Raw genomic sequence first — 69,846 nt, forward strand, 5'->3', positions numbered from 1 at the left:
TGTAAAGCCCAACTTCTTAGAATAATAGCAGCAATCCCAGGGGACATAAAAGAAAGTATCTTGGGAACAGAGGTAGACCTGTGTTTTTGATTTTGTTTTCAAATGAGAACCAGTTCTGTAGTTGTAGTTGCCAGGAAACATTCAACACCAAAACCAAGTCAATCCAGTAACACACTGTCTGCTTGAGCTGTCAGAGAGCTTAAAACAATAGCTCTGAGGTATGAACTGACCCATTCTTAAAACTGTGCCAGTAGTGATCATAGAATGATGGAATCATTAGGCTGGAGTAGACCTCTAAGATCATCAAGTCCAACCGTTGACCTAACACCACCATGCGCACTAAACCATGTCTAGAAGCACTACATCAACACGTTTTTTGAACACCTCCGAGGCTGGTGACTCCACCACTTCCCTCGGCAGCCTGTCCCAATGCTGGATAACCCTTTCGGTAAAGAAATTTATCCTGTTGTCCAGTCTAAACCTCCCTGGTGCAACATAGAAGAATCATTTTGGTTGGAAAAGACCTTTAAGATCATCAGGTCCAACCGTTATCCTAACACTACCAAGCCCACCACTAAACCAGGACCCTGAGCACCACATGGGTGCGTCTTTGAACACCTCCAGGGATGGTGACTCCACCACCTCCCTGGGCAGCCTGTTCCAATGTCTGACCACTCTTTCAGTAAAGAAAATTTTCCTCATGTCCAATCTAAACCTCCCCTGGCACAACTTGAGGACATTTCCTCTTGTCCTATGGCTTGTCACTTGGGACAAGAGACCGACCCCACCTCACTCCAGCCTCCTTTCAGGCAGTTGCAGAGAGCAGTAAGGTCTCCCCTCAGCCTCCTCTTCTCCAGACTAAACCACCCCAGCTCCCTCAGCTGCTCCCCATCAGACCTGTTCTCCAGAGCCCTCACCAGCTTCGCTGCCCTTCTCTGGACAAGCTCCAGTACCTCCGTGTCTGTCTTGTCCTGAGGGGCCCAAAACTGCACCCAGCATTCGAGGGGCGGCCTCACCAGTGCCCAGTACAGGGGCACGATCACCTCCCTGCTCCTGCTGGCCACCCCATGGCTGACACAGGCCAGGATGCTGTTGGCCGCCTTGCCCACCTGGGCACACTGCCGGCTCACGTTCAGCCGCCTGTCGACCAGCACCCCCAGGTCCCTCTCTGCCGGGCAGCTTCCCAGCCACTCCTCCCCAGCCTGTAGCGCTGCTGGGGGTTGTTGTGGCCGAAGTGCAGGACCCGGCACTTGACCTTGTTGCAACTCGTGGAACTGGCCTTGGCCCAGCGATCCAGCCTGTCCAGATCCCTCTGTAGAGCTTCCCTGCCCTCCAGCAGATCGACACTCCCACCCAACGTGGTGTCATCTGCAAGCTCCCTGCGGGAGCACTCGATCCCCTCATCCAGCTCATCCATCAAGATGTGACACCAGAGCGGTCCCAGTGCTGAGCCCTGGGGGACACCCCTTGTGACCGGCCGCCAGCTGGATTGAACTCCCTTCACCACCACTCTCTGTGCTTGGCCATCCAGCCAGTTTTTAGCCCAGCTTGGAGTGATGATCGGAAATGTCCGAGTACTTTACTGTGTCACTGTTCATTGAGATAGAAAGTAGGACCATATCTATATACATCTTGCATTCTGAAAAATGTAGAGCCCAGACAGGCTGATAGAGTCAATAAAATGAGTAAAAGAACAGGTGTAGGTGGATATTAAACTAAACAGCTGCAAAGTCTTAGATTTGGAATTGTTTTTTCTGAAGTAAGTATTGTAAAACTTTAGACTTACTGCTATAATTATTGTCAATTCAGGATGCTTCAGTTGCAGGGCGTACACATGTTAATTGGTGATGTTTAATAGTATTTATTGCCTTGAAGAAAAACTACCTTCACTTACCTTTTCTTTTGCTTCTTTGTTGTTGGGCTTAAGGTTAACTGTGATTGGATGGCTTGAACACTTGTCAGAATACCTTTGTGTAGAAACTGGAGTCAAATAAAAAAATCCAAAGCCAACTGAAAGACTAGACGAGGTCATAGGCTTTGAGCAGGGAGGTTGGACTAGATGGTCTCCAGAAGTTCCTTCCAACCTCGACTGTTCTGTCAATCTGTTCTGTGACAGAATAACTGCATTTAATAAACCTGCCTTAACATAGGTTTATCCCAGTAATTTGTATTTCAGACTTTGTTCCTTGTTTTGTTGAAATTTTTTAACTCATTCTGTTTGTGATAAGTAGAGACACGGACAATTTAAAGTGTCAAAATCCAATGCGAATTTTATTATATTAGCAAGCGAACAAGAGCAAAGGCAGCGCTGGGCGGCCGGGGAGTCTGCGCTCCGCCAACGGCTCGCGCCTTCCCGCCTCGTGTAAGCACATTATATACAGTCTCATTTCCTGCATTCGCGATGTCACAATCAGGGCGATACTCTGCGCATGTTCCTTCTGTTGCTGGGGGGTCTTTCTCTGCCTCCTGGTGATCCTAAGGATGAAGGCTGAAGGTCTTCCTCGTTGCCCTGTGGGTGAACTTATGCAAGAATGTGACTACTCAACCCCCTCAGCTGCGGGTCCTGTTGACTTTGCCGGATGTCCTTCGGTTGGGCTATCAAGCCTTGCGGGCACATAAATCTTCCATCCATACCTTCCCATACAGGTTTAATGAACAAAGCACAATATGTTACTTATTACACCGACCATCCACCTTCATGTCTCTGCTGATAACAGCAAAGGAAGAGGTAGATACTGGGGCAATTTGAGAGAGGACCCCCTCCCCAAAAGGAAGGCAATCCTAAATACACCCCAAGCTTTAGGGAGCCAGCCCAGAACAGCAGAAAATAAAGTTAAAATGAACTCTTTCGCATTCCGCCAGCCCCCAGCCGGCAGCACACCGAGCGCCTCGGGGCTCCGGTGGGAAGGGAAGACAAAGAGCGGGATAAAAGAAAATGGATGCGTCCCCGGGGTGCTGGGCAGCGTCCCGGGTGCCTCGTCCCCGCAGCTCCCCCCGCCCGGACTCCAGCCCTCGGCGCCGTTACCTGCTGCCCCGCACCGGGGCTGGCGCCGCCAGGGCGGCCGGGACGCCGCGGGCCCCCCCCGGGCCCGGCGGGCTGAGGTAGTGCGGGCCGAGCGCCCCCCCCACAGCCCCCCCCCCATCTCCACGAGCCGAGGTGGTGCGGCCCGCGTTCCCCCCCCCTCCACGGGCTGAGGTGGTGCGGCCCGGCGCGCTCACGTGACCGGGTGTTGCTGCGTCGCCTGGCAACGGGAACACGGGAACATGGCGCAGACGGCGGCGGGTGAGTGCGGGGCTGGGCCGCGGCCGGGCCTTGAACCGCCCGGCCCTCGGCCGCCCGGCCTCCCCGGCCCCGCGGGTGCCCGTGCCCAGCCCCGCGGCGGCCTGCAGCTGGCGGGCCCCGGGGAGCTGGGCTGGTTCTCACTCTTCCCTCCGCTCTGGTTGCAGGCACAGGCCATCCCCAGCCCAGCAATATGGAGGAGGCCGCCGGTGGCGCAGCAGAGGGCTCTGGGGTGGAATCCGGCTCCGCTGCGCGGAATATCGTCCGAGTTCCGTTGCCTCTTGCTATGGAGGTGATTTCCTTCAGAACGTTCGCGGGGCAGCATGATGTTCCTACGCTCTCCTTGCAGAGTGATGGCTTCGTGGAAGCAGTTTCAATAGGGAGAAGTAAAACAAGGGAGCGGTTGTTGAAGTCTTGCCCTGCCTATTAAAAAAACCAAGTTAAATGTAGTTGTAGTTCTGTGTGTCAGCAGCGTCCTGAAGCATGTGCTTCTCACTCAGCTCCCAGATGGCTGTAGGCATGTTAAACGGGAGGTTGCCCCCATCTCACAGACACACGTACGGGGGCTGTGTTCGAGGTTGGTGGTGCTAAGTTTTTTTTGTCTGTTGGTACTGCACGATACTTGAATTTGGCAAATGATGGTACGGGATAAAATGGTGTCTCTTTAAAAAGAAGATAATAGTTTGGCTACATGTAGCACCAGCTGGAGGACTAAAATCCCTAAGGGCATTTTTTTAAAAAATAGACGTGAGCCAGAGACACATCTGAAATTAAAAGTGGTGTGTAGAATTTTTGTCAGGATCTTTACCGTCTTCATGCTGCCTGGGTGACTGTTCTTGTGAACGAGATTAAACTTCAAAATTAAACTCCCATGACAAAAAGCAGTTGTTACAGCACCGTAGCATGAGCATTAAACCAAATGCACAACCTGCTGTAACGCTGCTGTTCTGCTTTTTGCCTGTGTGTGTGCTAGGCAGTAGAGGCGGAGAATGGGAGCGACAGTGAAGAAGAAGGGTCCGTTCCTCTGCAGGACCAAAAAGAGACATTTCCACCAGCAGAAAGAGGAGCTACAGAGCTGTTTGTTAGTTCTGCAGAGGTGAGACACTAACAACACACACAATCTTATTCACAGAAGGCATGGCCGGTATTTGTAACTTCAAATTCTCCTGGGGCGGTTTTGTTGCTGCCAACACAAACCCGACCAGAACTGAACAGAGAGAAGCTAACTGGTCAGGCACAAAGTCTACAAAAGCTGTGACAGAGCTGGAGAGGTTCCTCTGTCGTGCTGCATGTGGGTAAAGGTGGTTTTTGAATCGGCAGAGGCACAGCTTTGCCAGTGTATCTGTGGGCTGAGTTTAGAACAAGGCCCTCTTGCCGATTCTGTGTCTGCATCGTTCTTGTCTCGTGGTGACAGAAACAAGCAGATTGTCAGGGCAGACTGAAAAGCTGTTTCAGGTGGTGGATTTTACGTTTCAGAAAAAATCCCCTGAGACTTTCTTGGACAAAGTCGAATTAGACAGTTGTCCTCCTGCGTTGGGTGACATGGAGCAGCCAGTAACCGAGAGAGAAAACCCTCCCCTTCCTTCAGGAGCTCCTCAGCAGGTGTCTGTGTGGTCAGCGGAGCGGAACAGCTGCACAGAGTCAGGTATCCTTCAGTCCCTTGCTAACAGTACAACACTCCATACCACCCGTCAAGCACAGTTTCTAGTTTTCTCCGTTTCTCGTCATTGTTAGTCCAACTGGAGGCACAACGCTTTGAAATCTAAGCATTTTCTTTGTCTTTTTCTTCTCTTTTTTTTTTTTTTTTTCCTTGGGGGGTGGGGTCCAGGTGACATTGGAGAACCCATTTCTCTCTGCTCAGAGACTGCCTTTGAGCAGTTGGATCAGCTCACCAGTGAGCATGGTGACCAAAGGCGGGAACAGACATGCCAGCAGCGTGGAGCTGAGGGGCACGAAATGAGTGGAAGAAGTGAAGAAACCGTAGAAGAAACAGAGCTGGTTGTCTTGGATCTAGAACATGTGAGAAGTCCTCCAATCTTGTCGTTCTTCTTCGCAGACCTGCTGTTTTTATTTGTATGAAATACACAAGGTAGATTGTCAGCAGCGGCTCAGCCATAGGCTGAAACCACGTGTTTAAAACAGGCTTTTGCAGAAGTACTGACTTCTGAGCGTGTCTGCTCCCTCAGGGTTAACCCCAAACGGGAGGCTCAGGAGGGAGCCGTGTAGTGGGTAAATCTGATACTCCTCAGTGCTCCTGAAAGAGAAGTACTGTCAGCAAGAGCGAGGGGATGGGCTCTCAGAGGCAGCTCTTCTGATGTGTTTCTGACTTTCAGATATCCTCAGTAGTGGCTTTCTGCTGTCAACAAATACCCACTATGTAACTCCTCTCACTCGTTACAGTGAGCGTAGCTAAAGGAAGAATGCAAGGGTCTGTGGCAGAAAATACGCTGTGTTATTTAACAGCGGGGGCAGCAGTAAGGTTTCTTCATAATTTCTTTACACAAGTACGTTGACTTGTATCAATGTCATACTTCTTGACAGCCTCTGATGAGAAGATTCCAGGCTGCCCTGAAGAGTCACCTCACTAAGCAGATGGAAAAAGTGAGCCTAGAGCTTCAGGAACTGGTACGTGGCATTCTTACTTTGCCTTCCCGCAGCAGCCCACCCCTGCCCGAGCTGAAGCCAGGTAACTGGTTTCCTCTTGTGTTTGCAGAGGGCAGCAGCGAAGAAGGGGCAAGCAGAGAGGGAAGAGCTTGGGCTGGTTCTTTACGGAGCGCAGCAGCAGCTGGCCCGCCTGCAGCTGGAACTGGAGAAGAGCCACGACCGCCGTTCTCAGGTGGCCGCAGCACGTCAGCAGCTGGAGGAGGAGCTGGAGGGCCTCAGGCTTACTTACAAGCAAATGTGTCAGAACACACACGATGAACGCCAGAAAGGTGACCGAGGCAGCCCTTGCCAGGTTTCCTGGCTCTAGTACTGTGTGGAGAAAGGGATTTATTTGAATCCAAGTCAAGCATTGGATTGAAAAATACAGTAACATTGATCAGGAATCAGGCACTCGCTGAAACCTTTCACAGGTATTCCTGGTTGTTTCTAAGACCGTGTGGCTACCTTGTACTTCTGAGAAGGTCTTTAGGACTAAAACTGTTCCGGGCAGATGGGCTGCTCTGTGACTTAGAAGGAGGAAGATCCTGTCGCTCTGTTACGTTTGCCTGTGTCTCTGTAAGGGTGTGACGAGATCGCAAAGGTCGTGGGTCGTGAGGGGCACGCGGGAGCCTGAGAGTGCCATCCGTGTGGGAACCCGTCCCAGCCAAAGAAATGGACTTGACTCATGCTGGTTGTGCTGCAGGCCTGTGGGTAGGGGACAGGAAAACAACTGTGATGGCGAGGGTAGCTCAGCGTAGGATAAACTGCCTAGAAAGGTTTGGCAGGTTGCTGAAAAAAATAGAGAAGCGTTCAACAGACTGAGAAAGAGACAGTTCTGTTTTGGGGCAGAGGAGTGGAGTCACAGCCTCCTGAGGCCGCCCCTTCTTTGATCTCCTGGGCTTCTGAGTGCTGGGAAGCAATGAATTGCTTACCAAGATATTAGCTGTGCTTGTGGAGCTGTACTCCAAAGCCGATGCAAATTCACATTTCAGGGGGGCTGATTTGGCTGGTCAGTGTGCGAATTTGGCTTTGGGTGTTTCTGTGTTTCTTTCCCTTTTACCTCTGTTTAAAGTGTGTCTTACAAACATACTTTTCTGTAAATATTTTTCCCCCTGCCTCCCCAGTCTCTGCAATGCAGACCCAGGTTGAAAACTTGGCCTTGCACCTCTTCTACGTGCAGAACACGGCCCATATGCACCATAATATTTTACTAACGAAACGGTCGACAAAGAGGGCTGAGCTGGAGAAGGCCCAAGCTGACGTGGAAAAGAAAAAACAGGTATCAAGTAAAACTCTCTTCTTTCAAATAAATAAATGAATTCAGGTGACAGCTAGCGGTGAGTCTCGGAGGACGTGCTGCCTTGGCAGAAGGAAGGCTGTAGTGAATATACAGACACCATGGAAGGTGCGTGGGGATATTTTCCCCAAATAATTGAAAATGAGAAGAATCCCCACCACCAAGATAGTGGCATGTACTGAACAGAATTTTTTTATGAGCCTTATAATAGGAAGTAGTAATCAGTAGTGATCACTCTTCACGCAGGCAACGGGGGTGTGGGGGCAGAAAGATATTTAGCAAAGAAGTATCATATGTTGAAGTCTGGAGAATTGCTCTGAGTCCCAAGGAAGAGCGAACTTGGAAGGTGAACTGAGCGGTCGGTGTGCTGGAGCTCCCTCTGCTGCCTCCTGCTTGCAGCAGGACACCAACTAATTACTGTTGATGCAGAATTGCGGGCAAACGGTTGAGATGGAATGGGTTTAGATGGTTTTTAACAAAGGATTTTAAACCATAAATTATCAAGATTCCCAGCTGCTGGAGAGGTGGCGCAATGTAACCCATGCTGGCAGGGATGACTGCTGCTTCAGATCTGAAGGACCAATTTCCTACTGTGGGTGGAACGATAAAAACCAGCAAAGAAGGTTTTGTTCTCTTGAAAATTGTCACTGCTGCATTCAGGAGTCGTTTGGATAGGAATGGAAGAGTTTCAGTAGGAATCAAAGCTAACTGAATTCATTTTCAGCCCAAGTTATTGCTGTAGAATTTAGTTGGTTAAGCCTGAGATTATGTTACTCATCCTGAGCTGTTTGGCTCTGCCTCTCTAGGATCTTCTGGTAGACCGCTTGACCCGGAAAGCCTACGAGCTGCAGGAACAGATTGCTCTGTTCGAAGCTCAGTTTGTGGCTCAGGCAGAGGACACAAAAGTAACTCGGCAAGCAGCAAATGAGGTAGGAGAATGCTTTTTTTTTGCTTCTGGTTAATATTTCCCTCTGGAAGGACCGACCCCGTTGGCTCATGCTCACGTGGTAGCTACAGTGTAGGACAGAGTTGTATGATCAGTTCCTGTTTGGAGGAATGAAGACTTTTTTGTTTTGGTTTGTTTTGTCTTTCCCTTTGTCCTCAAGAATTGCCTATAAATCACTTCCTCCCCCACCCTCTCTGCATTTTTTTCCTTGCAGACCTATGCTCTGTGGTCGGGGGTGACCATAAACCAGAGGCACGTTAGCTGAAGCTGTTCCTGCCCAGCGTATTATGAACACACACCAAAAAAAAGGCATTGTAACGTGAATTTGGTTTCCCAGCCTAGTATAGATTTCTCCTGTCTACAAATCCTCTCTCCCCCAGGCTTGTATGGAGGTTCAGGCTATTAACATGGAGAAAAAGCGACTGATGAACCACTGGAATAGCAGCTTGGCGGGAATGAAGCAGAGAGATGAGGTCTATATCGCCACCCAAGCGCTGCTGAGGTACGGTATCTGAGAACAGTCCCAGGAGAGACCTCACACGGGTTGGACGGGAGGGATGCTGAAAGGGGCAGTGCGTCTCCAGTTTATTGCTGCGCGTGTAGGATATGTCAAGCAGAACAAGTTTGCTGCTCTGAAGCACGTAGTAAGGTTAAAGGATAGGAAGCACAGTTCTTCGTCACTATTCTGTATCCAAAACACAACTCTCCCCCAAAATGTGTGGGGTTTTTAAAGCTGTTTAGAGTTTTTCTGTTCATATTTTAGTCCTTTAGAAGAGTTCCTTCACCTTTGCAACATCTCTCAATCCAAAGAGCTAGACTTCAAGAGGGATTTTACCTGTCGCTCTCAGTTAGGGTTTTGTGATGCCTTCAGAAATCATCAGGAAAACCGTCCTGTTGTTGCCAAAGGAAGCGCTTATTTGCTTTGGAGTCAGCCTGGCTGATTGCCTGCAATGTGCTTTGATGGTGGCATCCTGGTAAGAGTGGGGGGTGGGGACAGGACTGAAAGCGGGAATTAATTTTCCTACGTACGTTTGCTTTTCAGTCTTCTGTCTCCATCCATCTTCTGATGACTCTGCACTGTCACAGCAGGGTGGCCTTTGTAAAGATCTTCCTCCTTGGTCTGTTGTCGCTGCAGTAGCGTGTTTGAAAAGAGGAATTTGTAGATGACTGTTCAGCGCGTGAGTCTACCCCTGTGGTGATTTTCCATCCTCTTTGCCTCTCCAGCAAGTACAGACATGACCTCAAGTCCCTAGAAACGGACATCCATGGCTGTAGGAAGTCAATCAGGAAGGAGGAGGAGAAGAATGAGTTGCTTGTCGCCATCCTGAGCCGTTCACAGAACGATGCCAACATGACAAAGAAGCTGATTGCCCGGTGCCTTTCCAGGCAGGAGGCCTTGAAGGTGGAATCTGGCACCTACGCTCGCGTTCTCCACGAGACAGAGCAGGCCCTCAACAGGACCAGGATGGTGAGGAGAGTTACTTGGAAGAAGAACCTTTCAAATCAGACACAGATGTTTAATCCCCTTCCCCAAACAGTTGTAGTGACCCTGTCTCCTGTCTTTCCTGCGTTTAGGATCAAGCTGCTTGTCTGAATCAGTTGCTGTCCATCAGTAAGGACATAGAGAAAGGAACTGATGCCAAAGTGCAGATGGAGAACGAAATCATGGCAAAGCTTCAGGACCAGATGGTGTCCAGCAAAGCCACAAAGCACTTCTCGCAGCTGGCTGCAAAGCTCCGTAGGAGAAAAACAGACCTGGTGTGTTATCTCTTCCGTTTGGGAGGGCGGGGGAAGGAAACCGCCCTGAGCGGTGTTTCTCAAGTGTGTTTCGTCCGCGCCTTCGTTCTGCTTTTCAGATCTGCAGTTGAAGGTCTGCTGAGTTTGTGACTTCAGTTTGGTTCTTCCAGTGCTCTTATTGCGGGATTCTGGTGTACGCGAGAGGGTTTGGCCAAAAAGGCCTTGACACATAATGTACTGTTCTTTCTTTACTTAAAAAACGGGACAGAACGATGAATTCTGGGAGTTTTTACCATAAAGTAGTACCAGTTCTTATGTATTGGAGGAAGACAGTGGATATGTAGTACTGCTGTACTCCACATTGAACTAACCTGTATCTCTGTCCGGCATCATGGAATGCGATACAGGCCTGCTCTCGTTCCTGAGTGAGGATTACAGCCCAAGGAGCAATCGAACCAGACCCACAGTTCTTTGTGGCACGATCAGTTGCTCTCTTTGGGAGTGTGTAACTGGAACAGATAGAAAAACTAGAAGATTCAGCGTAGTGTTTGTGGTGTTGAGTTGTGTGGGCTGGCACTAACAAGGCACCCACACCTCTGTATTTCTGCGGGTTACTTCAGCCTGGCCCTGGGATTTTTAAATCGGGGGCATTATCTTGAGCAAGAGGAAGAGTTCCAGGGCTGGCTTCCGTTGTGAGAGAGGGGCCCCCCGCCCCCTTCCCACAGGCACACCAACAAGCGGACACTCGCGTTGTCTCCCATCAGCACCTGCGGTGCACGGCTGGATGTAGCCAGAGAGTCGTGGCTGCTGGCGGCGCGGGGGCAGCAGAAGTCACCCGGCTGCATTCGCGCTGCGCTCAACAGGCACCCGCCTTTCTGGCTGCTGCGGTGGTGGTTCGGTGAGGGACGTGTTTGTCGGGTGTGGTGGAGAATGTCCTGCTCCGGTGAGCCGGGCAGCTGGAGACACCCAGGCAGGGCAGGTAACTGCAGAGGTGATGAGCGCGGCCTCTTAAAGGCTTTGGGATGTTTGGGCTCCTTCATGCTCTTCAGCAGCCTTATGGCAGAGGTAAATGTTGGTATCTCCGTCAGGAGATGGAGAAACAAAGGTACAGAGCGGGTAAGTGGCTGGCTCGCAGCTTGTGGCACAGACCTGGGAGGAGAATCTAAATCCCCTGACTCCTGTGCCTCGGGAAGCGGGCGTTCCAAATCAGTGGGCTGCTGCTGGTGACAGTAATTTGTTTTCTGTCTGTTGGCGTTCCTAGGAGCTGCATTTTTCCAAGGTTGAGAATGATGTGGCCCAGGTTATTCTGAATGCAACTCATACCAGCTGCAGGCTGACAGTTCTCCAAAACACACTTTGTCAGCTGGACAAGGAAGTAAAAAATACCTGTGACCTGATCAGCTGCAGGGAAAGCGAGATTGCAAGGTGCAGTCTCCTGACCGAGAACAGGCAAGCGGTGCTCAGCCAGTACAACAAGAGGTTGGAGAAGATTCTTGCGCGGCAGGGGGTATGTACATTCCCATTTCAGTCCCAGGCTTGATTTTATTCTTTGTGGTGACCAGAGGTGCCCCTGATAAATGTAACTGTGTAAGTGCTGAGTAGTTAAAACTTTCAGGCATCAGTATAGAGGTTTAAAAGCTGCACTAGTTAATGTAAATGTTTACGTCTGTCAAACAGCTCTTAGTGCACGGGGGGGAGGAGCTGGCATGAGGGAATTGTGAAATGAGGGTGTGCCCAGCACAGATTTCTGCAGGGAGTTGTCTGCGCCCGATGAAAACGTTGAATGACATCAATACTCTGGGAGTAACTAGGGTCTCATCAGAAAACCTGCAAATCCTGACAAGGGGCGAATGGAGCAGGCGGGGTGATGTAGATCACTTGGTGCTTGGCCCCATTCAGCTGATAGATACCCAGGTCTGCCCCTGGCACCGTGAGCTGCAAGACCTTTATAGAGCCCAATGCAAGAATGAGTGCTGTGGCAGACTCTTGGACACCCAGGTGTGCCTGTTGTAGGAGCTTAGGAGGCCCCTCTCGCCCCAGAGCCTGAGAGCTGTTCGGGCTTCCCTTGCATTTGTTCCCGTGAGGTCAGGAATGATTGGTCCCATCCAGCTCCTGGGAAATAGAGGCACAAAGGAAGTAACAGTATAGCGGAAGTATTCGGTAGGCATCTCAGCAGCTGGACCGGCCTTCTGCAAAAAGTGCTTCAGCAGCTTCTGCCTGATTAATCCCCAACCTTGCCCTCATCCAGGGTCAAGAACTGGGGCCACTGGAAATGGAGATCAACAAGCTGTCCAAGCAGATAGAAGAATATCACTCTGAGGTGATGACGCTACAAAAGCACTGGCTCAATCAGCAGCAAGAGCTGGTCAAGTTAACACACCAACGGGAGGAACAAGTAGCCTCCCTGGATACGTTAAAGAAACGGATCACAGTAATGCAGCAGAAGAAAGTGCGCAGGGAAAGTAGGTCATTCCCCAACTCTTTTTAAAACGTTCAGCTGTGAATGGAGGAAAAAGGGAGCGAGGGCTTACGGACGGGTGAGCCAGACCTTCACCAGAGAATGCGCCGTGCTCCTACGTCCATGTGAGCAGTAACGCAGGCGGCCCCAGTGCTGCTCTGGGGCTACGAGCCAGGCACCTCTGCTGCTCTGCCTGGCGTTATTCCCTGTCCCGACTGATCCCGCTGCCTTAACGGGCACAACCGAACCGAAGTGGCCGTGTCACGTGCTACACTTCTTAAATAACGTTTGCAAGTAGTTGGTGGGTAAATGTCCCCACCACGATGGCGCTTCCCTTGGCTCAAACCAGCTCTTTTCCACAGCAGTCTCCTTCAAAACCGTATTTGGGTTTTGGGCTTGTGGAAAAACGGTTTGGCTGGGTACGTGGGACGCAGGTGGCTCTGCAGGCAGCGTTGTCTGGTCTGATGGCAGTCTGTCACGCCTTGCCTGTGTTCCACCTGCTGCTTGTGGGAATTTTAAGACTTTTTTTTTTTTTTTTTTTCTGTTCACCTGTAGATGAAATTCAGCAGGAAACAAAAGAGCAGAAAGACATCGAACGTCACATGAGGAACATGTCCAATGACTTGATAAAGCTGAATGTGTTGATCCACAAGAACAGCAGCAGCTTCGAGGAGCTGCAATATGGCAACACGATCACCGAGAACGAGTTTGTGCGCTCTCTCAAGGTACAGACATCTCATTTCCAGGTCTCAGCCTCCCGTGCAGATCGGAGGCAGACAGTGACCGTGTAAATCTTTCTTAGTCTGACCACGTTGTGTTGTCTGACAATGTTATGCTTCCCAAACCTAGGCAGCAGAAAAAGAGTCGGTTGAGATGCAGGAGAAGCACAGTCAGCTGACTGAGGAGAAGGAAAGACTCCTAAACAGCCTGGTGGAAGCAGAGTAGGTACCAGAGAGGTTCTTGCTTTGTGCCACCCTCTTTGAATGTAGGTGTCCATGTCACCTTTCCTCTCTGCTCGTCGAACTGAACCAGCAACAGCAAATGTGCTTCTGTCCTTCTCGGAGAAGATGAAAGGAGTTTCATGGATTTTGGGGCGCAGAAGCTGAAAGGTGCTTTAGCTGTCTCTGCAAGCAGCGAGAGCCGTGAGGATGTCGGCTTTAACAGTTCCAGCAGGCTCGTGCTGGACGTTGCTGAGATCTGTATGGGGTGACTCTGCCTGCGCTCTCCTCCGCCAGTAACTCGGAGCGAGCGTGCTGCGCTGGGCAGCTCACTGGGGTCCACCAGCCCCCGGCAGCCTGGGCACGCTTGTTGTTAGTCACCGTGCCACCACCGTGCCACGTTGTGGATGGCGGAGCTCCCTGTCTGGTTCCACGCTGCTCCTGGCTGCCCTTTTACGTGTCCCACATGCAAACCCTCAGGTTCTGCTGAACCTTCAGCTCCATGTTCAGGACTGAGCTCGGGAGCGTGCTGCCACGCGTGCACAGGGAGCGAGCGTCCTCTCGGGCGCTGACAAAGGTGCCGCTTTCCCTTTCTGTCACTGAAGGCATCAAATCCTGCTGTGGGAGAAGAAGATCCAGCTGACGAGAGAGATGCGTGCGGCAGTGGAGTCTGAGTCAGGGCACGGCGAGCTCCACGCCATGAGAACAGAGATTCACAGGATGCAGGTGAGCCCCGGGGGAGGAGCACTGGGGAGGGGAAGCTGCACACGATGGATTCAGCTTCGGCGTTGCTGAAGGCAGGAGATGAGAAACGGGCTGGGGAAGCAGCATTGCCAGGCCACAGCAATGTTGGAAATCGTACACCCTCCAGCTGGGCTGAATGAAATACATCCAGCGTGCGTGCTCTTCGTGCCTTCCTTGCGCCTGCCGTGTAATGGGCTGCAGCAGAGTCTAGAGACACCTGAGAAATCTATTTAAAACATAATATGTTTGCCACCTTATGCCGTGACCCCAATTTATAAGCAAAGGAATGTTGATGACTAAATATTGCATCATCTTAATCACTGGTTAGGGAAGCCTTCTGTCTTCTGGCAAAGCAACTCTTCCCTTTTGTTCCCAGGTTACTTTACTCTTCTGCTTTTCCTATTGCTAAGGAGTTCCAGTGAAACCTTTTGAAGATTACTTTAGACGAGTTGATAATCCAGCCCTTTGCTTTCTAGATCCACACAGGGCAAACCGGGTTTGGGTTTAGAGCAAATTTGGCTTGCCAACGCTCACGTGTCACGTATGTCTGGTTTATGTGGAGGGGATGTGCCGCACAGAATCGGTTCGGTGCCGTTTGTGAACATTGGTTACTTTCAGCCTATTTCATATCTTGACACACGGCAGGTCCGCTACGGCCAGCTGATGAAGCAGCAGGAGAAGATGATTCGTGATATGGAGGCATCTGTTTCTCGCAGAGAGGTGATAGCGCTTCGTGGAGAGGGTCAGAACAAAAGAGACAAGAAGCTTGTCCCCAAGAGCGTCTTCCACTGCAAGAAACAGGAGCTGAGAAAGAAGATCAGCAAAGCCCAGAAGGTGAGCGAGCAGAGCAGGGCTGCAGGAGTTCACCGGGGCTGTAAGGAGCACCAGGGTGGGCTGAGCGCAGACACGCGGGGTGTCGGGACACAGACGGGACAGGCTTTGGAGGCTCCTTAAAAAACCCCACAGGAGAGTTCTGGGGAGATGGCTGGGAGTGCAGCTGGACGAAGAACCACACTCTGCCCTTTCCTTCTCTTCCGTTTGCCAGAACATTCAGGACTGCAACGCAACCCTCCTGGAGCTGGAGAGCGCCCAGGCGTCCCTCGGTGCCGCCTTCTTGGAAAAGCAGCGAGAACTGCGCAGGCTGGAGCCTGAGTGCGACGGCCTCGATGCAGACGCAGAAGCTCGTCGGAACAGGAAGCGACGGGTGAGCGGCTCCGCTCCCTGGAGCTCGCGAGCCCGACGGGACCGGCTGCTTTCTCCTGGTGCCGGCTCCCCATCTCCCTGTCTCGCCACCATCCTGAACTGAGTGTGCTTGGCATTTTAGCGGCACTTTAAGTTAACTGAGCACACCTTGAGGGCTCATGGGGGTCCTGAATTTGGGCTGCAGTTGTACTCTTAGCGAGGCAGCATTCACCTGGAGACATCAGCCTGAAGGACATGGTTTGTGTCTTGAAAATACCCGGTCACAGCTCTCCTCTGTGAGTGCTTTCTGGCTGCTCATATGTCACAGATTTGAGAGCCAGCTGAAGGTCTTGAATGCCCTCCTGCAAAGGTTGTAAGTTGGTCAAACTCTGTCCTGGCGAGGGTTGCCCTGTGCATGCAGGTATTTCTCTGGTTTATGGAATTCTGTGATGAACATTTAATTTTTTTTTTTTTTTTCTATTAGCTGACGTGTAGATGTGGTGCTTAGGGACACGGTTTAATGGTGGACTTGGCAGCGTTAGGTTCATGGTTGGACTCAATGATCTTAAAGGTCTCTTCCAACCTAACCACTTCTCTGGCTGTACCCGTTAGCAGCTGTTCTGCCGGTACAAGGGGGACTTCATAGCCCTGTCCCTCTTCAGAAGCCCTTCCCTTTCAGAATGTGATGGTTCCAGTACCGGTGACAAAAGTCACCTGCCTTTCTTAGTGCTTTTCTCTCTGCGGCCTGCTGTCAAAGCAATTTCTGTTGTTGCTTTCCTCAGAACCTTTTGGAGATCGTGTCCTACCAGACTCGCCGGAAGCACCTGCAGGCGCTGAAGGAAGGGACGTACACTCCCCTGTGCCGCACGGAGCAAGCCTGGAGAAATGAGCACCAGAAACTGCGCCACCGGCTCCAGACCATCGATGCCATCGTCCAGCAGATCCAGCAGGACCATCCCCAGCACTACCGGACTCTCCAGTGGCTCAGACAGTGCTTGGGCTCCAGGCTGGGCTCGCAGGAAGCCTGACTGCCACCAACCCCGTCCATGTAACCCTCAGCTCTTGTTCTGCTGGAGCCTGCAGGCTTTGTAAATAAACAAATATCTAAAAACTAAGTCTGTGTAGCAGGTAGTGGTCACCAAAGCTGTAGCAGTGCAACTGATTTTTGTTTCCTTGGCTGCACAAGGGTGGCTTCATCCCTCCCCCTGGCCTGGGGCGCTGGGGGCAGCCGCCCCCTTCCCCTCCGGGCCCCCCCTCTCTCACCGCCTTTCCCTGCAGCTCCGGGAGGCGGAAGGCCCCGGCCCCGGCGGGGGAAGGCGCCCGCCCGCTCCCGGGGCCGGTCCCGCCCCGCAGACGCCTCCGTGCCGTGGGGCCGGTCCCGCCGCGCCTGCTGGGAGGCCGGGCCGGGCCGGCGGGGCCATGGCGGGGCCGGGGCTCCCGGCCGCGCTGCTGCTGCTGGCGCTGCTGGGCTCCGCCGCGGCGGGCAGCCCCGGGGCCGCCGGCTGCCAGGTGCCCCCGGGCGAACGCTTCGACTGCGGCCCCGAGCGGCTGCTGTCGCGGGCGGACTGCGAGGAGCGGGGCTGCTGCTACGCACCCGCCGGCTCCGGCTCCAGCCCCGGCTCCAGCCCCGGCCCGCCCTGGTGCTTCTTCCCCAGCGGCTACCGGAGCTACCGGGCGGAGAACCTGACGGCCACCGCCACCGGCTCCGCCACCCGGCTCCGCCGCGTCGCCGCCAGCTTCCTGCCGGGGGCCGTGGGCAGCTTGCGGCTGGACGTGGCGCTGGAGACCCCCACCCGCCTCCGCTTCACGGTGCGAGCCGGCCCCGGGCCCGGTGCCCCGGTGCTCCGGACCCCCCCGCTGACACCCCCCCCCTCCCTTCTGTCCCCGCAGCTGCGGGACCCGGCCCGGCAGCGGTACGAGGTGCCCCTGGCCACGCCGCGGGCGAGCGGCCGAGCCGCCTCCCCGCTCTACGGGCTGCAGATCAACCAGGATCCCTTCGGCCTCGTCGTCTGCCGGCAGCGCGACGGGCAGGTCCTGTAAGTGCCCGTCCTGCCCCGAGCCTTCCCGAAGGGATTCGGTCTGGAAGCGGGTCCTGGCCCCAACCCCAGCGGTGCGTGGGACGGAGCAGGGATGCGGCAGGGGATGGCGGTGACAGCAGTGGGGTGGCGGTCAGCGGCTGCGGGGGCTTTGCTTTGAGCCCCTCTGCGGTTCGGTGCCTGGGAAGGGAAGCAGGAGTCCCAGAGATCAGTCGAAACCGGGCTGCTGGGCACCGCTGGGGCTGTTTGCCGGAGTCTCCCTTTCTCTCCAACAGGCCGAACACCACCGTCGCGCCCCTCTTCTTCGCAGACCAGTTCCTGCAGATCTCCACCTCTTTGCCCTCCCATTTCATTTCTGGGCTGGGGGAGCACCAGACGCCGCTGGTCCTCGACACGGCATGGACCAGGGTCACCCTCTGGAATCGGGATATGGCGCCTGTGGTACGGAGCGGGGCTGAGGGAGAGGGAGGTGGCTCATCTGCGCCTGTGGGGGTGGCCCTGCAACCTCTGACATCTTGTTTGGGGCTGGGGAAAGGCATCGGTGGCTGTGGAGCTCTGGGACCTGGCCTCAGCCCTGGGCAAGCCCGTGGGACCGTTGTCCCCAAGTCAGGCTTTGTCCCCCCTGGGGCTCTTGTTTGGCTCAGAAGCCGCTTTCCCTGACACGGTCCAGGGCTCTTGTTTGGGGCAGAGCTCTGCTGACTCAGGCAGTGTCTGGGGCTGCAAGCCCTGGCTTTGCACCCCGAGCCGTGACGGTGCTTCTGGCCAGTGGCAGGCAGGTGGTGGGGTGGGTGCTGTGCTGGGGCCTCCAACGGAGCCTCACCCGCACTGCGCTGTGCTCTACTCCAGCCCCAGGTCAACCTCTACGGCTCCCACCCTTTCTACCTGGTGATGGAGGACAGCGGTTCGGCTCACGGCGTCTTTCTGCTGAACAGCAACGCGATGGGTGAGTCCCATGGAGGTGCTGGGCATGGGCTTGGCCCACGTCCCCATCCTCAGCTTGTTCCTCCGGCGCTCGTGCTTCGCCAGATGTGCTCCTGCAGCCCAGCCCGGCCCTGACCTGGCGCACGACGGGCGGGATCCTGGACTTCTACGTCTTCCTGGGCCCTGACCCCAAGAGCGTGGTGCGGCAGTACCTGGACGTCATCGGTAGGGCCGAGCCACAGGCGGGGGGCACGGGTGCTCCTGGGATGGCTCTGCCGGGATGCTGCGTGGCCCGTCTGAGGTGAGGGCTGGGGCTGCCCCTGAGGTGAGCGAGGCCCTTGGGTGGGTGACGGGGTGTCTTCTGCCTGCTGGCTGCCCGGGGGTGGTGGGTGGGAGCTCCAAGCCGGAGCCGGGCCGGCTGGGGCATCCCCGGGGGTGACCTGAGGGCTGGGCAGGGGAAGGAGAAGGAGACAGACCTCCCATCACAGGCACTGGGCACCCCGACTTCCAGAGCCCCCCTGATCCCCCCCAGCCCCGCTCCCCCCCTGCAGCTGCCCCGTCCCCAGCCCCTCCCCTGAGGCCTGTCCCGCAGCCCCAGGCTGCCCCACGGCCTGTCCTGGCAGCGGCGAGCGGGGCCTCGGGCAGGCCCAGGGCTCTGTTAACCCAGGGGCCTTCAGCAGCAGTGCGGGGAAGGAGCGGGGTCTGCAGGAGCGGCTGCAGCAGGAGGGGCTCCGGCCTGGGGCTGGCTGTGACAGTCACGGTTCTTTCCCTCTGCCAGAGGCCGTGCCAGGGGCTCGGTGGTCTGTTCCTGCCCTGGGGATGTCGTCAGCTGCATCCAGCTCAGGCTGAAGCTGAGGAGATGGGCAAAAGGAAAAGTGGCTGGAGAAGGACACGAAGGGGATCCGGCTGCGAGCTGCCCCCAGCTGCAGACAAGAGACAGCCGGCCTCTCCGCGTGAGGAAGGGTCCCTGTGAGTAGTCCTGAGCAGAGCTGGTCACCAACATGCACCGCGGGGCCTGTGTGCGTAACCAAAGCACGGTACAGCCATGTAGTGTGTGTGTGTGTGTGCGCACGTGAGGCTGTGTATGTAGGAAGCCTCATATTGTAAGAGCTGAGAGAGGCAGAGACAGAAGTGTCTCAACAATAAAATGCTCCCAGCAGCACCAAGAGCGGGAGCGGCAGTGAGTCCTGGGCCCTTGTGTTATAATCAGATCTGAATTTTGAATTTCATTGATAATTAATTGTTTTGAATAAACAACTAATTTCTTATAGTTAATTATTTCCTGATTCAATTAATTTACATTATGGTAAGGAGTAGACAAAACCTCACTTATGCTAAGAGACAGCAGATGCAGGCCTTAGGAAGATGGCCAAAGCTGAAGCTGCTGTGGATTGGGAAACTGTACAGAACACAGAACGAGGAGGGAGGGAGGCAGGTACAAGGGGTGAAATTGTACGTTCTCAGCTAGTTCTCTTATGTGATGAATCCATCGAAACAAAGGAATGTTGCTGTGAAGACTCTCCCGTCCTCCCCATCCTAATTTGTATATCAGAGATTTTGATCAGTAAAATAACCAATTATTAGATTAGGATAGGACTATTAAGAAAGTTATAGAATAGGGTGGACCAATCATTGTAACTGTCAAAATTAATAGCGGGCATAAGATGCATGCTTATGTTAAAATCTGTTAAAGATCCTGACTTTGCAGAAAAAGGGTATAAGATGTTGAATTTTTGATGTAACTTTGAAGCCCATCGGGTGGAGCTGTCCCTGTGCTTCCCAGCGCTGCAATAAAGACGTGCCGGCTTATCTGCAAGTGTGTAGATAAATTTGTCGTGATTGCGACCCTCCGTCCACACTTGGGGCCGTGTCACCCCTCTTGTGCTCCGGGTGCCTCCCTGTGCCTGTGCCCTCCCACCTTCCATCACTGGCGTCACTCTTTTGCTTCCCTGTCCCTTTCTTCTGTCTGTTCTCATACCCTGCTCCCTCTTCGTCCCTCTCTGGTTTCCAAGCCCCTCTCTTGTTCTGCTATTCTACCTGCCCCTTTGGTTTTCCTTGCTCTCCCTCTGTCCTGCTCCCTGCCCCTCTTTTTTCCTTCCTCTGTCTCTGTCCTGCAGCGCATGGCTGGTTTTTCATTCACTGCCTCTTTGTCCCAATCTGCATTCCTCCTTGATGTTCCCAATCTCTCTGGCTTCTTGCCTGAGATGCTTTTTCTCTCTTGTTTGTAACAGGAGACGCTGTTCTCTAAAAACATAACGGCATTCTTTTGGCAAGCCGCTGAAACATTGAGAAGATCCCCTCCTGGGAACACTGTGCAATATTCTTCCTGTCTGCAAGTGGCACCTGTTCATCAGAATGGATTCCAGAACCCAAGGGGCAGTTAACCTCCAGAAGTCTTAAACCTTCTGGGGAATCGCACGGACTATTTCTTGCTAAGAAGATGAAGGCTCTGTTGTTCCAGCTGTCCTTAGTGTTTCGAGACAACAAGCACTTGCACTGGTACTTGTTCTTTTCTGATCTGCGGCTCCTGTGAATGTTTCTCCAAGTTCTTGGTTTCCTGTCCGGGTGACTCTCCAGAGGACTGTAAAAATCAGTCTTCGTGGAGACTCTCTGTGCTGCGGAGCTGCCTGTATCGTTGTTGTCACCCAGCTGCCTACAAACGGCTCCCAACCCCAGACAGTGGGGCGGCATTTCTGATCTGCTGGAAGGGGGTGTCTCCATTTTTAATGTTGTTTCTTTCAGGGAGCACTGTGAGCGTGGCAGATCCTAAGCAGAAATACACTCGATTTGAACAAGTCGGGCAAGGGTAAGTCCAGTCACAGCTACTTACACAAAATCACGGGCCAGGTATTTTGCTGGTGTGATATCAAGCGTGAAGTCGGGCAAGCTCCAAACGTGTTCAGACCCTGGGCTTAGATTCTGCTGTCTCTCAGTACTGATCAGAATTGGTGCCTGTGGTCAGAAGGCATCGTCAAAGAGCACTTGATGCTGGCAACGTCTTGTCTGCAGCGAGGGGCAGGACCTGGAAGATCTACTGTCCCTCAAGTTTGTGGCACCCGTTTGCTTGTTTTCTTAGGGGAAATCATTTTTGTGTGTCTCAAAATAATACGGCCACGCTAAAGAAAGGAGAAAAATCTTTATTGCCTGAAAGAGCAACTTAGAACCTGATAGCTGTCAGATAAATAACACTTCTCAAGAACACTTCTTTCCACTCTTTTGCTTTAAAAAAGTATTTAGTGATCAGGATTATAATGGTATAGTTTAGAAACTGCAACCAGAGGTTAAATATTCAGCTCTCTTTTCTGGCAGAGGTAGTGAAAACCAACCATTCAGTAATACATGCAGTGTCAATGCACTGTCCTTTCCTCAGTTGTCTGGCACGTGTGTTCAGGGCTCTCAGAATGACTGCATGGTGTTGCCGGAGTTTTGCAGATAGATCCAAAGAAGAGGTCTAAGAAGGCACAGCTAGACTGTGCGTGTGTTACATTCTCTGGAAAAAAATCCACACACACCCCCTGCAAGGAAAAAAAAAAAAAAAAAAAAAAAAGGAAAAAACTAAACCCCAACAGAGCAAAACTGGAGAAAAGGGGAAAAGAATGATATCTATTATTTTCCAGTCTCTGTAGGCACCCTGCCCTTCAGTTTTGGACTGAAAGAATTTAGTATGAACTCTGGAGATTTGCACCAGCCCTTTTTCTTCCTCTTGGACCTAAGTTTTCACTTGGATAGCCTGCATGGCAGGGGGCTTCTGGGCTGCTGCGCTGTGCGCTGCTGGCTGAAGGAGTGGAGGAACCAAGGTGTTTTAGAAACACTACAGGCAGCAGAGAGCTCCTGTCAGGGCTTTCACTTCCAGGGTCTAAACCACTTCTCATGTCTTTGCTGCTCTTTTGTTTCTAGGGCATCTGGAACTGTCTATACAGCACTCGACATCAGCACGGGACAAGAGGTGGGTGTCAGCAGCCCCAGCAGATTTGGCAGGGGTTCAGCGCTTTCCCCCATGGTGCGAACAGCGGATGGGCTTTCGGATCGCCAGGAGATCTTTACTGCAAAGACTTCCACATGGCTGGGGGCTTGTGGCTGGGGGTGGGGGCAGTGTCCGAACACTGGGCTCCCCCCTGGGCTGCACATTCACTGACGGACACCCACCCCTCATCCTGCCCAGCCGCACGCCCGACGTGCAGCCCCCCAGCGATGTCTCCCCACCCACGCACCATTCCGTGCCCCCCCAGCCGTATGCCCCCCAAGACCCCAACTACGCACCCCTCCATTCCCATTTACCCCCTCAGCCGTGCCCCCCCCATGCCCTTCAGCCACTTTGGGCCGAGCTCTCCTGTGCTCCCCAGCCATGTCCCCCCACCCAGCCATGCCCCCCCCCATTTTGGGCGATGCCCCCTGAGCCCCTCCAGCCATGCCCCTGCACCCCTGCTGGCCCCTCCCCCCGTGCTTTGCCCGCACCCCCGGGCTCCGCTCCCCTGCCCGCGCGCCCCCGACCCGGCCGTGGCCCCGCCCCCCGCCCCTCCCCATTGGCTCCCGCCGCGCCGCTCCCCTGTTAGTTTTCGAATATAAATAGGGGCGGCCGCGGGCGCGCGCCCCCCCCCCCTCGCGCACCGGACGGCGGAGCATCGGCGCGGCCCCGCTCCGCTCCGCCGGGGCCGGGAACGGTCGCTCCAACGGGTGTCATTAACGCCTCCCTTCCTTTCCTGCACTCGCCATGGCGGCGCAGGGCGGCCCCGGTGGCCGTGGGCTAGCCGGAGTGGCCAGGAGGCGAGCGGGCATGTCGCCGGTCACCCCGCTGACGCTGGATATGGACAAGCTGGTGGGACTGGGAAGGTGAGTGGAGACGGGGGGGCTGCCCCGCACCGCACCCCCCTCCCCCCCACGCGTGAATGCTGCCGGCTCAGGGCAGTGCTGAGCGCGGAGGGGGGGACACCACCCACCGCCCCACCCGAGGGGGGCACCCCGAGGGGTACCGGTGGGTCCCCACGGGCTGATCGCCGCCCCCGCCCTGCCCGCAGCCACTGGGACACCCCGAAGCGGCGGGTGGCGGGGCTGTCCTTGCAGAGGCGCCGGGCCAGCCCGTGCCGGGGGTCGGCAGCCTTGGGCTCCCCCCGCAGCTCCGTCTCCTCCGAGTCCTCGGACGCGGGTGAGCGATGGGTGCTGTTGCCACACCCGCCCCTGCCCCGATTCCCCTCCTCCCCTGGGCTGGGGGTGTGCAGGGGGAGCTGTGCCGAGGGGGTGGGCGTTGGGCAGGGGGTTACTGCATGCGGGGGGGGGGGGGGTCTGGGAAGGCAGGGGAGGGGTTTGAGGGTGGGGAAGGGTCTTTCTGGGGGTGCACGTGGGAGCCGGGGCCCTCGCTCTGTCTCAGCTCCTGGTCATGCTCTGAGTCAGACTGGGATTTTAAACTGGGATTTCCTCCCCAGCGCTTCCTTCCCTGTGCTGGATGATGGGGGTGGGAGCCCCCCCACCCGCCCAGGCCTGCACCCCGGGGGGGGCTCGGCTGTGGACCACCCCAGTGGGGGTCCCTGTGCAGGGTGATGTGGGACATGTTGGCCAGGATGGGTGGTCCCAGGGTCGTCCCTTTACCATGCTGGAGGACAGGGGGAGCTTGGGGTGAGGGTCCCGCCTGAGCACACAGCAGATCCCACCCTGTGGCCCCCTCCCCAGCGCTAGAAGGGAACATAGCTGGGGGGGGGGCTCCCCTGCACCCTGCCAGCGCCCCACAGGAGCAGGGGGGGGACCTGTGCTGGAGCAGGGTCCCGGGGGCACGACGTGCCTCCCACCCGCCCCCCCCGGTGCTACCCCTGCCCCTTGTTCCCGCAGGAGTGGGGCTGGACTCCCCCACGCTGGAGGACCCCGCTGCACTGGAGGAAGTGTGAGTGTCCCTCGCCCCGCGTCCCCCCACTCCAGGAGGTCTCCACCCTTGCCCACTGTGTCCCCCCTGCTCACCCTCCCCAGGCTGCCTGCAGTGCCCACGCTCAGCCTGTCCCAGCCTTGCTGGGGGGCTGTGCTTCTAGCTGTGCCCTCCACTCCAAAATTGATTTTTGGTGGGGGGTGGTGTGAGAAACCACCTCTAGTGGGGGTGTCAGTGCTGGTGCTCGGCCCAGCCCTGCTGCAGGCAGGGGTCTGGCAGCGGGTGCAGGCAAGAAGCCTCTGCGGTGCTGCTGTGCCAAGTCCTCCTCTGGCAGGGACGGCCGGCAGACGGCTCGCTGCCTCACCACGCAGCGGGGTGAGGGTGCTGAGCACCTCCCTGGGCTCCCAGCACCCCCGCCTCAGCCTCCTTGGGGTGCTGCTGCCCAGGCCTGGCAGATTTGGGGTGTAGGGATCAACTGAGAGCCGAGCTCTGCAGGGCTGAGGGGCTCTGGGTGCCACGCCAGTGGCTTCGCCCACTCCCGGGGCCGTTGGCAGAGCCCCTCTCTGGCAGATGTCGGGTGACTGAGTAACTGGGGGCAGATGGTGATGCTGGGGCAGCCTTGGGGCTGGGTGGGCTGGGCTGCAGGGGACACGCCAGTGCCCCCTTCGTCCTGTCGCAGTGTGCAGCTGCATGGCCATATGGCCGACGGCCAGCATCCCCAGCATCCCCGCTGCCGGATTTACATACAGGTGGAGAGCGGGCGCCACTGCCACCAGCTACATCTGGGCCCCGAGCGGGGTCAGCGGGGTGCCCTGGACCACCTCAGCGTGCTGCTTAACCCCCCAGCCCAGATTGGGGTCCCCCGTCTGAAACCAGTGATTTCCAGATGGGGTTTTAACCCTTTGTGGGGCTGAAAGCCGCTCAGCTGCTCTCCCCTTGGGGGGGCTGATGACCCCTGCGTGGGGTGGGGTCCCTGTAAGGGCTGCGGCTGCCCATCCCCGGGGCTCCTGGGCTGCTCAGGCTGGGGCACGGGGTGCCATCCCCCCTAACCCTGGCTCCTCTCTTCCCGCAGCTTTGAGACAGCAATCCCAGAATCCAGGAGAGCTCTCAAAGAGTAAGTGAAGGGGCTCTGTCCCTGTGCCCAGACACGAAAGCCAGGCTGTCCGTCTGCCCTTCCCTGGGGTTTGGATCAAGCTGTCGGTGTTGCTCAGTGGCTGGAGGAATTGCTGCCCTGGGGTCCTCTCCGGGGAGGTCTCACCCCACTGTGGGGACCCAGGGGACAAGGGGGTCCATGCCAGCTTCGGGGCGGGGGGGGTGGGACGCTGCTGGTCCAGGGCATCTTCTCTCCTCATTCAATCCTTTTCTTTTTGCAGCAATAAGCTCCTTATCCGGAGGATCCACTCACTGCCGGTAAGTCCCAGGGGCTCTGCAGGGCTGAGCTGAGCTGGATCCTGCTGTGCCCCTGGCTGAGCTGGGAGGAGGAGTAGGAGAAGGAGGAGGATGGAGCTGGGGAGCGCAGGGGCTGTGCAGCACCTCTCACCCCTCCCAACCCGCCCCGCAGCCACAGCTCCTGGGGGCCAGCCCGGTCCTGAAGAACATCTCCCACTGCCGGGAGTTCAACAGCCACGGGGCCAGGGAGCAGAGGGGCCCAAGGAAGCCTGAGGACAAGGTGAGGGGGGACAGCAAGGCTGGGGAGAGGGAGGCAGGACCGGGGAAGGGGCAGGGGGATGCCGTGCCCACCCCCCCCTCCCCCACTGCTGCAGGAGGGGTTTGTCTTCAAGAAGCTGCAGAGGCCAAGTCAGCGCAGCCGGCTGCCCGCCGACGATGGGGCTGCGGGGAGGGACCCCCTCAGCCAGAGACTCGGCTCTGCACCCGGCCTGCTGGTGAGAGGGGCTGGGGGCGCTGAGAGGGGGGCACCGGGGGTGGGTGGTCCTGCTGCAGGGGCTGCTGAGCCGGGACCTGCTGCTCCAGCCTCCCTGTTTGCACTGGAGACCTGTGGGTGTGGGAGCTGGGGGGATTGGGGTCACTGCGTCTGCAAACAGGGCTGGTGTGGGGCTGGCCCCACTCCTGAGCCATGGGCTGTGTCATGTCCCCTCCCCAGTTTGATGCCCCCGAGAAGGAAAACGTCGCCCAGGGCGAGAGCTCCATCATCCTGCGCCGGTGCTCCTTGACCTCCTCCATGTCTGAAGAGGAAGATGATGGCTTCGTGGAGATCCTGGATGAGGAGGAGATGAAGGTAGGGAGGGCTTCTCCATCTGCGCAGCTGGATGGACCCTGGGCAGGGGCTCTGTCCCTGCCCAGGGGGGTGCGAAGCAGCAGTGGGTCTCGTTCCCTTCATGCTCTCCTCTGTCTCTCCCCTGTGGCCCCCCCAGGTGCCCCCCCAGAAGAGCGATACCGACGGGCCACAGGGGATGGAGAACCTACTGACTGCGCCCCTGGTGAGGAAGGAGGAGGCTGAGCCGGTACGTTGGGTGTCTCGGGGGGTGGATGGGGCCCCAGGCTCCCCCTTCCTTGGGTCTCCAAGGTGGGGTCTGGGGGTGAGGGTCACTGGTTGGCCAGCAGCACTCACCCCCCAGGGCTTTGGGCTTGTCCTGGGTGGTGTGCAGCCACTAGAGAGGGACCCTTTTGCCTTTGTTCTCGTGGTGCTGGGGGGAGGGGGGTATGTGGGGGGAATGCTGGACCCTTGGGCAGCGACACAGGCTCTCTCCCCACACAGTGTCCGGTGAAGCGCGGCAGGTGCCGGCAGCTCTTCCGCTCGCCCTCGATGCCCAGCAGCGTCACCAGGCCCATCCTGAAGCGGATAGACCGACCCTAGGACCGGGACAACCCCGTCAAGACCAAGCGACAGAGGAGCGTGGCCGGTAGCCCTGGCGAGGAGGCGGCAGCGGCGGAGCCGGTGGGTGATGGGGAATCCTCGGGGTGAGGCGTCCTTGCCCATCCCGGGTGGGACTGCCCGGTGCCACGGCTCTGCCGGCGCCCTCGCTAACGCCGAGGGGGGTGTCTCTGGTTCATGTCCCCGCAGAAAGCACGGCTGCTGTGCTCCAGGTCCTTCTGCCACGAGGAGATGGAGAACCTGCTGGCCAACGACCATCAGGAGCTCATCGGGGACTTCTCCAAGGTAGGGCTGCTGGGGGTGCTGCAGGCTTGGGGGTGCCGCCTGCCCCCCTCTCCTGAAACAAAGGGGGACCATCAGTGGAGCCCTGCGCTGGTGCCAGAGCCCCAATACAGCTGGTGGCCCTTGTTTGGGACCAAGGGGACTTGGGGCTGAGACTTTCCAGCCTGAAGAGCCTGACCCACTGCTCTTCCAGTGCCGCAGCCCTGTCCCTCTTGGGAGGGAGCAAACGTCGCAGGCGGGGGGTCTTCTGGACTGGGGGGAGCGGGTGGCAGCCAGGACGTCTCCCCAGGGACAGATCCTGACCCAGCACCCGCCTCTCCTCCAGCCTTACCTTCTGCAGGCGGTAGAGGGGAAGCACCCGGACCTGAAGTACATTTCTCCTGAAATGGTAAGGGAGCAGTGACCTCTTCCCCAAAAAAACACCCCCACAGGGCTGCCTCCCTGCCCCGCCCCCCCCTCGGTGACGGGCTCCCCCCACAGATGGTGGCAGTGCTGACGGGGCAGTTCAGCAGCCTCATCGAGAGCTGCGTGATCGTGGACTGCAGGTACCCCTACGAGTACGAGGGAGGCCACATCAAGGTCAGAACCGCTGCTGCGCCCCTCGGGGCTGGGGACAGGGTGGTCATGGGTGGGGGAGACACAAACCTGTCAAACCTCAGAGGGGCTGATGCCCCCCCCCCAAAGGTGCTGAGCCCCAGCTGGAAGGAGGAGGGGGGTGATGACATTCCCAACAGATGGGGCAGAAGGGGGGCAGGGTATGGAGGCCCCCCCCCCCTCCCCGAGATGAAATGGGAGGAGGGGGGGGCTGAAAGGGGCCCCTCTCCCTCGCCAGGGCGCCGTCAACCTGCCGCTGGAGCAGGACGTGGAGGAGTTCCTGCTGAAGAAGCCCATCGTGCCCTTCGACGCCAGCAAGAGGGTGATCGTCATCTTCCACTGCGAGTTCTCCTCCGAGAGGGGGCCCAGGATGTGAGTTTGGGGGGGTTGGGGGAGGTGGGGTGGACGCTGGGTTCTGCCGGACCCCCTGGGCATGGCAGGATCCTATCTGGGTGCCAATCCTGTCCCCTGTTCCGCAGGTGCCGGTTCATCAGGGAGAAGGACCGAGCCTGTAACGAGTACCCCCACCTCCACTACCCCGAGCTCTATGTCCTGAAGGGGGGGTACCGGGAGTTCTTCCCCCAGTACCAGGTAAGCCCCCCTAACTTTCACCCCCTGTGTGGGAGGGGGGGAGGTCCCTGGCAGGAGGGTGAGAGTGCTGGGTGGGGGGAAATCCCCCTCTCCGCTCCCCAAAACCCTGCCCTGTGAGGGGAAAGGGTCTGGCTCTGAGCATCCTCCATGAGGGTGGTACCTCCAGGGGAAGGGGGTTGTGCTGGGGGTCCTGGGGGGTGCTGGGTTTGCCCCAGGGGTTGGGGAGGGGGGCCTGCAGGTGCTGACAGAGCTGTGGGTGCCCAGATGCACTGCGAGCCCCAGGACTACCGGCCGATGGACCACGAGGACTTCAAGGAGGACCTGCGCAAGTTCCGCCAGAAGAGCCGCAGCGGGGCGGGCGAGCGCAGCAAGCGGGAGCTCTACAGCCGCCTCAAGAACTTCTGAGGGACCCCCGCAGCCCCCTGCCCACCCCCTACCCAGGGCTGCCGGTGCTCACGGTTGCCCAGCCCAAAACCTGGTTGCCCCCCTCCCCCCACCCCCCCCAGCCTTCCCAGCTCTGTGCTGGGTGCCCTGCCCAGCATCGCCCCCCTCAGCAGCGTGAGAACCGGGGGGTATGGTTGTGAGTTTTTACCCCTTTTTTAACCTAAACAGGGTTTAGGTTTTACCCCAAATGGTGGCTGGGGGCTGTAGCATGTGGGTGGGGAATGCCTAGGGGGGCTCAATCCCTGCCAGGTTCAAACTTCCTCTGGGAGTGGGGGTCAGGCTACCTCCCCTCCCCAGCATCAGGGATGGTGCTCGGGGGCTGTGGGGCAGCCCCCCAAGCCAGTGCCCCCCTTCCCCTTGCACCCTGGGCTGGGTGGGGGGTGGCTTTGCCAGCTTTGGGCAAGCCACGGGGCTGCAGCACATCACCCCCCCCCCCCCCCCCCCCCCCCCCCCCAGGGTGATCCTGTGTCCCCAGGCCCTGTCACACACACCACCACCACCACCCCGTCCATGAGGGCTGCGACCCCCCGTCAGCCAAGCTTTATTGGCAGAACTCTTATAGAAAAGCACTTAAACCTCCTTTGCAGCCAGGGGGTGCTGCAGGGGGTCGGGCTGGGGGGTGCCCCTTGTACTGGTCACTGACTATTTGGGGAGTTCCTTGTTGTTGTGGTGTTTTGCCACCCTGTTGGTTAACTTTGGGGGGGCGGGAGGGGCTTCACCCCCACCCCAGAGTGGCTGCTGCCAGAGCACCACATGCTGGGGAGGGGGGAATGGCCCCTGTGCCCCCATGTCTTGTTTGTTTTTATTGTTTTTTTTTAACATTTCTGTTTAATAACTTTGTGAGGAGGGAAAGCCTTGGCTCTGGTCTGTGACTGCGCTGCGAATCTGAGGGGGCTCAGGGGTCCCCCCCTGCTTTGAGGGTGGGGTTGGGGCGCTTGAAGAAACGGGAGAGCTTTTTAAAGGGGTGATGGCTGCCCTGTGGGGCTGGGGTCACAGCTAGACCAACCCCCTCAGGGCTGTGTGTGGGGCAGGAGGAGGGGTGGGGATGGTGGGGTGACCGTGGGGTCCCACAACTGGGACAGTGGTGTGTGGTGGGGGGGCACCCCCAGCTCGGTTGTTGTGCCCCTCATGCTCACCCTGCCACCTGCTGCGCGCCCCCCCCCCCCCCCCCCCCAGGGTGATCCTGTGTCCCCAGGCCCTGTCACACACACCACCACCACCCCCCCGCCCCCGGGGTGATCCTGTGTCCCCCAGGCCTGTGACACCCTGACGTGCGGAAAAGACTTTACAACCCGAAAGGTTACACAGTAGGTGTGTTTATTGCGCGCAGATGCACGGGGGATCGCTCCACCACAAACGTCCATCCCCACCGTGGCCACTTCTCCAGTATTTATCCAGTTAAAACATCACCTATTTCGAAACGCCTAGACATATTCATGACCTGTCCCCAAAAAGGCCATTCCTTCCTGTCACTTGTCATTTCCATAATCTCCGCCTCGGGCTCCTCCTCGGGGCGCTTGCGCAGTTCCTCCTGGTGGTCCTGGGCAGGGGTCTTCAGGGATGAAGGCCGTAGGTCTTCCTCGCTCTGGTCTCCTCCCCTCTCCCCTGGAATCTCTAATTTGGCTGAGCTTGCAGTACCAGACTGGTTTCAGCCTGGTCTGTCCCTGTGTGCACATCTGGCTGTCTCCTTTTTGTTCTTGGTTAGAGATGGATGTTAGCGAGCCCTCCTTAGCCCTTAGCTCCTCCTGCCTTTGACGCCTTTGAGCCATGAATTAGGTCCTTGTTTCTGTCTTTTCTGTTTCCCTTATCAGCTTCTTTCTCAAGCAATTTGCAGGGGGTAGTGACTAATTGCCTACTTGCATGCATGTTAGTTCTGGGAAGCAAGTTTTAATAGGTTTAGCTTTTTTCTATGTAGCTCCCTATTAATATTTTCGATATATCTTCGGTTATAAAATATATTTTCTATATGTCCCCCTACCAATTCCCCCCTTTTCTATTGAGTTAAGTGAATTCTTTTACTTGGCTATTCTGGTTGGTATAATGCTTCGTACATTGAAGTTATTCTTCTAACTATACGCCAAACCCACATATATAGGGTCCCTACTAGAAATAATAAAATAGCGGTAGCTATCAACAACGCTACTATTGGATGCATTAGGACGTTAAAAAAGTCCGGTGTCTGAAGGTGACCACCCAAAAAGTGTATCCCACCATTTGTGTTCTCCGTCCTTTTTGACCCTTTTCAAGACCCTACTTATCTCATTTGCCTCATGATGAACAGTTATTAGAGTTTCCTGTCCGTTATTCTTGGCTTCCTCTAATATCCGTATTAAGTCTGGGTGTTTCAACAACCTTTTTGTCACTGCTAAATCCATCCCTGTAGGTGTGGGTTCTAGTTCAGAAATCAGTGTATAGTTGGATCTCAGGATTTGATGAGAAACCACAGGAGCAAAGTAGCTAAAGTCACATCCTGTGATGGTGGTAAAATTACAAATACAGAAGTTCGAGTGATTCCTGGTGTCTGTTTCTACTCCTTCTACAGACACAAAGCGACATGTTGTTCTTAAACAAGCACAACCTTTTCCTGCATAGACAACAAGATTTCAATGGTAATCCTATTTCACCAGGTGCCCAGACCCAGGTTACAAAGACAGGTTGTGTTAGAGTAAAATTATGCCAACAATCCAAGATACTGCAAGGCTTTCTATTTGTTGTGTTTGTTATTATATTGGATACCCCTATCTGGTATGCCCTTTTGTAGGAAGTTCTGTTAATTCCTCGGCATCCTACGCTTATGTTTTGACCCAGCATTCCCTGCAGTTGAGGCATCATTCTCTGAAGGTCTGTGCTCCAATAATTTTTGGGGTACACTTCATTTTTATGCATAACCACGGTGGTAAGGCTTAAGCTTTTTCTATCAGAGAGCGATCCCATATCCCCAGTATATTCAATATGAGCTTGGGTCCATGGCCATTCTGGGGTGTTACTGTTCGACCCTTGGGTTACGATAACTACAAATACAACAATTTTCCTGACTAAATCTTGGCAGGCCGAGTTACTAAACACTTCTGGGTGCAATATACTCATTTCGCTCGGGAAAGCTTTAGTTTCAGTTCATCCTCACCCTGTGTTACTTTCCAAGGAGTTTTAGGAGCTTTCTTCACTCAGGAGTGGTGAATCCAGGCGCTTTGTTCCCTGATCTTGATTGCCGTGAAAGAGGTAAGAAGCACTTGGTATGGTCCTTCCCACTGTGGCTCCACAGTTTTCTCTGTAAGAGACTTAACATACACCTAGTCTCCAGGTTGTATGTTATGCACTGGCCCATCCAAACCCCTGCATCGGGTTCCAAACACCTGTTTTTCAATTTTACGAAGCTGTTTCCCTAATGCCACCATATAGGAAGTCATCAGTTCTTCACCAATTTGTGAAGAGGTTCCCTTTTGTACCCCATAGGGTCGCCCATATAGGATTTCAAATGGGCTTAGCCCTTCCTTAGCTCGGGGTCTAGTTCGGTATCCATAGCATTGCTAGGGGTAGAGATTGTGGCCAGGCCCAATTGGTTTCTTGTCCTAATGTAACAATCTGTTGTTTAATCAGGTGATTCATTTTCTCCACCTGGCCACTGGATTGTGGCCGGTATGGAGTGTGTAGTTGCCAATCTGTCCCTAGATGGTGGTTTATTTTTGGCACAACTTTGGAGATGAAGTGCGGCCCTCTATCTGAGGACATCACCGCTGGGACTCCAAACCTGGGTATGATTTCTTGTAGCAACACCTTGGTCACCTCTCGAGCTTTAGCTGTTCTGCATGGGAAGGCTTCTGGCCAGCCTGAAAAGGTATCAGTTGGTACAAGCAAGTATTTATACCCCCCTTTTCTAGGAAGTTCTGAGAAATCAATTTGCCAGTGTTGTCCCGGACAATTCCCTTTCCCAATTTGGCCCATTTCTGGTTTGGGGACAATTTTTGGATTAGTCTGGAGGCAAAGGTCACCTTGCTGAGTCACTTGTCTGAGAGTGATGTATAAATATCGAGCTGTCCCGTGTCTGATAAGGTATTTGTGTAATGCCTCCGCCCCCCAGTGTCCCTTCTTGTGTTCCTCCCGGACCAATGGCCAAACCGTATAAGAGGGGACTATGAGTTTCCCATGTGATGTTACAGCCCACCCGTCCTCATTGTCTGTTCCTTCCAAATCTGTGATTAACTTTTGATCCTCCTTAGTGTATTCTGGCTTACCTTCTAGGGTTATCTGTCCGTCTGGGACTAGTGCTCCCTCTACCTTTACTGTTTCTTTAGCTGCCTGTTCTGCCGCTCTGTCCGCCAGTTCGTTTCCTCTTTCCAATTCAGTGCTCGCTTTCTGGTGTGCCCTGATGTGCATAATTGCCACTTTTTCAGGAAGTTGGATTGCATTCAAAAGTCTTAAAATTTCCTTCACGTGCTTGATAGTCTTTCCTTGGGAGTTCAACAGTCCTTGCTCCTTCCAAATTGCTCCGTGGGCATGTACCACTCCAAAGGCGTATTTAGAATCAGTCCAAATATTCACAGGCTTTCCTTCGGCCCTCTCCAGGGCCCGAGTGAGGGCTATGATCTCAGTCTTTTGTGCTGAAGTGTCAGCCGGTAGTGGTCCAGATTCTATTACCTTTTCAGCAGTGGTGATGGCGTACCCAGAATGTCGTTTTCCGCCCAGGATATAGCTGCTCCCATCTGTGAACCAGTGCTCTGCCCCATCCATGGGGGTATCCTTTAGGTCCATGCGGCTAGAGTACGTGGCCTCAATCGTCTCGAGGCAGTCGTGGTCCACTGGTTCTCCAGTCTTCCCACTAAGAAATGAAGCTGGGTTGACAATGTTAGTGGTCACAATCTCAACATCATCCTGCTCGACCATGATAGCTTGATATTTCAGGAATCTCTGTGGGGAGAGCCAATGTCCCCCTTTCACTTCAAGGACTGTAGGCACTGTGTGAGATAGGAAACCAGTCATTTTCTGACCCAGGGTAGACTTCTGAGGTTCCTGGACATTCAGGATGACTGCTGCTACCGCCCTTAGGCAGCCAGGCCACCCTTTGGCAGCAGCGTCCACTTGTTTGGAGAAGTACGCCACAGCTCGTCTGTATGGTCTCAGGTCTTGTGCCAGTACTCCTAACGCTATTCCCTGCTTTTCATGGGAAAACAGGAGAAATGGTCTACTCACATCAGGGAGTCCCAGTGCAGGTGCTGACATCAGGGCCTTCTTCAGCTGATGGAATGCCCGATCTGACTCAGCATCCCATTGGAGGTGACTTTGACTGGATTTTATCAGGGAATACAGTGGTTTGGCCAGCAGGCCATAGTCATGTATCCAGAGCCGGCGCCACGCCGTCATTCCCAGGAAGGTCCGCAGTTCTTTTACAGTCTGTGGCCGAGGGGTCTGGCATAGGGCTTCTTTCCGGGCTTGCCCCAAGGACCGTTGCCCTGCACTGATCTTATACCCTAAGTATGTAACCTGCTGCAAAGTCACTTGTGCCTTGTTTCGGGACACTCAGTACGCCTGAAGCCCAAGAAAAGTTAATAAACTTACAGTCCAGGTGACACAGGCTTCTCTGGTTTTAGTTGCAATGAGGATGTCCTCCACGTATTGTAGTATTTTTCCTTCTTCCGATGGTGGTTCCCATAATCCCAAATCTTTTGCTAGTTGGTTCCCAAAGATGGTAGGGCTGTTCTTGAAACCTTGTGGCAACACCGTCCTTGTGAGCTGGGTCTTCTGACCGCTCTTAGGGTTTTCCCACTTGAATGCAAAACTTTTCTGACTGGCTTCATGGAGAGGGAGGCAAAAGAAGGCATCTTTTACTTCTAAAACTGTACACCAAATTAAATCAGGAGTTAAGGTGATTAGCAAGGTATATGGATTGGCAACCCCGGGGTATAGAACCTCTGTTATTTTGTTAATGGCCCTCAGATCTTGGACTATTCGATAGGACCCATCTGGTTTTTGGACCGGGAGAATGGGGGTATTGAACTCCAATTCACATTCCCTCAATAAGCCCAATTCTAGGAATCGCTCTATTTTTGGTTGAATCCTTTCCCTGTCTTCTTTCTTTAGTGGGTATTGTTTGATTCTTACCGCTCTCTGTCCATCCTTCAAATTTCTTATTATTGGTTGGGCATTCTTGGCACGTCCTGGGGCATCAGTCACCCAAACCCCGGGGCAGACCTGATTAATGATCTCCTCGTCGATTTGTCCTTCTATGGGAATATTCACCAAAGACAAGCTCATTATTTGTACATATTGATCATCATTTACCTCCAGAGTAATCTCACCCTTTTTGAATTTTATCGTGGCCTCCAGCTGTTCCAATAGGTCTTTTCCCAACAGGGAATTCGGTGAATTTGGCATAGACAAAAATTTATGGATGCCTACCTGCTTGACCAGTTTATATTTTAATGGTTCCAAAAAACAAGCTTTTTCACTCTGGCCAGTTGCTCCCTTTACCATGACATAGTCATTTCCTAAAGGCATTAAAGCTTGATTCAAAACTGAGTATGTTGCCCCCGTATCAACTAGAAACTCCATTTTTTTGTTTTGTTTTGTTTTTCTCCTCATTTCGTTGTAATCAATGGATCTTCTAATCAGTCCATTACATGTGCGATCGTTTTTCTTGGGTTATCCCGCCACCTATTGTTCCCCTGACGCTGTCGCTCCAGACATTCCCTTTTCCAGAGACCCGTTTTTTTACATATAGCACATTGATCCCTGCTCAGGGGCGCCGGTCCACGTCTCATCCTGGATTTAGGTTTCCATTCTCTCTCTTCTCTAACTACTGCCACCAATTTGCCTAGACTCTGCTTATAATTGTCCTCTCTGTTGCTAAACACCCTCCAAGCCTCTTCCAATAACACTTCCAAGTTTCGACTATTTGGTGGATGTAATTTTTGTCATTTACGTCTGATATCATTCTGAGATTGTCCTAGAAATAGGGATACCAGATGTTGTATTCCCACTGCTGACCCGGGGTCCAGTGGTGTATGACAACACATCGTGTCCCTTAGTCTATCCAGAAATTTGGAAGGCGACTCGGAGGGACCTTGTTTCACTGCATATAGCACTGCTCGATTTATAGGTTTTGGAATTGCCTTCTCTATTCCTTTCACTACCCATCCTTGGTCTGCTCGTAATGTATCCACATCAGCTGATCGATTAGGGTCCCAGTTTGGGTCCTGCAAGGGGAAGTATTCTTTAACATCACCCCTTTTTATCTCATAATATTCTTTTGCCAAATCCCCGGCAGTTTTTATAACCAACTGTGTTTCTGTTTCGGTTAAGCAGTCCAATAACAGTTACATGTCATTGCAATCGGGGCTGTACTGTTTTATTATAAACTGGGGATTTTGAGTAACGCCTACTGGGTCACTGCGATATTTTTGGGCAGCATCTTTCCATTCCTTCAGCTCGTTACCAGAGAATGGTATTTTGACTTTTCCTGTTTCTCCATCCGGTCCACCTGCGTCCTGGAGAGGAGCTTGGAGAACTGTTTCTGTTATCTGCCTTCCCCGGGTTCGGGAAGATATCGGGCCATCTGGTGGGGAGGAGGGAGGATGTGGAGGGGTACGGACCCTTTCTAAGTCCTCATCTCGCCCTTGTGGCTGCTGAGGGGGCCTAAATAGATCACTTAGATCTTGTTCTGATCCACGGTTAGTTTGACTTCTCTCTGTACACCTTTGGCCAATGCTACAAGCCGAACAGCACCTTTTAATTTATTTTTGTTGTTGTTTTTGTTTTCTTTTTCTAATGCAAGGACAATGGGTTCTCGTGGGGGTACTAATCCGCAGTCCCTTTGCCACTCAGGATTGTCCCGGAGAACAAAGAACATATCAGCGTATGTTACTTCATCCCATTTCCCTTCTCTCCTCAGAAACAACATTAACTGTAAGAGCGTGTTATAGTCTAACGTGCCGCCTTCCTTAGGCCATTTTGCCCCATCTTCCAGCTTATAAAGCGGCCACCATTGATTGCAATACTTAATTAACTCTTTCTTCTTTTCTGTGCCCCCTTGTCCTGCTCTGTCTTTCCAATGTGTCAGAACACATCCTAAAGGGGATTTTTCATGAGGTTTACTCTTTCCTCCCCCCATCTTTTGTTTTTCAAACCCGAACCCTTCGCTTATCTTTTCCTTCCTTCTCCGCACAACTCTACTTTCAACGGACCAACATTACTACTTATCAATATCCACGTGTTACACAGACGTATCAAGGATGGGCACGGCACTCCTTATTCATACTTCAAATTATTACACTCGCTTCACTCTTCTCCGGCCGCCTCAGTCGCCCCAGCTCGGAACCGCGGATAGAGCTCCTCACTCACTTCGTATGTCTCACTCACGCATACACTCAGAATGTCCGGACAGTTTTGATAGTAACGACAGGAATTGTAATTGCAGGAAGCTTCAACTAACATATAAAGCCATTCACAAACGACTCATGTTGATCCCCAGGCAAATCATACAATTACCTCCCCTTTTGTTGCCAGGTGATGGAGTCCACCTACTCATCCAGGGCACGGGCAAACCGACTTCCCTGGACAAGAGTCATAACCAACATCCCCTGGCAAGATTGTGGGGTTTAAGTTTAGTTATTTAGCCTTCCCAGTGAACACCCTTCTAAGCAGCTGCAAATATTGGAAAGATGACATGATCGTGAGAGGCCCGCTTACCCTTCTCCTGCTTCTTATGTACCAGTCATTAGCAGGTCCGTCCTGGCTCCCGATGTTGGGATGCAGCGGCAACCTCGGATTTGCTCGATCTACTGCCAAGATCGCTAGCGGCCGCCCTATCAGTCAGCAAATCCCCCTGTTACCATGCAGGGTACCCTCCTCCCATACGGGGACTATGCTGCACGCCAGATGTCTCTGCTCGATTTACCAGCTGCCCCGGCCACGCGTACGACTTACAGGCCCCTCTCACAAAACATACCGTTTGATCCGCGGCTTCAGGAGGTTGGTGTCTGCTCCCGCGGTGAGCGGCTGGCAGCGGAGGCTCCTCCGAGGAAAGTGCTTGGAGTGAGCCCAGGGGCGTCCGTTCCCCAGGCGATCCCACAGCCGAGCAGAGAGCCTTCTGGCTGGCTCGCCAAAACTGACGTAGGGAAAAGACTTTACAACCCGAAAGGTTACACAGTAGGTGTGTTTATTGCGCGCAGATGCACGGGGGATCGCTCCACCACAAACGTGCATCCCCACTGTGGCCGCTTCTCCAGTATTTACCCAGGTAAAACATCACCTATTTCGAAACGCCTAGACATATTCATGACCTGTCCCCAAAAAGGCCATTCCTTCCTGTCACTCCATTTCCATAATCTCCGCCTCGGGCTCCTCCTCGGGGCGCTTGCGCAGTTCCTCCTGGTGGTCCTGGGCAGGGGTCTTCAGGGATGAAGGCCGTAGGTCTTCCTCCCTCTGTACTCCTCCCCTCTCCCCTGGAATCTCTAATTTGGCTGAGCTTGCAGTACCAGACTGGTTTCAGCCTGGTCTGTCCTTGTGTGCACACCTGGCTATCTCCTTTTTGTTCTTGTTTAGAGATGGATGTTAGCGAGCCCTCCTTAGCTCTTATCTCCTCCTGCCTTTGACGCCTTTGAGCCATGAATTAGGTCCTTGTTTCTGTCTTTTCTGTTTCCTTTATCAGCTTCTTTCTTGAGCAGTTTGCAGGGGTTAGTGACTAATTGCCTACTTGCATGCGTGTTAGTTCTGGGATGCAAGTTTTAATAGTTTTAGCTTTGTTTTCCTATGTAGCTCCCTATTAATATTTTCGATGTATCTTTGGTTATACAATATATTTTCTATGTGGCCCCCTATCACCAGCTGTCTTTTCCATGAGGTAATTTAGCTGTGCCTGTTCATCTCAGTGCCCTTGTTTTCTTCTTTCAGCCACCTGGTCGGTGATGAGCTCCGGGCGGTGACGGAATACATGGCCGGAGGCGCTTTAACCGAAGATGTTACCCAGTTTTGTATGGAGGAAGGGCAGATGGCAGCTGTCTGTAGGGAGGTGAGGGATCCCGCGTGTGCTTCCTCTCCCTTGGACGGGATGGTACTGGTGAACAGGTGGCAAGAACAGGAGGGATTTCATCTTGAGAGCTTTGTTTCTGCCTTGCTTTATGATATGGAGAAGAAAGGGCATCTTAAGTGAACTGCCTGACAGTGTCACTGCACTTTCTGTACTCTGTGATTATACTCTTAAACACCGTTATTGCATTACGTTTTTTTACTTTTTTTTTTTTTAGTTTGACTCTTCTCAACTTTTCCTCTTTAAACACGTGCCTGGAGCATGTCTGTACTGCATTCCTTGCCTGTAAAAGCAAACATGCTGGTGGCAGAATTTTAAAAGAACAGCAAGGCAAAGGAGAGACTCATTTGTCAGAGTCTCAGCTTAAAAGGATAGCATTCCACCCAAAATGGTGTTTGCTCCTGAAAAATGACTAAGGTGCTATTTCCAAATCTGCTGTAGAGCCTGACAATAAAGTCTTTGTCCTGCAACCTCCCACCCAACAGTGATCTACTTCACACCGAAGGAAGGGACTTTCTCATTTCTGGCAAACAATACTTTGTCATATGGATGGACATAGCACACTGATTGCGGCAGCAGCCGTCCTGCCTGTGCTTTCAGGGGCTAGTCTGTGACAGTAATGGACATTTCTCTTCCCAAACCTGATATGCCTTCCTTTGGAAAGTTGTTACTTTAATAGTGTTGAAGCAGCAAGCTATTCCTCTTGACAGTGCAATATTCAGGCATTGCTCGCAATTCATCTGGAAATTAAATGTTTTAGAGGCGTTTCATTCTTGAGTGATGAAATCTGGTCATTAATTTTTACCCTCATGTTTCCTTTTTACCTATCAGTGCCTGCAAGCCCTGGATTTCCTTCATTCAAAGCAAGAGATTCACAGGTTTGGGTTCAGCCTGATGCTGAGTCAGCTGAGTGCACCGCAGCTGGCAGGGTGGCAGTAGGCCTGTGTCCCTGGTTTGCGGGCTGAAAATTCCCAGCTTCCTTAACCTCAAAGGTTGCTTAGGGCTCCTGGAGAAGCCTCGGGTCAACTGTGAGGCAGGGAACTGGATTTTTTCTCTCTGATCAAATTCACATTCAGCGATTCCTGCCCTTGCCCAGATTATTTGAGATGCTCTTTTTCTCCCTACATGCCTCGTCTGCTGCAGGAGTTGAGATCAGCTTGAGCACTCAGAGCTTCACGGTGTCTTCAGGTGCCTGAGTAAAACTGCAGGAGGTTAAAATCAGGCACCTGGAGTTGGTCCCGTCTGTGTTCACTTCCTGGGCTCTTGGGCAGGGGCTGTTGCCCCTGAGCTGGGAACAGTGAACAGCTTGTGATGGACCTCCTGAAGTTCCCCAGTTCCCAGCTGGTTTTATGAAAGTGAATCAGCCCCAACAGGGACAGGATCCTTCTGCTCTTGTGTGTGGAATCACAGAGTGCAGCGAGAGCTCTCAGCTGCATCCAAACAGGAGAGCTGATAAGCAAGACCCATCTTTACAGGTCAGGTTTTTAGCTGATGGCACACAGTAGCTGTTGGGTTTAATAGTCACATTTAGACCCCATCCAGGGAGTTCTGCGAAGCCTGGAAACCAAAGGATGTTCTTTCACATTTTCGTGAATGCTTGTTTTAACAGTGCAAGGCACGCAGCAGCTTCCGTTCCTGACAGGAGTTGAAATATCTAAATGTACTCTAAGGGCATTAAAGGATCATTGATCAAAGAGTTAACACCAGTCTGAATGTAGATATGATTGTTGTTTTCCACGTGTAGAGCAAATGCATCCCCTGTTGCTCACGTTCTTTCCAGCCGATGCAGAACTCACAGGAATGAACCATTTTCCAGCCAAGAGTGGCCTGGATATTTCTGTGACAGTGTTTGTTTTCTCTCACTGGGATTTCCTTCCACCAGGCGTAGGCCTGGGGCCTGAGGGACAAATATTGGTGCGATAAACGTCCTTTGAAACGCTGGTTGGACCTCCCCAGTTTCAGTTTTAAAAATACCCAATAAACCAAATCCTAGGCATTCCTGTTTCACAGCCAGGCGAATGTAGCCGGAATAAAATTCCCAAGGCTGGCATGGGTGCTGTGTTCCTTTATCGCAGGAGAAGGGACGTCCCTGGGGCAGCACCATTTAACCGCGGTGAGGACAGGCCCTCCGGCTCACCGCTGTGCCCGGTGCCTGAGGGCAGCTGCAGAGGGGTGGGACAAGGCTGATTTTGTGACACTTCTCTTGTGGGAAAAGTAGAGAAACTTCCTTTTATTGTTTTTCCTCTAGGATAGTTCATTTGCCTTTTTAGGCCTGGAAATTTTCCTCTACCTTTAAGAGGATAAGAGCAAAGTCCCTTTGGCCACCGTCTCTGTAAATGCCAGTAGCACAGAGCTGTTCTTGTCATGGCGGACATTTGTATGGAAGACTCCTAGGCCTATTTCTATTATTATTGCTGTATATTTGGGACATATTCTGCAAGTTTAGGTTCAAACAGTTCAAAACATTTGTCTTGCCGTTCTGAAGAACGTCTTACAAAAGCAGAATGAACTCATCTGTCCAGCTTCGCAGCGTGTTAGACCTTGGTTCCAAGTGAACTGTCCCGGATAATGCTCGCCCGATGTTTTGCAAAATTCTGTTCTAATTCCTTGGCCTGAGGTCTGTCAGGAAGACTTGCTGATCTGCAATTTGGAGACTGCTGAAAGACAGAGTTGCGGGTGGCTCCTGTCTGCCCAGTTATGTGTTTTCTTCATAATATATTTGTGCACACAGCTAACGTGTCTGTGTTGAAAATGAGGTTCCAAATGTTTCTGTTTAGCCTAGGAATAATCTGATGGATCTACTTTTTTATCCTCTAGTTACCATTTTTATCTAGAACAGAGGGAAAATCTGGACTACCTTTGTTTTAAGGAAGCTGTACTTTAGGGAGCAGTGAGCACTGCAGGGATGCATTTTATGTCCGAATCCTTTGAAATAATACAGCTGGACCAAGTTCACTCTTTAAAATAGCCAGTACAGCTGGTGTCGATGCACAGAGAAGCCAAATGTGCTTTTGCTGATGGAGTTCCTCCTAACTAGGTCAGCCACTGCAATCAGCTGTCGAGGCAAGATCACGTTGATGTTGGAGTAGCTGTGGCTGCATCAGAGGTTTTTTGTAGGTAGAGAAAAATCATCTCTAACCCTCTGCCAGGGAGGAAACTGGCACTGGAGGCTGGACCTTAAAAAATGGGCTCTCTGTGAGCAGTTCTGGGTAAGAATGAAACAGGTGGAGTCTTGTGTTTCTTGTCACTCTAGGCGATGGATCTGATAGCGACCAACGGGACACCAGAGCTGCAGAACCCCGAGCAACTGTCCGCTGAGTTTCGGGCCTTTTGGAGCTGCTGCCTGGAGGTGGACGTGGGCAGGCGAGGGTCTGCCCAGGACCTTCTGCAGGTAAAACGCGAAGCGTCTGCAGGTGAAACAGCTGCGCTGTGTCATGGTTTTCTCATCAGCTGAACTCGAAAGCATCAGATGGAGCCCCCTTGTGTTAGTCTCCACTCTCGGTGCTTTTCAGCTGAAAAATCAGTGGAATCCTACAGTGGTTTGGGCTGGAAGGGACCATTAGAGGCCATCCAGTCCAGCCCCCCTGCAGTGAGCAGGGACATCTTTAGCTGCATCAGGTTGCTCAGAGCCGCATCCAGCCTGACCTTGGATGTCTCCAGGGATGGGGCTTCTGCCACCTCTCTGGGCAGCCTGTGCCTGTGTTTCACCACCCTCAGCGTAAAAAATTTCTTCCTTATATCTAGTCCGAATCTGGCCTCTTTAGTTTAAAACCGTTACCCCTTGTCCTATTGCAACAGGCCCTGCTAAAAAGTCTGTCCCCATCTTTCTTCTAGGCCCCCTTTAAGCACTGGAAGGGTGCTAGAAGGTCTTCCCGGAGCCTTCTCTTCTCCAGGCTGAACAACCCCAACTCGCTCAGCTTGTGCTCACAGGAGAGGTGTTCCATCCCTCTGGTCATTTTCGTGGCCCTCTTTTGTGTTTTGGTAGGAAGTTCAGGTTTACAGGGTGGCAAAATAACTGCAGTGGAACGATAGCAGGCGCAGAGGCCTGAAATGGGGTTGGGGACTGGTGTATGCCGAGAGATGAGCAGGGAGGAACGCGGTGAAGTCAGTCCCAGCCAAGCGGACAGAGGTTTGGCGGTGGGAAGGAAGGGGCTGCGGGTGCTCCCTGTGAGCATCAGAGGGGCCCCGGCTTGTCCCTCCTGCCCCACTTGTGGAGGTTTCTGCCAGCGAAACGGGGATGGCTGAGCAGGACTTGTCACAGCTCCTTCTGTTGCCTGGCATAGTCGAGTAGATGAAAACTGCTGCAGGTTTGGTGCTAGGTTTTGTGGCAGATAGGGGGTGGCACCGTGTGCCCCTTGGCTGTCCCTGCTGTGAAGGTGCCAGCCAACGCAGGAGGGGCAGGACATGGGGTGGTAGACACTGCTGTCCCTGCAACCCAGATCTGAGTGCATCAGCGCTCTGTCTCTTGTCTCCCTGCTCTTCTCTCGACCTCAGTGGCCTTCAGAAGAACACGTGGGCCTAAATATTGCTGGGATAAACATTTCCTAGAGGTACTGGAGTTCCTTGAGGTGTGGCTTGTGCCCCTCATCTTTTCTGAGCACTAAAAGAGCCCGTGTCTGTAGCAAACAGGAACCTAAGTGAGCATTTTGAGGTTCCTGAGAGGAACAAGGCCCTGGGACAGCAAGCAGCATTCCCAGAGCACTGGCAGGGCAAAATTGCCAGCAAGCTGAAGACACCTTGATAAATGGATTAATCGAATGACGGGCCATGTTGGCCTGGGATAGCAAGGGACTGGAATTGCAGACGCAGGTGCAGGTGGTCCCCTATGTCCCATTTCTGCATATTGCTGGTAACCAGCAGAACACTGCTTGAGCCCGTCAGTAACTGAGTTTGGAAAGTAATGGTTCGTTTGTTTTTTTTTTTTCCTTTGGGCAGCATCCATTTTTAAAGAAAGCCCAGCCTCTGCCGCTGCCAGCCACGGGGCCTGCACGCCCTCATCCCACAGGCAGAGTGTTCAGCAGGGGTTTGTCAGGGCTGTCCGATCCCAGCTTCCGCCTCCCCTCCTGCTTGGAAACCCCCCGTATTGCTGACACCCCCACCTCCACCCCCCCTTGAGAGGCCACCGTGCCCCACGCCCAGAAACGGCGGCTCTGTGACATCAGCCCCAGGGCCAAGGCCATCAGAGGCAGCGAGACTGCTGCGGGCAGTACGTCGGCGGCTGCGCTGGAGGCAACAAGACCTCGTTCTTGCAGCTGACGCGTGCCGCTGGCAGCGATGAAAGTGCTCGCCCTCCTCGTCCTGCTGGCCGTGTGCCGGCCTGCGCACGGCATGTGGGACAGCTGTGGGTAAGTGGGCCGAGGTTCTGGGAGGGAGCTCGGGCAGCCCTTGACGGGCTTCACTGGAGGGGGCCCGCGCGGCCCCTGTGGCCACTCCACAGCTTCCCAAACTCCCTGTGGGAGCCTCAGCTCCTTGCCAGCACCCAGGCTGCTGGCACAACCCGTCTACAGGGCTACAGCGGACAGAGGGCTGGAGGCACAGCCACGGGGTTCCCTGGCCCTGCCGTCCGTGCAGCCCCTCGGGGGGAGGGAAGACGGCTGACCTTCAGCCTCAACAGCAGCACAGCCGTCCAGCAGCACACTCATGAGTTTCTTCTTACACCAGGACCTGCGGGCTCCGGCCCATGGCGGCTCGCTACGGCATGTCGCGCGTCGTGGGTGGCACGGGTGCCCAGCCAGGGGCCTGGCCCTGGATCGTCAGCATCCAGAGCCCCTGGGGCCACGTGTGCGGAGGGTCCCTCATCAGCCCGCAGTGGGTCCTCACAGCAGCCCACTGCTTCAACGCGGCCAGGTAAGGAGGAGCAGGGAAGGGGGCTATCCCCACAGCACCAGCAGGCGCCCCGTCCGCAGCCCCACGAGCTCCTGCCATCCCGCTGCCTTGCAGTATGCCCGGTGCCAGGGCACTGGCGAGCCCAGCTGAGAGACTGCTCCGCAGAAGGCTGGGCTCGTGCCACCGCTTCCTAGCAGCCTCCAGCTCCACGTTCCTGGTGCCCAAGGCATGCTAGGGCAGTGGCACCCTCCGCAGCGCTGCTTTCCTCCCTGCCTTGGGAAGCAGAAGGCAGGGAACCGCGGGGCTGCTGCAGCACGTGGCTCCGCTCCCTCTGAGGCCTCTCTGCATCTGCCTTCCAGTTACCTCACCATGTGGCGTGTGGTGATCGGGGCCACCCACTTGGCTCAGCCGGGCCCTGAGACCCAAGTGCGCGGTATTTATCGGCTGATACTTCATGAACACTACGATAACGTCACGGAGAGGAACGACATCGCCTTGCTGGAACTGGACCAGCCTGTCCAGTGCGGCTACTACGTACAGCTGGCCTGCGTGCCCGACGCCTCGCTGAGAGTGTCAGAGCTGACGAGCTGCTACGTCAGCGGTTGGGGTGCCACCATGGCAAGATGTGAGTTCCCAAAGAGTATTCGTGTGCTGAGGGTAAGCTCGGCACGCTGGGGAGGCGGGCTGGGCTTCTGGGCAGCGGTGGCGGCGAAAACCAGAGTCGGGCTGCGGGGACGTACGGCCACAGAGAGATGGGCCCGAGCCATTAGCCAAAGCGAGAGGGAAGGGCAAGCCCGGCACAAGGCCTCTGCAGGGGCAAAGGCGGGCCCTAGGGAAGGGCTTCGCCCACACAGGGGAGGAGAAGTGGGAACAGAAGGGCTGCTGGCTGCTAACTCCTTCCTGTGCTCACAGCTGGAGGATCGACCGCTGTCCTGCAGGAGGCCCAGGTCCACCTCATCGATGTCAAGGTCTGCAACAGCAGCCGCTGGTACAGAGGGGCCGTCCACCCCCACAACGTGTGTGCCGGCTATCCGCAGGGCGGTATCGACACCTGCCAGGTAGGAGCGTGCTCCGCGCCAGCCCCCAGCAGCACAGGCAGCCCTGTCGCCAGCGCCCAAACATCCTCCGGCGCGTGTTGCGCCTGCCGAGTCACCCTCCTGCCGCTGGGTCCCCACCGCTGTCGGGGCTTGCCTTCCCTTCCCCGTCTGCAGGCCCTTGTCCAGCACCCCTCTTGTCCCACAGCCCCGGCACTCTGCCCAGAAAGGCCACGCAGTGCTCTTGCCCCAGCGCAGAGGTCTGCATCCCAGTCCTGGAACGTCCCCCTTCCACACCTCCAGGATCAGCGGGCAGAGAGGAGAGAGTGCCCTACCTTGCAGGCCCACCACCCCCTCCCAGACAAGGTCCTGCAGGCTCCAGCACCTGAGCAGAGCCTTTCTGGGCACTGGGTACAGCTCTGGCAGGTGCCAGGAGAGAGAAGGAGCCAGCCACAGTGCTGACAGGGGCCACCCAACACCACCAGAACCCTCTGACTCTCCTCCGCTCCGCTGCAGGGTGACAGCGGTGGTCCTCTCGTCTGCCAAGACAAGCACGCCAACTACTTCTGGCTCGTGGGGGTGACCAGCTGGGGGATAGGCTGCGCGAGAGCCAGGCGGCCCGGAGTCTACACCTCCACGCAGCACTTTTACGACTGGATCCTGGTACAGATGGGACTGCACCCAGCAGTTCGGGCTGCTCCAACGGCGCGGGCATGGAGTCATTTTCTCACCGCCTCCACCCCCGTGCAGAGGCCAAGGCCGATCCCAACACAGTCGGGCACGTTTAGCTCCTGCCCATTCCCACTCCAGAAGCTGGTGGAGTTCTTTACTCGGGTGCAGGAGCTCCTGCAGGAGCTAAGGGGGAAAAAGGCTTGAGCAGCAAGAAGAAGAGGATCAGTGCAGGCTGTAGGGTAGCACCACCCTTTCCTCCTGGGGCTATGCCTGCTGAGATCCAAAGGCAGCCTCAGTGCCAGTGGCCTGCTCGGTCCTGCCCACGCTCCTCTCAGGGCACACACAACTGCTGCTCTTGACTTAGTTCTTGAAATAAAGTTGACGATTTTCACAGCTAACCATGCTTCAGTCCAGTCTCCTGTGCAAGGCAAGGACTTCCATGCCCAGCACCTGCAGAACGAGGCTGCAGGCAGACAAGTCGGTCACACGGGCAAAGAGTCACTCCAAAAGCTGAAACCGTGCCCGGTCTGAGACGAGGGTGCTCAGAGCCACCGTGGAGTGGAGAAGACTGGCTAGAGGGAGGCTAGCAAGAGGAGAGGAGGAAATGATGTGACACGCAGCCAGCGTTGGGGGTATGCCTTAAGGCACGCAAGCTGAAGATTAGGGCCTGCCGGGAGCCTTCGCTTACTGAAGACACCGTGGGAAACGCCTGAGCATGCCAAGAGCTATTGCTGCCTGTAGCAAAGCGAGTGCGAAGCTGACGGGAGTCAGAGTGCCATGAGGAAGAGCCGGATTTCACAGGTAGTTAAGGGGGATTGGTGTGGGAGGTGGCCACACTTGACAGATAACTGAAGGAAGAGCTGGGGTGGTTTTGGGGAGAGAAGTCTGGCAGGGACAGCAGTACCCAGGAAAAAACTGCATCGGTAATGCCGTGGAAGTCCGAGGTGACCCAGCTAACAGCGCCTGAAACACCAAACCTGTGGACGGCTGTGGCAAACCTGGGAGCAAGGGGGAAAAAATACCCGCGGGGAGGTCCCTTGCTTGGGAGGAGACAGGGGCGGAGAAAGAGGGGAGTCAAGGCATTTGAGGGGCATGTATAGGCATGGAAAAAGGAGGGGAGGGGGGGATCAAGGAGCCAACCCCACAGAGGCAAACTGCTGGTTGGTGTGCTTGTTTGACTGAGCCCTGCAGGTGATCACCGCAGTGCGTCCTACCTCCTCTTGGAGAGCGATTCCCACTCCTTCGTGTGCGGCCCCACTCTGCACACAGGGCACGGGTGGGTCCAGAGGGCTGGCGGCCAGCAAGGGCAGAAGGGAACACAGGCCACGGCGACCCAGCGGTGGGCAAGAGCGAGTGTCTCGGGCCAGCTACTGTTCAGAGCGCTGTGTGTTTGTGCAATTCACTAGGGAAACCAGAAGCTGGACTAGCTCACGAGCAAAGGAGAGAGACCCTTGCAGTCGTGCAGATGGCCTGTGGTTGCAGCCCACCCGGTTTGTTGAGCTGCCCGGTGGTGCCGATCCTGGGGAAGGCTCAAGAAACAGCGGCTGCCTGTACCTGCAGGCGGGCAGTGGAGTGTGCACAGCGGGAGCCAGCGGTGGTTTGTGCGGCTGTTGAGCGGGTTTGGGCTTTCAATGTGCCCAGCCCGGTACGCCTGGTTCCTTTCTCCTTGCAGGTTGTATTCAGAGCTGTAATGCTATTTTTTAAAAAAAGCAAAAGCAACCAGCAAACAAAAAAAAAGCTGGGCAATTCCACCCTGCAACTGGTTGTCTCCCCCAGGCCCTGGCCACCCTGCCAGGCGACATTCACCACCACCAGCAGGGTGCAGGAGCGGGCCCGGGGCAGGGCTTTCACAGGCCACCCCTATTTTGAGGCTCCTGGCCGTGCAGTTCCTGGACAGTGCTCAAGCAATGGCAGCAGTGCCCACAGCCGGTATTTTTGATCTTTCTCCCCTTCTCCCAGGCTCTGGCTCCCTGGTTTCCAGCTGTTCTCTTTCTGCCTTAAAGCCTGTTGTGCTGCTTCTCTTCCCCTTCCTCACTCTGGCTCCTTGTCCCCATCTTTTTTAGCCTCCTCCCTGCCTGCCCCGGCCCCTCGTGCTCCCCCTGCTCCCCCACCCCGGCGGCCACCGTTGCTCGGTCCCTCTCTGCCGCCCTGCCCCACACTCCCCCTCCCGCTGGCCCTCAGGCTCTGGGGGATGTTTCCCGCCCTGCTCTTGGCTTGGGGGAGGGGCCATGGGGCCCGCGGGGGCGGGGCAGGGCCGGGGGAAGTGTCCCTGCAGGGGCAGGCAGCAGGAAGAGGCCCCGGGGCATGCTGGGAGCTGTAGTCCTGGGACAGGGGCTGGTGCCGGGAGGTGCAGGCTCTGCTCCAGCCATGGCCCGTCTGAGGTGAGGGCTGGGCTGCCCCTGAGGTGAGCGAGGGCCTTGCACGGGGGAGGGGGTGTCTCCTGCCTGCTGGCTGCCCGGGGGTGGTGGGTGGGAGCTCCAAGCCGGAGCCGGGTCAGTTGGGGCATCCCCGGGGGTGACCTGAGAGCTGGGGAGGGGAAGGAGAAGGGAGACAGACCCCCCAGCACAGGCACTGGACACGCCGACTCTCAGAGCCCCCCTGAGCCCCCCCAGCCCCGCTCCCCCCTGCAGCTGCCCCGTCCCCAGCCCCTCCCCTGAGGCCTGTCCCGCAGCCCCAGGCTGCCCCACGGCCTGTCCTGGCAGCGGCGAGCGGGGCCTCGGGCAGGCCCAGGGCTCTGTTAACCCAGGGGCCTTCAGCAGCAGTGCGGGGAAGGAGCGGAGTCTGCAGGAGCGGCTGCAGCAGGAGAGGCTCCGGCCTGGGGCCGGCTGTGACAGTCAGGGTTCTTTCCCTCTGCCAGAGGCCGTGCCAGGGGCTCGGTGGTCTGTTCCTGCCCTGGGGATGTCGTCAGCTGCATCCAGCTCAGGCTGAAGCTGAGGAGATGGGCAAAAGGAAAAGTGGCTGGAGAAGGACACGAAGGGGATCCGGCTGCGAGCTGCCCCCAGCTGCAGACAAGAGACAGCCGGCCTCTCCGCGTGAGGAAGGGTCCCTGTGAGTAGTCCTCAGCAGAGCTGGTCACCAACATGCACCGCGGGGTCTGTGTGCGTAACCAAAGCACGGTATAGCCGTGGGGGCGGGGGGTGTGTGTGTGTGCGCAGTGAGGCTGTGTATGTAGGAAGCCTCATATTGTAAGAGCTGAGAGAGGCAGAGACAGAAGTGTCTCAACAGTAAAATCCTCCCAGCAGCACCAAGAGCGGGAGCGGCAGTGAGTCCTGGGCCCTTGTGTTATAATCAGATCTGAATTTTGAATTTCATTGATAATTAATTGTTTTGAATAAACAACTAATTTCTTATAGTTAATTATTTCCTGATTCAAATAATTTACATTATGGTAAGGAGTAGACAAAACCTCACTTATGCTAAGAGACAGCAGATGCAGGCCTTAGGAAGATGGCCAAAGCTGAAGGTGCTGTGGATTGGGAAACTGTACAGAACACAGAACGAGAAGGGAGGGAGGCAGGTACAAGGGGTGAAATTGTACGTTCTCAGCTAGTTCTCTTATGTGATGAAACCATTGAAACAAAGGAATGTTGCTGTGAAGACTCTCCCATCCTCCCCATCCTAATTTGTATATCAGAGATTTTGATCAGTAAAATAACCAATGATTAGATTAGGATAGGACTATTAAGAAAGTTATAGAATAGGGCGGACCAATCATTGTAACTGTCAAAATTAATAGTGGGCATAACATGCATGCTTATGTTAAAATCTGTTAAAGATCCTGACTTTGCAGAAAAAGGGTATAAGATGTTGAATTTTTGATGTAACTTTGAAGCCCGTCGGGTGGAGCTGTCCCTGTGCTTCCCAGCGCTGCAATAAAGACGTGCCGGCTTATCTGCAAGTGTGTAGATAAATTTGTCGTGATTGCGACCCTCCGTCCACACTTGGGGCCGTGTCACCCCTCTTGTGCTCCGGGTGCCTCCCTGTGCCTGTGCCCTCCCACCTTCCATCACTGGCGTCACTCTTTTGCTTCCCTGTACCTTTCTTCTTCTGTCTGTTCTTGTCCCCTGCTCCCTCTTCGTCCCTCTCTGGTTTCCAAGCCCCTCTCTTGTTCTGCTATTCTACCTGCCCCTTTGGTTTTCCTTGCTCTCCCTCTGTCCTGCTCCCTGCCCCTCTTTTTTCCTTCCTCTGTCTCTGTCCTGCAGCGCATGGCTGGTTTTTCGTTCACTGCCTCTTTGTCCCAATCTGCATTCCTCCTTGTTGTTCCTAATCTCTCTGGCTTCTTGCCTGAGATGCTTTTTCTCTCTTGTTTGTAACAGGAGACGCTGTTCTGTAAAAACATGACGGCATTCTTTTGGCAAGCCGCTGAAACATTGAGAAGATCCCCTCCTGGGAACACTCTGCAATATTCTTCCTGTCTGCAAGTGGCACCTGTTCATCAGAATGGATTCCAGAACCCAAGGGGCAGTTAACCTCCAGAAGTCTTAAACCTTCTGGGGAATCGCACAGACTATTTCTTGCTAAGAAGATGAAGGCTCTGTTGTTCCAGCTGTCCTTAGTGTTTCGAGACAACAAGCACTTGCACTGGTACTTGTTCTTTTCTGATCTGCGGCTCCTGTGAATGTTTCTCCAAGTTCTTGGTTTCCTGTCCGGGTGACTCTCCAGAGGACTGTAAAAATCAGTCTTCGTGGAGACTCTCTGTGCTGCGGAGCTGCCTGTATCATTGTTGTCACCCAGCTGCCTACAAACGGCTCCCAACCCCAGACAGTGGGGCGGCATTTCTGATCTGCTGGAAGGGGGTGTCTCCATTTTTAATGTTGTTTCTTTCAGGGAGCACTGTGAGCGTGGCAGATCCTAAGCAGAAATACACTCGATTTGAACAAGTCGGGCAAGGGTAAGTCCAGTCACAGCTACTTACACAAAATCACGGGCCAGGTATTTTGCTGGTGTGATATCAAGCGTGAAGTCGGGCAAGCTCCAAACGTGTTCAGACCCTGGGCTTAGATTCTGCTGTCTCTCAGTACTGATCAGAATTGGTGCCTGTGGTCAGAAGGCGTCGTCAAAGAGCACTTGATGCTGGCAACGTCTTGTCTGCAGCGAGGGGCAGGACCTGGAAGATCTACTGTCCCTCAAGTTTGTGGCACCCGTTTGCTTGTTTTCTTAGGGGAAATCATTTTTGTGTGTCTCAAAATAATACGGCCACGCTAAAGAAAGGAGAAAAATCTTTATTGCCTGAAAGAGCAGCTTAGAACCTGATAGCTGTCAGATAAATAACACTTCTCAAGAACATTTCTTTCCAATATTTTGCTTTCAAAAAATACTCAGTGATCAGGATTATAACGGCATAGTTTAGAAACTGCAACCAGAGATTAGATATTCAGCTCTCTTTTCTGGCAGAGGTAGTGAAAACCAACAATTCAGTAATAAACACAGTGTCGATGCACTGTCCTTTCCTCAGATGGCTGGCACGTGTGTTCAGGGCTCTCAGAATGACTGCGTGGTGTTGCCTGAGTTTTGCAGATAGATCCAAAGAAGAGATCTGAGAAGGCACAGCTAGACTGTGTGCGTGTTACATTCTCCGGAAAAAACCCACACAAACACACCGCAGGAAAAAAAAAAGGGAAAAAGTAAAACCCAACAGCGCAAAACTGGAGAAAAAGGGAAAAGAATGAAATCTATTATTTTCCAGTCTGTATATGCACCCCGCCTTTCAGTTGTGGACTAAAAGAATTTAGTATGAACTCTGGAGATTTGCATCAGCCCTTTTTCTTCCTCTTGGACCTAAGTTTTCTCTTGGATAGCCTGCATGGCAGGGGGCTTCTGGGCTGCTGCGCTGTGCACTGCTGGCTGAAGGAGTGGAGGAACCAAGGTGTTTTGGAAACACTACAGGCAACAGAGAGCTCCTGTCAGGGCTTTCACTTCCAGGGTCTAAACCACTTCTCATGTCTCTGCTGCTCTTTTGTTTCTGGGGTGTCTGGAACTGTCTATACCGCACTCGACATCAGCACGGGACAAGAGGTAGGTGTCAACAGCCCCAGCAGATTTGGCAGGGGTTCAGCGCTTTCCCCCCTGGTGCGAACAGCGGATGGGCTTTCGGATCGCCAGGAGATCTTTACTGCAAAGGCTGTTCCTCTGAAGCGCAGGCTGGCGTCAGCCTGCAACGTACCTTGTCTGCTGTCTTCAGCTTTTCAGGGACAGCTCTTTAAGGGCACCGTGGTTCTGTGCCTCAGGAACTGAACGCTTCCTGTGGCTATCCGCTTTCCAGCAGCCATTGCACCGAGGGGTTGATTAATGCCTGAAAAGGTGCCTGCGAATTCCTGGGGGGAGGTCCTGGTCCCCCTGGCATCAGGAAGAGCCTTGGTGCTTTCTGTGCTTGGGCTGATGCTTCACCCATCGCTTCCAAGGCCCATCGTAAGAGAACTGTTTTTTTACTTACTGTGTCTTGAGGACAGGTTGGTGCTCTCCACAGTGCTGTTGGTCCCCGGCTGCTACCATGTTACATCATCCCTGACTGGGCATTTGAATGGAGAGAAATCTGTAAAGAAATCGCAGCAAGCCTTTGGGCCTGCTAAAAACTATAGTTTTTACTGCCAATGTGAATGTGTTGGTTTAGAAATTGTTACATCTCTGTTCCCCACTGTGCATGAAGTTGTGCTCTTACAGAGAATGTTGGTCTCGATATACAATTTAACTCTGTACATTTACAGCATGTAAAACTGCCTGTGGACCTGGCCATAGATTGGTTAGTAATACAGATCGTAAAATCTGAAGATCTGTCACAGTGAGAGGCCTCGGGAGAACCCCAGGGGTGGTCACAGATTCCCCTGTTGCTGTGAGGAATAAATAGCTTTGTTACGTCACTTAATTTTGGACACACTTTGTCCTTATTAACAACCAGCAAGAACGCAAGGAGGGCACTTTCTCCTTTCAGAGAAGGCCACACTAGCTCTGTCTTAGTTACTGAATATATTGATGCATCCACTCGCTGCTGAAGGCTGCCGTCATTCAGTCCCAATTTACCTTAACCACAGCTTCAGGCAGTAATACTGTTTAGCATTTTTTCCATCAGGTGTTTCATCTCCAAAGTGTGATGCAAGACCTAATGAAGGAGAGATCGTGTTTAGGACTCAGTTTTGTGCTTTAGTCATCCTGAAGCTGGTTGACACACACCTGACAGATGAGAAGACGTATCTCAAGACCAAAGCTCTCTCCAAAAGAATACAGCCGTGTTTAGGTCCAGTGTCGGTGACAGCCTGTTACAGCCCATGGAGTGGTTGCAGTGAAGTGGGGGCCGGGGGGTTAAGAAGCAGCTCTTGAAGGAGAGTTAACACTGACAGTCCCTGTAGTGGCCCCTTTAAAGTGGCATCTTAACGTTTTTGAATATGGGCAAACACTGCCTGAAAATCTGGCTGGAAAACCAGGCCCGAGAGCGGAGGGGTGCTCTCTTTTGGGCCATGTCAAGAGCAGGACTGGGCAGAGGGGGAGGCTGGCCAGACTACGGGGGAGCAAGAGGCAGACTTGAAATAGCCCCGGGGCGTCGTCTCCCCAGCGGGCGCGTGTCGGGTAGGGGGGCTCTTCTGGGGTGGGTTTGTAGGAGCCCTTGGCCGGAGCTGAGCTGGAAGGCAGGGAGGGAAGCAGGGCTGAGCCCAGAGGGACGGGGCTGGCAGAAGTGGGCTCACGAGGAGGCCAGGACGAAAAGCTCGAGCAGGGCCCATGGCTGCCTGGGGGAAGGTGGCACTGGGTGCAGGAGCCAGGCTGAGGCAGAGGCAGGCTGGCTACAGCGGTTCAGAGCAAAAGTGGTCATATTAGTGATAATTAGACAAGGTGGTGTCTTAGAGAATCCCTTTGCTCTTTGGGGCTACAGCTTCAGCTTTCTGATTTATCATTCCTGGCTGTCAACAGATACATCTGAATCTCACGGGTAGTGTCTCATCCACCTGCAGTGCTGCACTTTACAGCTGCTCTGAGACAGAGGTCTGCAAGGGATCTAAAAGCCCTAAGCTCTGCTTATGACCCTGGGTGTATCCATAAAATACTGATGAATGGATTATTGTTTTTTAACCCAGAAAATAATTGCAAATCTAAACTGTGCTAAAGAATGGCATTCAGAGTTGCAAAATAAAAATTCAAGGCATTAGGAAGTGCTAGGATCGTACTTTTTGTGTAACCTTAGTAATCTTTTTAGTACAGCATTTGCCACGTAACGTGCATTTGTGTTTTGTTTCAGTTATGCAGTCAAGAACACCAGCAATTGCTGAAATAATGATCAAAAATCACGATTGCTAAAGCATTACCAGCTGGTTTTATGTTTTCACAGCAATAAAATCACTTCCTGCTTGAAAGCGTGCATGAATAATAATACCGTGATACACTAAGGCCATTTGAAAAGAACGTAGATAGACCTAAAAATGGTAGACCATTTTGACAGATTTACAAGGCAAAATGTATTTGGCCATGTGTCCTGCAAGCAGCACCCAAGCTAGCAAAGAAATAGGGCGTTGTAGTGTGAGTTACTGACCTCTTACGTCTAATAACAAGACAGCTTGGCAGAGCTCTGCTATGTCATTCCAAACCCACTCCCTTCGTGTTCATTCTGATCTCGTACCACAGACTGCTCAAATGAATGGTTTTTAATGTCATTTCAGGTGGCCATAAAACAAATGAATCTCCAACAACAGCACAAAAAGGAATGAGCTCTTAACGAAAGCCTGGTGATGAGGGAAAATAGGAATCCAAATATTGTTAACTGTTTAGACAGGTAAGTAGTTCTGGTACTATCACATGAATGTTCATTTACGTACTGCAAGCCAAAGATTAAAAAACTTCTGGTCTCTGGCAGAAGATTGACCTCTTCATTATTTATCTACTCATATACAATTTCTGGGAGAAGATTGTGTTTTGTCTGCGTTAATCTTTTCTGGCATATATAGTTTGAAGACTGTTTTTAAAAATGTGCATCAGCCATGTCTTACTAAAACAACAGCCCATGAGTTCACTACCTCTGTGTTGTTTTGTTGTTGTTTTTGTTGTTGGGGTTTTTTTGTTCCTTTTTTTTTTAAATTGATCATATTTTCTCTGTCTTATGATAAGTGCTGATAAGTCCTCATAGAAATTATTTCCGTTGGGCTGTTCCCACTATTTTCCATTACTGTGGATGCCAGGAAGACTAGGTTCTTGTTTCCAGAAACACATCATTTGCCAGTTTTAAATTTTTTTTTCCTCTCTCTGTGTGTTTTTTATGTAAGGTTTTCCAAACTGTGGACCAATTTCTGTCCTCAGTGGTACACACCCTCCTACCATGGATGTCTATGAAAGTTGTGTTGCCTTGTTTCTGGAGTTAATCCTGGAATCTTTGCGTTAAGATGATGAACCAGATGATGTGCTATGTCCTGGTTCCAGATTTATCTTTGCTGTTGGTAAACTGCATTTTTCACTTGCTTGCCATCTAAGACATGTAATTTTTCACTCGCATGCCTTTCTCATTTAGGCTGCACAGATTCTAAGTCCTGTATAGCCTAGAAGGAACGTCTAGTCATTTTATTCTGTCTTCGTTTGAAAATGACCTGGAAACAAAAGCCACCAGCAGTCTTTTCCATGAGGTAATTTAGCTGTGCCTGTTCATCTCAGTGCCCTTGTTTTCTTCTTTCAGCCACCTGGTCGGTGATGAGCTCCGGGTGGTGATGGAATACATGGCTGGTGGCTGTTTAAGAGATGTTGTTACCCAGTTTTGTATGGATGAAGAGCAGATGGCAGCTGTCTGCAGGGAGGTGAGGGATCCCGCGTGTGCTTCCTCTTCCTTGGACAGGATGGTACTGGTGAACAGGTGGTAAGAACATGAGGGATTTCATCTTGAGAGCTTTGTTTCTGCGTTGCTTTATGATATGGAGAAGAAAGGGCACCTTAAGTGAACTGCCTGCCAGTATCGCTGCACTTACTGTCCTCTGTCATTACACTCTGAAACACTGTTACTGTGTTATCTTTTCTTTTTTTTTTTTTTTCTTTTTTTACTCTTCTCAGCTCTACCTCTTTAAACACGTGCCTGGAGCATGTCTGTACTGCATTCCTTGCCTGTAAAAGCAAACATGCTGGTGGCAGATTTTTAAAAGAACAGCAAAGAAAAATAGAGACTCATTTGTCAGAGTCCTCAGCTTAAAAGGATAGCATTCGACCCAAAATGGCATTTGCTTCTGAAAAATGACTAAGGTGCTATTTCCAAACCTGCTATAGAGCCTGACAATAAAATCTTTGTCCTGCAACCTCCCACCCAACAGTGATCCACTTCAAACCGAAGGAAGGGACTTTCTCATTTTTGGCAAAACATAGTTTGTCATACGGATGGAGATAGCACACTGATTGGGCAGCAGCCATCCTGCCTGTGCTTTCAGGGGCTAGTCTGTGACAGTAATGGACATTTCTCTTTCCAAACCTGATAAGCCTTTATTTGGAAAGTTATTACTTTAATAGTAAGTTGAAGCACCAAGCTATTCCTCTGGACAGCGCAATATTTGGGCGTTACTCACAATTAATCTAGAAATTAAATCTTTTAGAGGCATTTCCTTTCTTGTGTGGTGAAATCAGGTCATTAATTTTTACCCTCATGTTTGTTTTTTACGTATCAGTGCCTTCAAGCCCTGGATTTCCTTCATTTAAAGCAAGTGATTCACAGGGACATCAAAAGCAACAGCATTCTACTTGGCATGGACAGGTCTGTCAAATTGGGTGGGTATTCCTGGTCAGGCACAGCCTTCCCAGGCTGTGGCACGGGGCTGCTTTTGACTGATGGCCAGTTCCCCAAAAGGGATGCCTGTGGCAGTGCGCTGACCACTGCTGCCAGCTCCGAGGACAGTTCCAACATGCAGAGAGGCATAGAAAGGAAAAAGGTGTCAAGAGTGGCTTTGGTTTGTGTGTGGCCCTTCCAGAGGGAGGCAGTTACAGTCTAACGGTTCAAGTCAATAAAAGCCACTGCAGAAAACTTGAGGGGTGTTATTAAGTGGCCAAATCAGTATTTCCGTGGCTACAGCACTGAGTAAACAGAGCATGGCAGCTTTTCCAGATAGATTCCACACCGTGTTCTCAGGTATAGAGTGGGGATTTCTTTTGCTCGCCTTCCTAATTCAAGCTGCCTTTAACACCACTTGTTTTTCTCCTCAGCTGATTTTGGCTTCTGTGCTCGGATCATCCCTGAGCAGAGTCGACGGAGCACAATGCTCAGGACTCCATACTGGATGGCACCAGAAGTGATGAGAAAAGAAGCCTATGGCCCCAAGGTGGACATCTGGTCGCCTGGGGTCATGGCTATAGAGATGGTGGATGGAGAACCTCCTTACTTTAGTGAAGATCCTCTCAGGGTAAGGTGCACATAAAATCAGATACCAGTGTCTTTCAAATCTATCCCGTGTTTAGTCCCCCATGAGACAAAACCCGAGCCGCATCAGCTGGAACTAGTTCCCCCATGGGCCACTTCTAAAGCTGTCAGGGAGCGCAGCAGCATCTACTGTAGCTTTGGTGACGTCAAGGGGAGAACCTCCAAAGAGCAGTGACTTGTATCCAGTTCAGAAACATGCCATTTCTGCCTTCAACGGGGCTTGAAATACCTCGTATGTTTTTTGAACTCTCTTTGAGCTGTATCTCTGAGTGACAGCGATTTTTCAGCGGCAAGTTTCTCCAGTTGGGGAGTTTTTCTGAAAAGCATTCCAGCTGTGTCTGCAGGCAGAGAAGTCTTTTCAAACGGGTCAGTGCCGATGGCTTACCTGAGCCTTTCAGGAGGTGTCACTGCTTATAGAAATGCCATAATTATTCATTAGCAAATAACTTCCTGAAAATGTGTTTTAGCACAGAAACTTGTAGTAAATGAATGTATTTTTAATGATTTGAAGTTTTCAGCTTCATCCTCATTTCTTAACATGAAATGACCAGCTCTTATCCCAAATGGGTGTGTAATAGTGGAGGAATGTATATAAAGATAAAACCTCATGACTGGTAGCTGGAACAAACTTAGATGCTGCACAGTTAATTCCTGATAGGGATGCAGGAATTTATGAGGAAATTAATTGTGACCCATGTGTATAGACACAGAATTTTTGTTAAGGCTGGAATTAAAATAGAGCATGATGCGTAGCTTTTCTCACAGCAGTAAGGCTGCACTCTCCCTACTCTACAGCACCCAGAGTGCGTGCTGCAGGCTGAGAGAAGAAACAGCAGAAGGATCAGGACATACCCCCTGGCAGGCTACTTAAGAAAGGAATACAACAGCTACACCAGTGTCAATCCTCCACTCTGAACAAAGGTTCCTGAGTTTTCTTGGAAGACTTCTTTTGGTTTGGTAGGTGCCCCAAGGTTTTTCGTTCCAGTGCACACAGAAGGAGCAGCGTGCGCTGTGCCACCTCGTGAGGGGGGAGAAGAAGCAAACAGGTTTGGGTTCAGCCTGATACTGAGTCAGCTGAGTGCAGCACAGCTGGCAGGGTGGCAGTAGGCCTGTGTCCCTGGTTTGGAGGCTGAAAATTCCAAGCTTCATTAACCTCAACTGTTAATTAGGGCTCCTCGAGAAGCTTCAGGTCGACTGTGAGGAAGGGAACTGGATTTCTTATCTCTGATCAAATTCACATTCAGCCATTCCTGCCCTTGCCCAGATTATTTGAGATGCTCTTTTTCTTCATACATGCCTCGTCTGCTGCGGGAGTTGAGATCAGCTTGAGCACTTGGAGCTTCAAGGCATCTTCAGGTGCCTGAGTCAACCTGCAGGAGGTTAAAATCAGGCACCTGGAGTTGGTCCCGTCTGTGTTCACTTCCTGGGCTCTTGGGCAGAGGCTGTTGCCCCTGAGCTGGGAACAGTGAACAGCTTGTGATGGACCGCCTGAAGTTCCCCAGTTCCCAGCTGGTTTTATGAAGGTGAATCATCCCCAGCAGGGACAGGATCCCTCTGCTGTTGTGTGTGGAATCACAGAGTGCAGTGAGAGCTCTCAGCTGCATCCAGACAGGAGAGCTGATAAGCAAGGCCTGTGTTTGCAGGTCAGGTTTTAGCTGATGGCACACAGTAGCTGTTGGGTTTAATAGTCACATTTAGACCCCATCCAGGGAGTTCTGCGAAGCCTGGAAACCAAAGGATGCTCTTTCAAACTTTGCGTGTTTCAATAGTGCAAGGCACGCAGCAGCGTCCATTACCGACATGGATTGAAATACCGAAATATACTATAAGGGCATTAAAGGATCATTAATCGTAGAGTTAAAACCAGGCTTAATGTCGATGCGTTTGTTGTTTTCCATGTGCAGAGCAAACGCATCCCCTGTTGCTCAAGTTCTTCCCAGCCGATGCAGAACTCACAGGAATGAACCATTTTCCAGCCAAGAGTGGCCTGGATATTTCTGTGACGGTGTTTGTTTTCTCTCACTGTGATTTCCTTCCACCAGGCGTATGCCTGGGGCCTGAGGGACAAATACTGGTGCGATAAATATCCTTTGAAATGCCGGTCGGACCTCCCCAGTTTCAGTTTTAAGAAGACCCAACAAACCAAATCCCAGGCATTTCTGTTTGCTTTTTCCTTTATTAACCACACTGCATCAATTTTCTTCAAACCTATAACATATTTTCCAAATGCTGTGAATCTTCTACAGTTTCAGGCTTCTAAATCATCCATATGTTGTTCCGTCATGTATCTGGGTGCCCTGGATAACTTTAGGGTCTCATTTTCACAGACTGCAGCTGTATGCCAAATCCATTCTTCTTTCTTGGTACGTTAAAGAAATCCATGAGCTTATTGCCCCTTTGCAGCTACTGCAAACACTTCTTTCCTTTGTACTGTACTTGCTTTTCTCTGCCAGCTGGATCACAGGAAAGCAAAAGAGACACGGCAAGAAGGTGCTTCAGCTTCCCCTAGATCTTTTTCTGTGGTCGTAGAACTGTTTAAAAGGTGCAGTACCCAGCTACAGATGACTCTGCTGATTGGAGTTCTGTGAAGAAAGGAGCAGCTGAAAGAGCTCCCTTTGTCCTGGCACTCCTGTTTCACAGCCAGGTGAATGGAGCCGGAATAAAATTCCCAAGGCTGCCATGGGTGCTGTGTTCCTTTACCGCAGGAGAAGGGACGTCCCTGGGGCAGCACCATTTAACCGCAGTGAGGACAGGCCCTCCGGCTCACTGCTGTGCCCGGTGCCTGAGGGCAGCTGCAGAGGGACGGGACAGGACTGATTTTGTGACACTTCTGTTGTGGGAAAAGTAGAGAAACTTCCTTTTATTGTTTTTCCTCTAGGATAGTTCATTTGCCTTTTTAGGCCTGGAATTTTTCCTCTGTGTTTAAGAGGATAAGAGCAAAGTCCCTTTGGCCACCGTCTCTTTAAATGCCAGTAGCGCAGAGCTGTTCTTGTCATGGCGGACATTTGTATGGAAGACTCCTAGGCCTATTTCCATTATTATTGCTGTATATTTGGGACATATTCTGCAAGTTTAGGTGCAAACAGTTCAAAACGTTTGTCTTGTGTTTCTAAAGAACGTCTTACAAAAGCAGAATGAACTCATCTGTCCAGCTTCTCAGCATGTGAGACCTTGGTTCCAAGTGAACTGCCCCGGATAATGCTCGCCCCATGTTTTGCAAAATTCTGTTCTAATTCCTTGGCCTGAGGTCTGTCAGGAAGACTTGCTGATCTGGAATTTGGAGACTGCTGACATAGTTGCAGGTGGCTCCTGTCTGCCCAATAGTGTTTTTTCTTCCTAATAAAATTGTGCGTACAGCTTACATGTCTGTGTTAGAAATGAGGTTCCAAATGCTTCTGTTTATCCAAGGAATAAGCTGATGGATCTAGTTTTTATTTCATCCATTTACCATTTCTATCTAGAATAGAGCAAAAATCTGGACTAGGTTTGTTTTAAGGAAGCTGTACTTTAGGGAGCAGTGAGCACTGCAGGGATGCATTTTATGTAATCATCCTTTGAAATAATACAGCTGGCCCGAATTCACTCTTTAAAATAGCCAGGAAAGCTGGTGTCGATGCATGGAGAAGCAAACTGTGCTTTTGCTGATGTAGTTCCTACTAATGAGGTCAGCCACTGCAATCAGCTGTCAAGGCAAGATCACGTTGATGTTGGAGTAGCTGTGGCTGCATCGGGGTTTGTTTTGTAGGTATAGAAAAATCATCTCTAACCCTTTGCCAGGGAAGAAACTGGCCCTGGAGACTGGACCTTAAAAAACAGGCTCCCTATGAGCAGCTCTGGGTAAGAAAGAAACAGGTGGAGTCTCGTGTTTCTTGTCTCTCTAGGCGATGGATCTGATAGTGACCAACAGGACACCAGAGCTGCAGAACCCCGAGCAACTGTCCGCTGAGTTTCAGGCCTTTTTGAGCTGCTGCCTGGAGGTGGACGTGGGCAGGCGAGGGTCTGCCCAGAACCTTCTGCCGATAAAACGCGAAGCGGCTGCAGGTGAAAGAGCTGCGCTGTGTCCTGGTTTTGTCATCAGCTGAACTCGAAGGCATCAGATGGAGCCCCCTCGTGTTAGTCTCCACTCTCGGTGCTTTTCAGCTGAAAAACAAGTGGAATCATACAGTGGTTTGGGTTGGAAGGGACCATTGGAGGCCATCTAGACCAGCCCCCCTGCAGTGAGCAGGGACATCTTTAGCTGCATCAGGTTGCTCAGAGCCGCATCCAGCCTGACCTTGGATGTCTCCAAGGATGGGGCTTCTGCCACCTCTCTGGGCAGCCGGTGCCAGTGTTTCACCACCCTCACGGTAAAAAATTTCTTCCCCATATCTAGTCTGAATCTGCCTTCTTATAGTTTAAAACCGTTACCCCTTGTCCTATTGCAACAGGCCCCGCTAAAAAGTCTGTCCCCATCCTCCGGATAAGCCCCTTTCAGCACTGGAAGGTGGCTGCAAGGACTCCCCGGCCTCTTCTCCTCTCCAGGCTGAGCAACCCCAGTTCTCTCAGCCAAATGCCTCCAGGGCTGGTGACTCAGCCACCTCCCTGGGCAGCCTGCTCCAGTGCTTGAGAAGGTTACCACTCCCCCTGTGCTGTGTCAGTTGAGTCGTTAGAATATGGATAAAGGAGTCTTCATAATCATCTTCTAGTGAACTTGGTGACTTAGTAGGTAGGGGCTGTTTTGAAGATGTCAGTGGTGAATGAGAATGTCGGAGAAGCCTATTGAAATGCACAATGGCAACCTCTCCCAACCTAGAAGAAAGCTAAAACATGACAAAATCAAGCTCGTTTGCATTGGAAGACCTTTGAAGAACTCGAACAGGGGGGGAAAAAAGGAGATCTGGTAGAGGCCTCACATACTGGTGCCACTCCCGAATAACAGCAAAGGTGAAAGAAGTCACAACTAGGAGGTGTGCAGGAGTTGAGGCCCATTCTGTAGACATGAAGTGCTGCAGAGCGAAGGGTGGGTGCGTTCCTGAAGGGGTGAGGGGAGAAGAGAAGGTGGGCTGTTCCGTACTGCTTACGCTCCAGTTTTCACCAATTGCTTGTTGTAACCGGACAGCGGAGCCGAGGGTTTGATTCAGTGGAGTTACATTTGCAGTTCTGTCAGTCTGACTGTGAAGGCACTTAAAGGGTTTTGCTGGCTTTCATCGGTGAAAGAAGCGGCTGTTCGTGAGCGTAGCGATAAGCAGAACAAAGAGAAGGTAGATTTTGGACTTCAGTTATGGTGGTGTTCTTCAGGACTGTTGGGGAATTCCTTTTCTCCGTGCAGAATGATCTGTTGAATTGAACTGGGTGTAGGGGTGAAAACTCAGCGAGTGAATTTTGGAGTACTCTGCGCGTGAGAGAGAGAGAAAGCAAAAGGCAAGAGAGTTTTTAAGTCTGAATGTGAAGGTAGATGAGCAACCAAATCGGTTCTTAATAGGAGGGGAGGAATGGAACTGGAGTAGGTGATTAATCTCTTACTTTGTCCCTCGATGAATATTGTGGTGAAAAATACGGTCTATGGCAAACTGTCAGAGTGATGAGGTGTTCACATCACCTTCTGTAACGTTTCTTCTCTTCTCTCGAGGTTCTTCCTGAACACCAATGAGGTGACATCTGTTTTTAAAAACTTGGGCATGATTGGATGGGGAACAACAGGGCAGGAAGTATTGTTGTTTTTTAATGAAGAGGCTAGGTACAGTAACTTACCTGTTCTTCTAATGGTTAAATATTTATTGGAAATTAAATTTTAAAATAAAAAAAAAAAATCTGCGTGTGCTAGTGGGTGTCTAAGAGTGTGATGAAACAAAGCAAAGCTGCAGATACTGGTATTGCAGTTGGCATTCCAGGTCATCCAGTTAGTGTTTCAGTTCTGACATCTCGGTTTTACTTGTGCTTCACCCAACTGTTTCCCCGTGTCGCTGAAGAGATTTTTCTGTGCTGTGCTTTTCAGCTGTGGCTGGCGTTTAACGATACGATCCCGTGATTGTTCCCTAGGATCGGTGAGGTTGGAAAAGACCTTTAAAATCATCGGGTCCAACCGTAAAAGTAACACTGCCAAGTTTGCTGCTGAGCCATGTCCCTAAGCACCGCATCTACACGTTCATAGTACAAGTAATAGAGATGTTTATTGTTTCAGCAGTCACGTCATCTAAGTGTGACGTATGAGAGCAGCAGGAGGTCATTTTTTACAGCCTCTGTGTTCCTCGGGTAATTGCCTTTCCTCCTAAGTGAGGAAAAGGCAAAGGTTCTGGCAAGGTAGTGGATTCTAGCCTTTTACTGTCTTTCTTTTAACAATTTAAATGTGTGCTAGGGCATCCCAAATAACAAAATGTCTTGAGGAGCCAGCTGCCATGTGTCGTTCGTGTGCTCTGTTTGTGATGGGACAAGCATGAGAGAGAATTGGCTGCATCAGCTGCAGGAAGGGAAGGTCAAGCTATTCATACAAACACGAATCGAGTTATTTTGATAAGACCATTTTGCACTTTTTTAACGGGCAGCTTGACGTTTGAATAGAAAAGGGTTCCTTCTCGGTTAATTTTGAGAGAATTTATTCCAAGTTGTATTTTATTTACCTCAGGTTTAGAGCACAGCTTCCCCGTCAGTTAGGAAGTACCATCCTGCAGTATAGCCCACCTAGGATTCCACAGGAGAGAGAAGTCTCAGTCGTAGTTTCTCACATTAATAGTCCGAGTGATTTCTATCTGCAGTGGGTAAGTTTAGAAATAAGGTCTGTTTAAATAAAACTCTGAACAAACCTTTTAACGTTTGGCTACTTGTCGTCCACCTTAAATAAGCTACTGTCCGTCGCTTGTAACCGGTTTTAGGATTCCTGGAATTAGTAGGTGAGATTAATTCTTACAATCCTAGCTTGATTCCAGGAATTCTTAGAATTCCGGAAGGTTAACACATTTTGGTCAGTTTTGTTAGATGGTTAGTTCCTATGCGGGCATGCAGTGGTTTACTGTTTCAAGCAGAGATTGGACAGGGCAATATCCAACAATTGTCAGGCTCTTTGATTCACGTGAGGTGTTCCTAGCCGCTGTGTCATGTTGGGGGAGGCCTAGGAAGTACATTGCTATAGAAAATGGCCCTTAAGAGAGCAACAGTACCACGGGGCAGGGGTGCGGGGGGTGTGTGTGTGTGTGTGTGTGTGTGTGAGATTTGTTTTTCTCCTTTTAGACAGACAGCCTGGATTCTCTGTCTCCTGCAAAGAAAATTCAGGAGGTGTATAGACATGAGCATGGGACAAACGTGGAGATGCTCTGCCCAGTTGAAGGCCAAGCCTGCGTGGCAAAGTGGGAAGATGGGAATTGGTACAGAGCGCAGATTCTAGGTGAAGTCTTGATTCTTTCGCTCTAACGCTGGGTTGGGAAGTCAGATGTGGCTCTAGATCACGGGCTGTGAGCAGTAACAAAGCTGTTGTTTTCACTGGGCGTTCTTAGACTGGCGGGAGGTTCATAGAGTCAGTAGTACTAATGCATGTTATGACCTTTTGCTGTTACTGGAGTGGGTTATGCATTTTTACTTTTCTTTAAATCAAGAGAAGCGGTATACTTCATTTTCTATATATTATTGAAATTCTATGATCTAATTATTTTAAATAATTTTTCTCTTACTGCTACAGTTTGCACTACAGGTTTGTCTGTTAAGCCAACCTCTGAGCCTAGCTCGCGTGGGTCGCTTATTCCCCATGGCAATTCCGAAGGGGACTGGCCGTTCTTGTGCTGGCTCCTGTGCTGCCTGTGTGGGCAGCGCCGCGTGCCTGTGTGCTCGCGTGTCTCCTGGGCACATACTTGATGTGCCCGGGTCTCATGAAGTGGTTAGATGGAAGGGGACCAAACTGCGAACTCTGTCGTTGCAGGAACGTGACAGAGCTGACTCTCAAAGAACAGAGTTTTGGAACTGGGTTGTAGGACACTTGAAGCTGTGATATTTGATGATTGTATGGTGTAAATGTGGGGTTTGCTCTGAAATTCGGGTGCTTTAACCTGTATCAGATACTCATTTTTTGTTTTAATAACTTGGGCTGTTTTTCTTGAAGGGCTGCCAAGTCATCAAGCAGTTTTGGTGAAATATGTTGACTTTGGCAATGTTGCCACCTTAACTCTTAAAGACATATGCAGAGTCGAAAAGGAGTTTCTGAGCTTTCCAGAAAAGGTAAATTAGAGCTCGCCTGGATTAAATACTCAAAATAAACAGAATCTGGGTGGATGGAAGAGGAAGGCGAGGGTTGTTAACGTTCAGAAGTAAATAAAATGTTAAGCCAGTTCCTTGTCACATTGAAAACCCGTTTAATTGGTTTTGGATCATCCAGTTTCATCCAGTTTTAAATGAAATCTGAGGCTGCCTTGGGGTGAGGAGGTGTCTGTATAGTGTGTGTGTGTTTAATTCAGATCCAATCAAATGGCGGTGACGTGGCAGCAGAAGCCGAGGTCACGCTGTCTCGCTGTCCTGCGTGAGCGCAAAGCAGAGGCTGTGACGGGGCTGTGGTGAGACGGCCTTGGTGCGTGATGGGAGATCGATAACTTGAGTCTTCCTGTAGGCGATCAGGTGCAGGCTGGCTGGCATTGAGCCCTGCAAAGGGGCAGACGAGTGGAACAGAGAAGCCAAGGCAAGATTTGGAGAAATGACTGAAGGTAAAATTCTGCTGTGTTCAATTTTTGGTAAGTTATCAAGTTTCTGTTTCAGTATGATTGAATTGACTCAAACGTTGAAACATGCACTCTCGTGTTTTAGATAGTGTTTGTTGGAAGCGCTTGTGCTCGTACTTGTGACAGGTGGCCTGGAGTGAGAGTATCTCACCATGAGCCAGCTGGAGGAGACCTAACAGATGATGGCTGCTGACAAAAGCTCTGGTTATGGCTCCTCTTACAGACCACACCAGCCTTGAGGGACATAAGTGTCCTGGTTTATTAAGAGGGGCCTGTTTCCAGAAGTGCTCGCTGTCCTTGACTCTTCTGACTTTACTGGTAGCTGGGAGTGGGATCGCTGCGGCTGTAAAGCATCGCAAAAAGAAGAAACAAGCAAGAAGAATTTCAGCTAACACATCTATGCCTTAGTAGGATTTTTCTCAACACCATTTATTGTTAACCTGTAGCTCGTTATTTTTCAGCGCCTGGGGGATGGTGGTTTGGAGCCCATCTCATAAATGAAATGACATGTAGCAGTTGGCTTTTTTGTACAAAAACATGGTGTAATTATTGGTGTATTTGAAGTTAAATTTTGTAGATACGTGCAAAGCTAAGCCTCTGCATTTTGTTGATGTTCAGAATCAATTGCTTTATAAACAAAATGTCATTTTACAGAATTCTGTCTTTTATAGTACCATTTGCCTCCAAAGCCGTCAGTAGTCTTTATACTGTCATTGGGTGGCTCTAGTTCTGTTTATATTGTTCATTCACAGAAATTTTAGAGGCGAACATCTTGTCTGTTGAACTCGTGGACTCCCCTGCTCCTCCTGGAAGAATCTTTAGTATTAACTGCCAGCTAGTTAAAGAAGACCTGGCGTCCTACATAACTGGGTAAGTACTCTGTGTGTAACGTAAAGTATGTGGAGATACTGAATTTGTGTAGTAAAGTTTCTGGCTTTAATATGTCGCCTCCAGTGACTGTAACTTACCACATTTGTGATAAATTCATGACAAGTCACATTCCTCAGCTGATGTGAGTTACAGAGTGTAACTCTGCAGTTTGGCATGATCGAGTTCTCCAGCTGAATCTTGACCAACGTCATGTATTGGAATTGTAGTTGATGGAGAAGGTGGAGATGAAATGTCTGCATCATACTTGTAGTGTGCTTAAGTGCCCAGTCCTCCCAAACTGGTTATCGTGAAGGTTCCCCTTCCCTTGTAGTAAGGAAAGAAATACCCCTTTTGTGTGTTGGACCTGCAGCTGAGGTGAGTCGTCTCTGTGGAAGGTCTGTTGTTGGAGAAGAAGTACTGAGGTAACCAGCTGTGACAGCCACAGACAGAAGGGTTGGGAAGCCTGCTGGGGGAGATGGGGCTGATAAGGAGATGACAGGGCTGCATTTAGTTTGTTGGCTTTTTGGAAGGCTAATCCGTGGGCTGTGTTTGTGAAAAACAGTCATTACTCTCTCGTGAATAATTCTTGAATAGGGATGAGAATAAGAAGATTGTTGTGTAGAAAATTTTGATTCCGAAAGGGAATTTCTGAATTTGCTTTTTTCAGGAGGAAGTAAGTAAGTGGATTTTCGTCTCTTAGCTCAGAAATACGACTAAATCCTAGGAAGACTTTTCCTTACTGGTCACGCTTTTCAGTCAGGTTTTTGTCAAGTGAAGGAGCTTTATTGAAACCTGAACAGCAGAGTTGTTTTGTCACTGTCACTGGGGTGTTTTATTGTGTGGCAGCTGCAAACAAGCAGCCATGTGACTTTACTGTAAGTGTCTAAAGTTGGTGGCTTGCCTAATGTGGATTTTTGTGGTCACTCGCTCACTGCCCCCTCCTTGGTTGGACTGGGGAGAAAACAGAAGAAAGAGGAGCAAGAAATCTCATGGGTCAACATGACAGAAGACAGGGAAGTTGCTTACTGACTACTGTTGTGGGCAAAACAGACTCAATTTACCTTAGTTTATTGCTAATTAGCATAAATCCTTCAAGACTGGTGCAAGCATTGTACCCAAACAGTTACAGCAGCCCCCTCTCCCTTTCCCAGCGCAAGTTTGCTCCAAGCCCCTCTCCTCTCCTGATGCCCCGGCTCCCCTCAGTCCCTTCGGTGAGGCCATGGGCAGGGCAGGGGCTGGGGCCAGGACCAGCCGTTTCTCCCCGCTGCTCCTTCCTCCGTGCTCTTTGCTTCCCGTGCTTCAGCGTGGGCCCTCCGCAGGCCTCGGTCCCTTCAGGAGTGTGCCTCTGCCCCCCTCCAATACCCTCTGCTCTCCTGACCTTGGTTCCTTCTCCCTCTGTTCCCTCTGTTCTGTTCCCTCCTCTCTCTCCCTGGCGTTTCTGCCCTTCAGGAAAGGAGAGGTGCCACCGGCTCCCATTAGGATTACTCTTCCGTGTTTAAGGTTGTTGTTGGGGGATGCCCAGGCCAGCCCTGAACTGGTAGAAGAGACTCTAAGCGGGAGAGCACAGCTCCGCTGAAGCTGGCTTGCTGGCCAGCAAACCTTAGTCACCTCGCTCTTGCGTTGGGATAGGAAGTAGTCCATGCAGAATTCCGGGGAGCAACCTTGGAGCCTGAAGTTCATTCCAAACAGATGGTTTTTGCTGATGGGTGTGCAGTGATACTGCTGTACTGGAGTTACTAGAGAGGGTGTTGGAGGACTCGTAACGTGTGCTTCACTTGGGAGAGCTCTCTGTGGCACGTTGCCTCTGTCCGTTTCCCAGTTCAGGCTGGTTGGACACACGGCAAGCGTTGCTTGTGAGCTTTGGTGTTCCTTTCTTCCCTGGTTCTACAAGGCGGCTGTTTTACCCGTTGGTTTCCAAACGCCTGCCCCAGGCAGGTTTGCAGAAATAACTGTGGGGCAGTGGGCAGTGGGTGAGTCAAAGCTTCAGGGAATTTCTCTCTGCCAGAGCAGTTTGTTTCCTTCCCGTGAAGGAAGGCATAGACGGGTGGTAGATCTCCGAGAACAGAGATTCTTCCTGGCGGCCCAGCAGTGCCCACAGTTAAACTCACGCTTGCCGTCTCCTTTGGTCAGCGGTGGTTACCAGAAGCCAGTTCTTTTGTGTTCACAGCTTTTTGTTGGAGCTGCAGTCTCTTACGGCTCTAGCTGGCGCAGCTCACACAGGCTTGTCTTGAGCCGGGCTGTGGCTCAAAGTACCTACCAGCCACCTCTGGGTTGCTGCTGGGCTTTATTCTATCCGGTTCAGGCCATTTAAACAAGTTTTCGTCAAGGTGTTGCATGACCAGACTTCACTTGGGACTCTGCTGAGGACAGTGCTGGCACCGGTTGCGGTGCGTTTGTATGCTCAGGGACCGCTAGAAAGGTAAATGTTTGGCTGACGTTCGTCATCTTCACGTCTGGAAGGAATACTTACACATCTTAGAAGCAGAATGTTGCAGCTTTCACTCGGAGACAACACTGATCTCCCAGAAGCTTGATGTCGGTCATTTGATGTCTTTTAAGCCAGACGCAAACATGAATGTTCAGCAGTCCGTTTGTGTCAGGCTTGCTTT

General features: G+C 52.4%; 1 protein-coding gene across 1 annotated transcript; it reads left to right on the forward strand.

The window, feature by feature from the left end:
- Positions 1-3,264: 3,264 nt before the first annotated feature.
- LOC147413048 (coiled-coil domain-containing protein 40-like) lies at positions 3,265-14,997 on the forward strand. The gene is made up of 16 exons (XM_086480744.1): positions 3,265-3,283; positions 3,550-3,666; positions 5,142-5,299; positions 5,822-5,905; positions 5,994-6,213; positions 7,048-7,202; positions 8,027-8,149; positions 8,547-8,668; positions 9,391-9,634; positions 9,742-9,924; positions 11,165-11,410; positions 12,152-12,365; positions 12,917-13,086; positions 13,211-13,302; positions 13,905-14,025; positions 14,689-14,997. Exons 1-16 carry the CDS (start codon positions 3,265-3,267, stop codon positions 14,995-14,997), a joined length of 2,577 nt encoding a protein of 858 aa, XP_086336870.1.
- Positions 14,998-69,846: the final 54,849 nt, after the last annotated feature.

Source organism: Leptosomus discolor, unplaced genomic scaffold (assembly GCF_034619465.1).
Source record: "Leptosomus discolor isolate bLepDis1 unplaced genomic scaffold, bLepDis1.hap2 HAP2_SCAFFOLD_164, whole genome shotgun sequence".
NCBI classification, from domain to species: domain Eukaryota; kingdom Metazoa; phylum Chordata; class Aves; order Leptosomiformes; family Leptosomidae; genus Leptosomus; species Leptosomus discolor.

Excerpts from the sequence above, each read along its gene's own strand:
- LOC147413048 (XM_086480744.1), top strand. Across the intron at positions 5,300-5,821 it reads TTGTCTTGGATCTAGAACAT|CCTCTGATGAGAAGATTCCA; the intron begins GTGAGAAGTCCT and ends ACTTCTTGACAG. Across the intron at positions 13,303-13,904 it reads AACAGCCTGGTGGAAGCAGA|GCATCAAATCCTGCTGTGGG; the intron begins GTAGGTACCAGA and ends CTGTCACTGAAG.